At 37.1% G+C, this 60,961-nt stretch overlaps 3 protein-coding genes across 3 annotated transcripts; 2 read left to right on the forward strand and 1 right to left on the reverse strand.

Annotated features, from left to right (window-relative positions):
- On the reverse strand, positions 21,706-28,582 carry LOC109232892 (sec-independent protein translocase protein TATA, chloroplastic-like). The gene is made up of 2 exons (XM_019398584.1): positions 28,110-28,582; positions 21,706-22,093 (listed from the first exon to the last, which is right to left on the reverse strand). Exons 1-2 carry the CDS (start codon positions 28,449-28,451, stop codon positions 21,962-21,964), a joined length of 474 nt encoding a protein of 157 aa, XP_019254129.1. The 5' UTR covers positions 28,452-28,582; the 3' UTR covers positions 21,706-21,961.
- On the forward strand, positions 53,550-58,796 carry LOC109233528 (F-box/FBD/LRR-repeat protein At1g13570-like). The gene is made up of 2 exons (XM_019399417.1): positions 53,550-53,624; positions 57,910-58,796. Exon 2 carries the CDS (start codon positions 57,921-57,923, stop codon positions 58,794-58,796), a length of 876 nt encoding a protein of 291 aa, XP_019254962.1. The 5' UTR covers positions 53,550-53,624; positions 57,910-57,920.
- On the forward strand, positions 58,853-59,507 carry LOC109233810 (F-box/FBD/LRR-repeat protein At1g13570-like). Its single transcript, XM_019399673.1, has 2 exons — positions 58,853-59,010; positions 59,096-59,507. Exons 1-2 carry the CDS (start codon positions 58,891-58,893, stop codon positions 59,396-59,398), a joined length of 423 nt encoding a protein of 140 aa, XP_019255218.1. The 5' UTR covers positions 58,853-58,890; the 3' UTR covers positions 59,399-59,507.

Consider the following 60,961-nt stretch of genomic DNA (forward strand, 5'->3'; position numbering starts at 1 on the left):
ACTAGGGGATCTCTTACTGATTTTCAAAATGATACTCTGCCTTATTTTAGGTGCAAGCATGTCGCCAATTGATTCTTATTTTCCTTAATTCATATATTCTGTACTTGGTCCTAATCACACGCCTTATTCTTTACTACTCTATGTATGATTGAAATTAGTCTTTCAATTAGTCTCTTTCCTTATTTGTCACCCTGGTAGCCGTTTGAACTAGGACTCCCCAATTAAAGGGGAGTACTTACATTGATTGGGATTCTGATTGTATTTAGTTCCATAATTACACTACACTTTACTTCTTACCTTATTTTCTACTCGTTTTTAGAACTATAAATACACTACTCTTTCATTAACAGACATCATTGAATACTCTCAATTCTATATTCTCTTGTGCTCTTTCTCTCTTGCTCTTTTACTCTATTGTTGTTCTCTGCTCTTGTCTATTATTAGCCGGCTGTAAGCCAAGGCTAAAATTGTGTTATCACTTTATCTTTGCATCCTGCTCTTGCTCTTTACTGGTATGTCCTAGTTTCAAATCAAAGCTCCAACAACAATGTGATTCTCTATTTGTTTCAGTTCTTACTATTTCTAGTTTGCTTCTATTTGTGGTTCTCTTGCGAAATCTGTAATTAAAATGTATTACTAGCATGTTATTATGTCTTCCCTTTCCTTTGGATTAGTATACCCCTTTTATGTGTGTTTCAAGCATGACTTTCATACTTATCCCAAATTCCCATCACCCGTCTATGTGGTTGTTCTTCATATCTTTTTTCTCTATGACTATGCCTGAAAGTGTTTGAGCTAGTCCTAGACCTTCGCTGGGTTACAATTTTTGTCCTATGTGTCCCTAACCCCCACTATCCCTGTTTGTGTTTGCTGGACCAGCCTTGGTTCTGTGGTCTTTGGCTATGTATGAATCTATCTTTGGAGATGCTTGTTGTTTATTACTCTATTCTGCTTTTTAAAAAAAAAGAAAACTGTCAAAACATTTTCGAACTCTCTTGCACTTCACTTTATTCCTAGATACTTAAGTTCCACTCCCTCAGTGTGAGCACTGCTTTGGGGACCTCCTGAGTACCCTCTCAACTCTGACACACTGCACATGTTTAACTCCTGGTTACTAAGTCTGGGCGTGAGCATGGCCCAAGAGCCCTCGAGGTCCTTAGGGAACTTTGGCACACCCAAGCTATGAAAGGCTATTTTGGCAGTAGAGTTTGGAGGATTTGGGCCTACTGGAGGCTCCCTATAGAATAACTTCTTTTTTTTTTTATTTCATTACTGTAATTTATTACTGGTTTGTAATAATTTGTAAATGAATGATTGGGGGGCTGAATAGTGAATATGGGGGAGGGGTATGCATGTTTATTTCTATGGGTAGAAAACATGTTTATAGGTTTTTATTTACCTATTTGCGCAATAGATAACCTTCTTAGGACATGCATTTCATGTGTTAGAAATCCTGTTTTAGGTCTTTTATTCTTAGCATATTATTGTACTCACTTCGTAATCTTAATTATTAACAAACTGTTATTACTGCATTGGCATAGTAGAGATCATGTTTTAGGAACTCTTCTGTGCATTAGACATCCTGCTGCTTAGAGTTTTATACTTATCTGGATTGCAATCGTCAAAACGCCTATTAGCATGCTTAATCCAATAATACAAGTACTATGTGTATTCTTTCTTTTTAAATCAGAATCAAATATGCATGTCCACTCTTTAAGACAATCAGACAATGTATATGACGCCTAGGCAAACTTTAGGCCTAATAAGAATTGATTAATCATGTGGTTACCAGTTTAAGACTAATTAGCCTCTTTTAATTTTGAGCTCTGCTGCTCCCATTCTTATTTTTGATTCTCTGAACTTCACTCTGTTTTATTAAACTCTCGCCCTACTTTGAAATGATCTCGAAATTGTGTATCTGTTCTACTATGTTTTCTACTAGGTTACCTTTTTCTGCCCAGAATCGTGCTATTATTTTCAAAATATTTATCCTACGTCTTGTCAAGTTAATGTATCTCCATGCCTTTACTCTATTTACAAAGAATGTTTTAACGATTTTATCTATATTTTCACTAACTCCTAAACTGCTGTATACTTCTAAATCCTACTACTGTTCCAAGTCATATTTCTGAAAACCGAGCATTTTTTCAAATCACTTAGTCTTAATTAAGCTTCTGCTTTCACTGAAACTCACTGTTTTATTTCAACATTCCGGCTTTTAAAACTCTTGTCTTTGAGACCTTAAATGTGTTTGAGACGTGCTGATTATAAGCTCACTTGTGGAGGGATCTGTGAGCCTCTATGTGCCTTTGTATGTTCCCCTTATGTGCAGTCCTATTTGTTATGTATGTCGCTTAGTATTTTTTCCTTTAAACTTAAGGGTTCAGCCTAGTCCTCACCACGTAGGAATAGTGGTCCTAAATACCCTCCAGGACTTATAGGACGGGACGGGTAATAGCACGCAATAAGTATTTGTGACCAACTCACGTGTTTAATAACCTTTATGGGGTGGGAAGGGTAGAATATGGATATAATGACCACGCGATAATACCACGTGTATAAATGGTTACCGGGTGTTGTGTGGGGTGATCCATATTGATTATAAACCTAGGACCCCCCTTTCCCTTTATTTGTTTTTTTTTTCATTTATTGTTTAAATCTTTTCTTGAAATTTCTGCCTCTTTATCTCTCCTCAAATTTCTATTTTACTTGCAATATTATGTGAAAACTCCCTCTATTTGAATCCTTATTTTCTTACTTGTTAAGTGAAGTCACAATTGTAACATGGTCGGGAACCACACTAGTGGATCTTAGGGGGTGCCTAACACCTTCCCCTCGAGATAATTTCTAGCCCTTACCCAAACTCTGGTTTTCAAACTCAAAACCCTTTTTTTTGTGTCCTAATGCACTTAATCATTAGGTGGCGACTCTTCAAATTCCAAAACAAAATCCAAAACCCAAAAGGGAAAAGAGTTGTCCTCCCAAATGTCGTAAACCTGATCTCTCCTTTAAGAAGAAAAAGGGGACATCGACAAGGCATTGTCCATGGGACAAGCATGTAAGTGGAATTAGTCTTACTTATACTATATTATTGTATGTACTATATCTTCCATGCCTTAGATGGATTGTTAATTCTCTGATTACTCGCTTTCATGTTATTATGAAAATTATTGTGATGTTGAGAGTTGAGAACATGAAATTTGTGATTGGTTGTTGGCACTAATTATTGGAAGATTCTAATATCACGAGTAGTGTTCAAATACTATTATGGAAGTTGAATTTGCTTCCAACCTTACTTGGGGTTGTATTGTTTTGACTGCTTGGTAAGAAAGAGTGAAAAGCACGAAGGGTGTTGCCTTTGCATATTGATATCATTGCTTGAGTGAATGTGAGGATAAAACATGAAAGGTGATGCCATGCACATGCTTTTTTATTATTATTATTATTATTATTATTATTATTATTATTATTATTATTATTATTATTATTATTATTATTATTATTATTATCATCATCATGTGAGGATGAGAGTAAAAACACGAAGGGTGATGTCGTGCACTTGCTTTATTATTTTATTACGTGAGTATGAGAGTAGAAGCACGAAGGGTGATGTCAAGTATATATTTTGATTTCGTTGCGATTTATCTTGATACTTGAAATTTGAACTTGACTTGGTGGTTTCGTTACTAACTTTAGAAAGAGGTTTACTTGATGATTCTTTACTTATCGTTTCTGTTATTGTCCCCTTTACATGTCCCCATCCCGTTGTTATATTGATTCTTTATCTGATATTTTGCTACTTCTTGTTATATAACTGCACAGGTTTATCGTAGGTGTCTTGTCTTAACCTTGTCACTACCACTTCGGAGTTAGGCTCAACACTTGCTGAGTACATTGGGTCGGTTTTACTCATACTACACTTCTTTACCGATGTATTTTTACATCCCACAACTTTGGCAGATCGCTTAGCCCTATTCATCTTCGGCGCAAGAGCGCTCAATCAGTGAGCTATGACGTAATCTTTCAAGGATGATTGCCATTTCTTGTGCAGATCCTGATATTGGTACCAGCAGAGTCTCGAGAGGTACTTAGCAGATATCAGGAGGTGATTCAAGGTAGAGCTGCATTCGGTTCCTAGGCCTTAGAGTCACTTTTCTAGTTCCAATGTACTTTTTCCATTTTGTTTCTGACAGTGTTGTATTTCCTTTCAAAACATTGTATGTTGTATAATCTAGAAGCTCATGTACTTGTGACTCCACGTCTTGGGATATTCACGTTAGATATTGGTTTTAGACTTATTATGTTCATATTAGAATTGTCTTTACGTTATGTTATTATTCTATTGTCAATCTTTATAGTGGTTCTTCTTGTTTATCTGTTGTGTATTGGCTTTCCTAGCAAGCATTGTTAGGCGCCATCACGACTCCAATTGGTTGGGATTTCGGATTGTGACACATAACTATAATATATTTCATAATTATTTTTTTCTAATATTATAAGAAAAACTTTGGTATTGTAAACTAAAAAAAATCATTAATAAGAAGAAAGTTTAATGTCGTTTATATGAAAAGAAAATAAAGGAAAAGATGTGTCAAACGTGAAGAGCATGAAAGGCCAAAAATCTTATTCATATAAAGAAAAAAATATGAGAGAATAATCGGGGAAAAGCTTACGAGAAATTTCCAATATTGAGTCAAGCGTTAGAGAAAGGAAATTAGGCAAAAAATATCTAATAACAAGGAATTTGAAATCAACTAAAATCTTATTTATTAATTTTTTCTCATTTAAAGTATAAAGAAAATCTTATATTTAAGATCTTTAAAATCAATTGAAGATCCAAATATAAAATATTAATCAATCATTTTATCACTAAACATAGAATTCTTGTTGGATAAAATTATAATTATAGTTAAATATTTAAAAATTAGGATTAGATAATATTAAGAATTTAAATTAGCAAAAAATAATATTTCCTTTATTGTTGAGGACTAATAATTAGTTGTTGAATTAATTTATTAGAAAAGAATCCTATCCATTTAAAAAAAATTCATATGTGCAAAATCATACTTTCAAGTTGGCAAAACTCTAGGGTAGACAAATTTATTTTAGAAATCGAAAAATACAACAAAATCAATTATAGTATAGTATTAGAGGTCAAATTGGTTAAAATGAGTTGTCATTAATTATTTTTATTTTTTCATTTATTCAAATAAATGACTCCATTTAGTGTTATATACTCCAAATAGACAAACGGAAGTTTTTATATACTGTTTCACAAGAAAACGATGAAGTTTTTATGTTCTTCGAATCGTTTCTGAATTATGAATTTTAATACTCCGATGATGTTTTTATATCTTCAAGTCACAAATTGAAAAATTCACAAGTAGTAGAAAACCACAAAGGTTTTAATCTGCAGAAATAGAATACAGATTAAAGTATAAAATTAATTTTCTTAAGATTGTTAATCATCTGTATTAACTATAATATTATGAAACAGTAATTTTCCTGTAACAAAAAAGAAACAGAAAAAATAGAAGTAAAGCAGAAACTGAAAATAATCAGAAAACATAACATGAAAATATATTTGGAATGAATCGAGCCTACTGAATGCACAGTGTGTTCCCCTCAAGTACCCGAGGTGTTGGAATATTATCCTCCCAGGATAGAATGATTTGACTCATCAGAGTATCGATACCTAAAACGCTGGTGAACTGCAAATCACTCAATGGCTGTAAATCACACTGAAAATTATTTGTGCAGAAGAAGAAGAAGTTTGAAGTTCAGAAAATTTCATAGGATCAAAGCGAATTTATAGCCATTTTCTGGCACTGTTTCTGAAGGTTTGCAACCTTTCAGAAACAACCATGATTGTTGAAACATGCGGGAATATTTAAAATTATCCGGGAAAAGAAATGGACTTGGTCGCGGGACGTGCGGATCCTGATTAATTAATTAAATAATTAAAGAGAAATTTGTCCAAAAGATTAATCAATCAATCTTTGACTGAAGCTGAGCCGAGTGAGCGACGACGGCGGCACGAGGCTTACCTTCTTTCCATCCTTTTTAACACCAATGGAAGAGCTTTCTTAATATAAGCACATTCCATTTTCTTTCCAGTACCAATGAGGGACAATCGCTTTTTTCCATAGCATAAGAGAAAAACTCACTTTCCCTTCACATTTCTTCCCTTAATTTTCCATTCACCAACCTCCAATCCCAACACTATATGCAACCATCTACATATATCATCATCATATCATACTATATTATAAGTGTGAAAATTTTTAATTAAAGTTATTGTACTAAAATATCTTTTAAAAATTAATTGACACTATTACCCTCCTAATTTACCCTTTAAAATTTCTTCTATTAAATGTTTTATGCCTCTTTCTCCCTTCTTTCTATTCCTCTATACGAAACGTTAAAAAAGTTAATCATAAATTAGGATTTATATCTGCCATACTTTTGCTTATTATCAACATGTCATCAACGTATAAACAAACAATGACTTCATGACCTGGAGTATTTTTGATGTAAACACATTTATCACACTCCTTGATTTTAAATCCATTTGCCAACATTTTTAATTAATTTACATTCTACCTAAATGTATGAGACTTCATTTTGTGTGAATTGGAAATAAATTGGCTATTTAATTAGTATCCAATTAAATGGTGTATCGTGGGAATTGGACATTAAAACCACCAAAACGTTTTTACCTCTTACATTAATGTAAGATACATAGTGGTGTTAGAAAAAATTGGGTTTCTCTATGGTGATCCTTCCTCTATCTGCACCAATTAATGGTCATCTGTAATCATAATTAATTTCTAATCAATTATTATATATTCTAAAGAATATTATCAACAATGAACTTATATAAATGGTGTTTAATATCAACAGTATGTACGTAACCATCTCCATTGGACAAAAAGAAGAAGAGGAAAGCTACAGATTTTATCATGTAAGTTTATTTTTCTTTGTTAGTGTTTATGAGTATTCATGAAACTGTATACTCTTGTTTATTCAAATTCTTAATAAGCGATACTCTCCACTATTAATTATTTTGCTGCGATAAATGATTAGAAAATTAAGTTTTCTACTGAGTTTAGAATGAGAAGAAGCGGTAATAGAAAGCTGCAAAAATGTTACATCATCACTGAAGATGATAGTATTCTTTTTTCCTCCCAAAAACTACTGAGGAATTAAGAACGAGGACGTTTTTATTTTTGAGGCATAGTATAGTGGGAACTGCTTTGGGCTTATATCTGTAGGACTACTTTTTTTTTCTCCAAATATTTGTTGCATATGACCGTCAATATTGGAACTACTAATCAACTGTTATATTTTTTTATGACGTACAATAATATCAAACTACCATCTGATGATTGTGCTCTATTTCATAAAACAATATTATTATATTTATACAATTCAACTAAAAATTGAAAGACCCTAAGTCTAAAGTCGAATTACATAAATGCCCTCCAAAAGCTGAATGACCATATTACTCTTTAAATCAATGAAAATGAATATGTTAGATTAAAACATTAGCTGCATTGAATTAGGGTTCTTTCATCTTCCATCAGTTATAACATGTTGTAGGTGTGCACATTTTTTTGCTTAATAAATAGGAATGATCGTTTAGTCTACTATAGTTATTACATGTTCAGTTTGGCAAAATTTTTTAAAGCTCCACCTCTATATCAGTTTTGGTCCTTTGAGATTTCACCAATAATAACATTTATGGGTAAACTTTACATATCTTTTATTGTACTTATAAAAGTGCAAAACAAAGTGCCAGATCAATTTAACAATTTTCTCTTCTTTCTACGAGAAATTCTATTTTGCCCACATTATGTATTGTCTCTTTTCATTTGTAATTTTTTGCTCAGCAACATCTTGATAGGTAAATTAATTTCTTTTTCATTTTCTCATGTCACCTACCATTAGAGGCTTGTATTTATGGGATAACTGTGTACTATAATATTAACTTTCTGCAAAAGAACCATTAGAATTATTTTATGGTTTATTAGCCAACGAGGCTTTATTGTTTTCCAATTGATTAATCCTTAGAGGTTTTGTCTATTCTAGAATGTTTTCTTTTTAAACAAAGGATAGAAGTTTGATAAGAAAGTGTAGTGATATATACTCATTTGTAATAGGAGGAGTACGATTCTTTTTCTTATTTTTCATATCTTGAAAAAAAAATAATGTGATTGTAGGGACGTCGGATACACTATTTTTTTTTACAACATGCACGTCTGTATTCACTGTCTTTAGTTAGATGTAATTTATGGCTTCTGTAGATACATTTTTCTGCTTTGTTTGAGATGTACCGCAAAGTGAGACTTTTATCAAATCTTAATTTGTATGATCCTCTGTTTTTCTTATTATCATGTTAAACAATTTTTACATCATTATTTTTCGTTATTTTCAATTGTCTTCTTGTTAGTAGACTGTATTTGTAAAATAATTCTGGAAATATAAATGAATATAAACAGAAATGAACATAAACAGAAATGACATAAAACCAATTCGAGCCCACTGAATTCACAGTGTTTCCTTAAGGAATTTAATCCCTTCCTAGTACCCAAGGTTATGGATTATTTCCTCCCAGGATAGAACGAATTACACACTGGTGTAGTGGTACTTCAAACCCCAGCGTTTCAGCGAACACAAAGTTCGGTAGCAGATCACACTTACTTTTTGCTTTGTTTGATGCTAAAAGTATGCAGAAGAAGGAGAAGAAACTCAGAAAATCGTAGTGAAATTCTGAGCAGAATAGTGTTGTATTTATAGCCAAAGTTGGGCTGAAATCTGAAGAGGTGCAACTCTTCAGAATGGTTGTTTATGCAAAACGCCCACAACATAAATGCCATTACATAAATGGCCATTTGCTCAACAATAAAGAGGGAAAATAAAGAGGGAAAATTGAAGAGGGTAGTTACTTTTCTGTTACCAAAACAGAAAAACGGATTGGATTTAATATTAATATTTAATATTAATATTTTGTTATTAAAATAAATATTTAATAACATTTCTGTTAATATTTTACTATTAACAAATAAATTTGGTCCAAAAAGTTAATCAATCAATCGATCATTTGACCAAATCCGAATCCGAATCCGAATCCGAATCCGAATCCGAATCCGAATCCGAATCCGAAGCCGAAGCCGAAGCCGTAGCCGAAGCCGAAGCCGTAGCCGTAGCCGTAGCCGAAGCCGAAGCCGAAGCCGAGCCGAGCGAGCGACGACGACGACGGCGCGAGGCTTGCCTTCTTCTCAACTCTTTAAGAGATAGAAGAAGAGCAATTGCTTATATACCCATAAAAAACCTCTTCATCTTCCAATATGGGACAATGCCCATTTGCCAAGGGGGGGAACTTAAAATTTCACTCAAAAATTTTATTTCCCTCCATTTTCCATTCACCCTCTTTTAAGTATTTAATATATTAATTAAATACATCCAAAACCCAACAATCCCCCACATGAATGGGAATGGCTATATCACGGAAGTATGCATGAAAAACTGTGTGATTCGCAAGTAAGGATTAATTGCATCTGGATAAGTAGGTTTCCCTTTGAACTTTCCGTAGTGAACTTATGTCGGATATACTCGATCAATCGGTAGATTTGATATCTTTGAACCGTCGAACTTTAGTGTATACCTAGACAACCACAAGTCACACAACCAACCCTTAACCGTCTTTGGTTCTCTTATTGTGTTCGTTTCAGCCATGAACATCGCCTGGTTTCATAAGTGCGTAGAGAACTGGCCTTACAATGTTCTCCTTGAAGCGGCTAACACTTCACACTTACATAGGTGATTCCTAAACGTGTCATCCCGTAGATACACTATTTGATATACCCCGTATCAAATTTAGAAATCATTAAAAAGCCTTAATGCTTTATCCTTGGTACTGAACATTGTCTCATCACGAGAATGGACCAAAAGTTTAGTTGACAATGTTGAACCGTAATAAATGACTTTGTTTGATCTCCTTGAACCTAGAACTTGGGATCTCCAGTCTTCTAGGTAGAGTTACCGCCACTATGACTTGTTCTCGGCCACAGTCCCATTCCCCTTGATGACTTCTCAACTACCTCTCTAGTTAGGCCTTTTGTAAGTGGATCCGACACATTATCACTTGACTTTACATAGTCAATCGTGATAATTCCTCTAGAGAGTAATTGTCTAACGGTTTTATGTCTTCGTCGTATATGGCGAGACTTACCGTTATACATAACGCTCCCAGCCCTTCCAATTGCCACTTGACTATCACAATGTATGCATATTGGTGCCAACGGTTTGGGCCAAAATGGAATATCTTCCAAGAAATTTCGGAGCCATTCAGCTTCTTCACCGGCTTTATCCAAGGCTATGAACTCAGCCTCCATTGTAGAGCGGGCAATACAAGTTTGTTTGGATGACTTCCAAGATACCGCTCCTCCACCAATAGTGAATACATATCCACTTGTGGACTTGGAATCAGTTGATCCGGTGATCCAATTTGCATCACAGTATCCCTCAATGACCGCAGGATATTTATTGTAGTGCAAAGCAAAGTCCTGGGTATGTACTAAATACCCCAAAACTCGTTTCATGGCCATCCAATGAGATTGGCCTGGATTGCTCGTATATCGACTCAATTTACTTATAGCACAAGCTATATCTGGTCGTGTACAATTCATGATGTACATTAAGCAACCCAACACACGAGCATAATCCAATTGTGATATGCTCTGGCCTTTGTTCTTTGCTAATGCAAGATTCACATCAATTGGAGTCTTTGCAACTTTAAAGCCCAAGTGCTTGAATTTTTCAAGTACTGTCTTAATATAATGAGATTGTGACAATGCTAGACCTTGAGAAGTCTTATGGATCTTAATTCCCAGAATTAAATCAGCAACTCCCAAGTCTTTCATATCAAACTTGCTAGTTAGCATACGCTTAGTAGCATTTATGTTGGCAATGTCATTACTCATTATGAGCATATCATCCACATATAAGCAAACAATGACTATGTGATTTGGAACATTTTTAATGTACACACATTTATCACATTCATTTATCTTAAATCCATTTGACAACATTGTTTGGTCAAATTTAGCATGCCATTGTTTGGGTGCTTGTTTTAATCCGTAAAGGGACTTAACAAGTCTACAGACCTTCTTTTCTTTACCTGGAACCACAAACCCTTCAGGTTGTTCCATGTAAATTTCTTCCTCCAACTCTCCATTTAAGAAGGCCGTCTTAACATCCATTTGATGAATTTCAAGACCATAAACTGCAGCTAACGCTACTAACGTTCGTATGGATGTAATTCTTGTAACTGGAGAGTATGTATCAAAATAGTCAAGACCTTCTCGTTGTCTATACCCTTTGACCACAAGTCTTGCCTTATACTTGTCAATAGTGCCATCATCTTTCATTTTCCTCTTAAAGATCCATTTAGAACCCAACGGTTTATTTCCAGGAGGAAGATCAACCAATTCCCATGTATGGTTGTTCAGTATGGATTCTATTTCACTATTGACCGCCTCTTTCCATAACAATGATTCCGAAGAAGACATAGCTTCTTTAAATGTTTGAGGCTCATTTTCCAATAAGAAAGTCACAAAATCTGGTCCAAATGAAGTAGACGTTCTTTGACGTTTACTACGTCTTGGATCCTCTTGGTTAAGTGTACTTTCTTTTGTTTCTTCCCGAGGTCGTTTAGATCCTTCACCAATCGACTCACATTCCTTTTTATACGGATATATATTTTCAAAGAACTCAGCATTATCTGATTCTATAACCGTATTATTATGAATGTCGGGATTTTCTGATTTATGAACCAGAAATCGATATGCTTTACTATTAGTCGCATATCCTATGAAAACACAATCAACGGTTTTCGGTCCTATTTTTACCCTTTTGGGTTTAGGAACTTGCACTTTTGCCAAACACCCCCACACTTTAAAATAATTCAAGTTGGGCTTCCTTCCTTTCCATTTTTCATATGGAATGGATTGTGTTTTGCTATGGGGTACTCGATTTAGTATTCGGCTAGCCGTAAGAATGGCTTCCCCCCACAAGTTCTGTGGCAAACCAGAACTTATCAATAATGCGTTCATCATCTCCTTTAATGAACGATTCTTTCTTTCTGCAATCCCATTGGATTGGGGCGTGTAAGGGGCCGTTGTTTGATGAATAATTCCATATTCTAAACATATTTGTTCAAAAGGAGATTCATATTCACCACCCCTATCACTTCTTATCATTTTGATTTTCTTATTAAGTTGCGTTTCAACTTCATTTTTGTATTGCTTGAATGCGTCTATTGCTTCATCTTTACTATTAAGTAAGTAAACATAGCAATATCGAGTACTATCGTCAATAAAAGTTATGAAATACTTTTTTCCACCGCGAGATGGTATTGACTTCATGTCACAAATATCTGTGTGAATTAAGTCTAAAGGATTTGAATTCCTTTCAACCGACTTATAAGGATGTTTAACATACTTAGATTCCACACATACTTGACATTTTGATTTGTCACATTCAAACTTGGGCAATACTTCCAAATTAATCATTTTCCGTAAGGTTTTATAATTGACATGACCCAAACGTATATGCCATAATTCATTTGACTCAAGTAAGTAAGACGAAGCTGAAATTTTATTATTATTTTCAACAACCATTACATTCAGCTTGAAAAGGCCCTCAGTGAGGTAACCTTTTCCTACAAACATTTCATTCTTACTTATTACAACCTTATCGGAAACAAAAACACATTTAAAACCATTCTTAACAAGAAGTCCAGTAGAGACTAAATTCTTCCTAATCTCGGGAACATGAAGGACGTTGTTCAAAGTCACCACTTTGCCGGAAGTCATTTTGAGAAATATCTTCCCACATCCTTCAATCTTCGCCTTTGAAGCATTTCCCATAGAAATCGTCTCATCGGGTCCAACAGGAGCATAAGAAGCAAAAGCTTCTCTAACAGCACAAACATGGCGAGTGGCTCCAGAATCAATCCACCACTCTTTAGGATTGCCCACCAAGTTGCATTCGGAAAGCATGGCACATAAATCATCAACATCATCACGCTTTTCAACCATGTTTGCTTGACCCTTCTTCTTGTCTTTCTTTGGAGCACGACACTCCGTAGATTTGTGTCCAGTTTTTCCACAGTTGTAGCAGTTTCCACTGAACCGCTTCTTGCTTGGGTTGTATTTCGGTCCAGAAGCCTTCTTCCTCTTTTTATTCTCTTCAACAATATTTGCTCCCATTATTGTTGAGTTTCCACGGCCTCTCTTTTCAGCAGCTTTGTTGTCCTCTTCGATTCTCAACCGAACAATGAGATCTTCAAGGGACATCTCCTTGCGTTTGTGTTTCAAGTAGTTTTTGAAGTCCTTCCACAAAGGAGGCAACTTCTCAATCATCGCTGCTACTTGAAATGCTTCATTGATAACAAGACCTTCAATGAAATTTCTATTAGTAAAAATACTAAGATTACTACTTTCAACATCAATATTAATTTGAGTTATACCTTCAGCAAGGAGATCGTGAATAATCACTTGCAATTCCTGGACTTGGGTAATAACAGACTTGCTATCTACCATTTTGTAGTCCAAAAACTTTGCAGCAACAAACTTTTTCAACCCGGCATCTTCGGTTTTGTATTTCTTTTCAAGCGCAGTCCACAGTTCCTTTGACGTTTCCACGCCACTGTAGACGTTATACAAAGCATCCTCCAGCCCGCTTAGAATATAATTCTTGCACAAAAAATCTGAATGCTTCCACGCCTCAATCACGAGAAAGCGTTCAGTTTCTGGAGTTTCATCGGACAGCACAGGAACATCTTCCTTGATGAACTTCTGGAGACTTAGAGTAGTCAAATAGAAGAACATCTTTTGCTGCCAGCGCTTGAAATCAATCCCGGAAAATTTTCCGGGTTTCTCTGCCGGTGCCAATGCTGCTGGTGGCGTTCGACTTGTTGAGGCATTGGCAGTCACCATTGGAACAGCTTGGTTCTCATTCTCATTAGTCATTTCTGTAAAAGAATGACACAAACGTTAAAATCACGTAGATTTTAATAGAGTAAAAAACCGCAAAGGTTTTACTCTTCCAGAAACAGTAAGTACAAATACAGAAAATAAATTAAATTCCTTAAGCTTGTTAGTAGACTGTATTTGTAAAATAATTCTGGAAATATAAATGAATATAAACAGAAATGAACATAAACAGAAATGACATAAAACCAATTCGAGCCCACTGAATTCACAGTGTTTCCTTAAGGAATTTAATCCCCTCCTAGTACCCAAGGTTATGGATTATTTCCTCCCAGGATAGAACGAATTACACACTGGTGTAGTGGTACTTCAAACCCCAGCGTTTCAGCGAACACAAAGTTCGGTAGCAAATCACACTTACTTTTTGCTTTGTTTGATGCTAAAAGTATGCAGAAGAAGGAGAAGAAACTCAGAAAATCGTAGTGAAATTCTGAGCAGAATAGTGTTGTATTTATAGCCAAAGTTGGGCTGAAATCTGAAGAGGTGCAACTCTTCAGAATGGCTATTTATGCAAAACGCCCACAACATAAATGCCATTACATAAATGGCCATTTACTCAACAATAAAGAGGGAAAATAAAGAGGAAAAATTGAAGAGGGTAGTTACTTTTTTGTTACCAAAACAGAAAAACGGATTGGATTTAATATTAATATTTAATATTAATATTTTGTTATTAAAACAAATATTTAATAACATTTCTGTTAATATTTTACTATTAACAAATAAATTTGGTCCAAAAAGTTAATCAATCAATTGACCGAATCCGAAGCCGAAGCCAAAGCCGAAGCCGAAGCCGCGAGGCTTGCCTTCTTCTCAACTCTTTAAGAGCTAGAAGAAGAGCAATTGCTTATATACCCATAAAAAACCTCTTCTCTTCCAATATGGGACAATGCTCATTTGCTAAGGGGGGAACTTAAAATTTCACTCAAAAATTTCATTTCCCTCCATTTCCCATTCACCCTCTTTTAAGTATTTAATATATTAATTAAATACATCCAAAACCCAACAATTCTTTGGTTGGTTAAGCTACATATATAAATTGGTATTTTTGTTTGCACTACGCAATGAAAATTTTACAAAGTATTTACATTGATTTGATAAAGTATTAATACTGAAAAGAAAAAAGTGAAATAAAATTGTTGGATATATAATTGTTCATGGTCTTATGTACAGAGATTGACAAATGAAATGAAATGGCATAACTTTTGTAGCTATTTCTATCCCTTGTACCAATTTTGTTAGCCTCTCAATTACTCATGCAAGGACACTGTTTTGTATATTTTCGTTTCTTTTTTAATACTCCAAGCAAATATTTCTAAAATATTTCTACTATTTTGTTTTATACAAATATTTTAGTAGTTGTCCCTAAACGAGGAAGGTACTTATGCTGCGTGGTAGTAGCTATTACAATAATTATGGTTGACACGTACATAAAAGTTAGAATAATTAAACTTACATAGTTAAAAAGAGAAGTTTTAACTGAAAGTATGACGACTCAAAAATATAACATAGTGCATATTTTGACTTCATTCATAAGAGGTAGTATCATGGATATTTAATAATGTTAACTGTACGTGCAATTTTATGTTTAATTTATAGCCCAGTCAAATATTTTTAGAATATATATACATAAATATATAATTGTAAATACATTATGCAAATACTGATATGGGATACACGTGCAACGCACGTGCCCAAATACTAGTATATATAAAGTAGGGAATGGAAAAGCTGATGTGGCACATCACTTTGGCTTGAAAAGCCATTTATCTTTTTCCATAATTTTTTGAGATTTTTCTCCTATTTTAACCATTAATTCAAGGGATAATTTCACTTAAGTACAACTCACACACCTGACTTGCAACATAATAGCCTAGATATCACATTGCAAATCTATAGCCCAAAAATAATAGGCTAATTCCCGAAAAAACAGCTTATTTCACACAATCAACATATTATCTGAAGGTAAGAAATTCAAACACCTTTATGTGCAATTGCTGAAGCAATCCAACAGGATAAAAGAAAAATAAAAAATTGATAAATGAATTGTAGAATTCCTCCAACGCGTACAAATCTGTTTCATATAGCACATACACGAAAAAGAAGAAGAGAAGGAAGTGTCAAATTTCTGTAGAGACCTCTTACACGCTAACAATGTATATACATCCTTATAAACTGAAAAAATATATTTATACAACATTATACACAAATATACACATTTATACACAATTATACAATACTGTATAACTTGTATAAACATGTATAATAGTGTATAAGAGGTGTCTGTATACCCATATACACAATTATACACTATTATACAGTGTCGATACAACCTGCTACATAGTTATGATTTTTCAGAACTTCAAACTTCAAACTTCAGAATCTTCCAAAATTACCAGAACTTCAAACTTCAAAATCCTCCAAAATTAGTGGTTGTTTGTTGGTGCAAATCAAGTTTGAGAGCTATTTATTTTCAGATCTGTGTGTATTTTCATGTTTCTTTCAAAAATCTTCTTCGTTCTTCTGCTTGCCACCATGGACGATGGAGTCTTTCTTCGAGCCTTCTTCGAGCCATTAATGGCAGAACTGCGTAGGGGGTAAAAGGAGGGGAAAGTAGCGGGGGCTAAAGAGAGGATGAGGGATCTATGTGGGTCAGAGAGAAAGAAGTGAGAGGTAGTGAGAGAGAGAAGGGAATGAAGAAAGAAGAAAATAATAAAAACCCTAAAAGTATGTCTTTAATAGTGGGCTAAAGGCTGAAAAGTTTCTTTCAAGTTAGGGAGAAAATTCAAAATAGCCAGATTAACCACTGGTCGTTGAGAAAAATAGCCAAGTTTCAAAGGTCATCGAAATTTGCCACTTTTAAATTGAGCGAAAAACACTGGTTCAAAATCAGGAAAAATACCTGCCCGCAAATTTTACGGGAGTTCCAGCAAAGTATGCTTGAACTCCCGTAAGTTTACGGAGTTACCAGGATAACTAATGCTAGGAACTCCCGCAAATTTTACGGGAGTTCAAGCATAATTATGCTGGAACTCCTGCAAATTTTACGGGAGTTCCAGCAAGTATAATTGTCCAGTATAATATACTGGAGTTTGGAGCACTGGTGCTCCAGTCTCCCGCAAATTTTACAGGAGTTAGCAAAGTATACCGGTCCAGCATAATATGCTGGAGTTCATACACAAATGCACCAGAACTCCAGTATATTATACTGGACCGGTCCCTGTTGCAGCAAAATAGTGGCTATTTTTCATTGATTTGATAAATGCTGGCTATTTTTCATTGACCAGTGTGAAAACTGGCTATACCATGATATTTTAACTTCAAGTTATGTACAACATGGGCTATATAGGGTAAGAGCTTTAAATGTGGGCCATTTTCGATTGGGCTATTAGGCCAAGTGACATGGACTGTAATTCTTTGTTAATTCAATAATTAACTAAGAATAACGAAACGTTTTCAATAATTAACTAAGAATAACCAAAGCACCATCTCACTTATAAAAGAAGTCTATCACTCCTTCTTCCATTTTAATAATGGAAAAGCCATTAGATTTACCCTCCTTCATTTGCATGTTTTGATCCTGTTTTCTCTCTTTCTTATCTTAAAGTTTATCCGTTATTTCCGTTTAGCTTAATAATACATCATTATGATCCACAAATGTGATTTTTCGTTACTATTTTCATTCGTTCTGTTTTACAGAAGTATTTAATGTACAGTAGTATCGTTCATGAATGTTAGTACCTTTTATATATTACTTGAGCATTCTGTATTCCATGGGCTTTGGCAAAAGTAAAATGGAAGCAAGTTATCGAGTGAAGAGCAAAGATGTCTAATTTTCCGATTCTCCAACTATAATTTCTCAAGAGAGATATAGAGAGAGACAACAGTTACCATCCAATTTCCTTATTGCTTTTTTTTTTTTTTTTAAATCGGTAGAAATTTTCCTGTTGCTGCTTTCTCTTTATTTATTCATAATATGATAGGTAGGTGACAAGTTTTTGAGAGAGACATTCAATATTTTTTTTAATGTTAGTCCCTTTGTAACTTTTTCCCTGTCCTTTGTCTCTTTGTATAATTTTACCATAATTTCTTTTTTGCATAATTCATTTGTGAGAATGCACGGGAGAAAATATATTATTGATGTATTGACATATGTTACAATGAGCCCTATATATATACACACACATAACATGTCCTACTCCTAATATATATTGGATTATGGTTATTTATTTACTCCTATTTACATGACTATTCTAACACTCCCCCTCAAGCTGGTGCATATAAATCATATGTACCGAGCTTGTTACATATGTAGTTAATACGAGGACCAGTGAGGGACTTGGTGAAAATATCTGCAAGCTGATCATTCGACTTCACAAACTTTGTAGCAATATCTCCCGAGAGTATCTTTTCTCTAACAAAGTGACAGTCAATCTCAATATGTTTAGTTCTCTCATGGAACACTGGATTTGACGCAATATGAAGAGCAGCTTGATTATCACACACAAGTCCCATCTGAATTTCAACTCCTTAAGCAACTCTTTGATCCAAATTAGCTCACATGTCGCCATAGCCATCGCTCGATATTCTGCTTCTGCACTAGACCGAGCAACCACATTCTGTTTCTTGCTCTTCCAGGACACCAAATTTCCTCCTACCAAGACACAATATCCAAACGTAGAACGTCTATCAGAAGGTGATCCTGCCCAATCAGCATCTGAGTATCCAACGATCTACTCATGGCCTCGACCCTCAAACAATAAACCTTTGCCTGGAGCTGATTTTATATACCGAAGAATGCGAACAACTGCATCCCAATGACTATCACACGGAGAATCCATAAACTGACTCACAACACTCACAGAAAAGGAAATGTCAGGTCTTGTCACTGTAAGGTAATTTAATTTACCAACCAACCGTCTATATCTTGCAGGATCGCTAAGAGGCTCCCCCTGTCCTGGCATAAGTTTAGAATTCGGATCCATCGGAGTGTCAACGGTCTACAACCTGTCATTCCTGTCTCTTCAAGAATATCTAAGGCATACTTTCGTTGTGAGATCACAACACCTGAGCTAGACTGAGCGACCTCAATACCCAGAAAATACTTTAGTTTGCCCAGATCCTTAGTCTGAAAGTGTTGCAAGAGATGTTGCTTCAATTTAGTAATACCATCCTGGTCATTGCCGGTAATAACAATGTCGTCAACATAGACCACCAGATAAATACAGAGACTCGAGGCAGAATGCCGATAGAATACAGAGTGATCAGCTTCACTCTGAATCATGCCAAATTCTCGAATAACTATGCTGAACTTACCAAACCAGGCTCGAGGAGACTGCTTTAGACCATAAAGTGACCGACGCAAGCGACATACAAGGCCACGAGACTCCCCCTGAGCAACAAACCCAGGTGGTTGCTCCATATAAACTTCATCCTCAAGGTCACCGTGTAAAAAAGCATTCTTAATGTCCAGCTGATAGAGGGGCCAATGGCGAACAGCAGCCATGGATAGAAAAAGGCGGACTGATGCTATCTTAGCCACAGGAGAGAAGGTATCACTGTAATCGAGCCCAAATATCTGAGTATATCCTTTGGCAACAAGACGAGCCTTAAGACGATCAACCTTACCATCCGGACCAACCTTGACTGCATACACCCAACGACAACTAACAGTAGATTTACCTGAAGGAAGAGGGACGAGCTCCCAAGTACCACTCGTATGTAAAGCAGACATCTCGTCAATCATAGCCTGTCGCCATCCTGGATGAGACAATGCTTCACCTGTAGACTTAGGGATGGAAACAGAGGACAAAGAAGATAGAAAAGCATAATAGGGTGATGACAAACGATGATAACTCAAACCGACATAATGGGGATTAGGATTAAGGGTGGCCCGTATACCTTTCCGAAGTGCAATCGGTTGATTAAGAGGAGACAAGTCCGCAGTATTAGCAGGGTCAGGTGCAGGACGTGAATCAGCTGGACCCGATGCTGTGCGCGGACGACGATGATATGTCAAAAGTGGTGTTCCTGTGGCAGGGAGTCTAGGAGGAGCCACACTAGACTCCTGAACGGCTGGAATGGATAAGACTTCTATAGCGGAGGTAAGACTTCTGTGGCGGAAGGTGAAGGAGGAGCTATAGTAGACTCCTTAAAGGTCGGTATAGGTAAGACCTCAGATATATCAAGGGGGTCAGAAAGGTCAGAAGAGGTAAAGAAAGGTTTAGACTCAAAAAATGTGACGTCAGAGGACATAAAGTACCTACGAATGTCAAGTGAGTAACAACGATATCCCTTCTGAACACGAGAATAACCAAGGAAGACACACTTGAGAGCACGAGGAGCTAACTTATCTTTCCCAGGGGCTAGGTTATGAACGAAACAAGTGCTCCCAAAAACTCGAGGGGGAACAGAGTATACGGGTGATTGGGGAAACAATACTGCATACGGTATCTGATTCTGGATGGGAGAGGAAGGCATCCGATTAACTAAATAACAAGCTGTGAGAACTGCATCGCCCCAAAAACGCAGCGGAACATGAGATTCAATGAGAAGTGTGCGAGCAGTCTCAATGATGTGCCTATTCTTTCTCTCTGCAACCCCATTTTGCTGAGGGGTATAAGGACAAGAGGTCTGATGAATAATTCCTTGAGAAGTCATAAACTGCTGAAATTGAGAGGACAAATATTCTAAGGCATTATCACTGCGAAAAGTGCGAATGGAAACACCAAATTGATTTTTAATTTCAGCACAAAAATTCTGGAATATAGAAAACAACTTAGAACGATCTTTCATTAGACTAAGGTTAAATCTCTCCCCACACATAGAATGTATGAAAATATATTGTTCATTTAATTTATAATTCTACTAAGAGTATCCATATAGTGATTCTATCAATATGTAAACTTAATTTTCTTATTCATATAGTTGAAAATTTTATTTTATCAGACTAAACTTTTATATAAAAAAATTATTTTTGAATTTAATAATATTCTATCATAACTGCGCGAAGCACGGCAAATTCTCTAGTTATGTAATTAATTTTCGAGTTTGTAGGGGAATTAATAGATACTATATGAGTGGTAAAGGGAAAACTCATGATAAAATCTCTTTCGCTAGTAATTCCAGGCGAAAAAGGTCATAAACAAAAAAAATAAATCATTTAGGATATAGCACTGTCATCTTATAGAGCAAATGAGAAAGATTATTTGTAGCGCGAATGACTCTCATGTTTTTGTCAATACCTACAGTTGATTGGGCAAGCTAAAGATTAAAAGGAGGAAAAACCAACGGAGAGGAGGTTTTCAGCAATTTGTCTTCTTTCCTCTTTTGCTGCTTTTAGAATATCTTCGGGTAGGTGGAGCTACTTTGCCTCTTCTTTCAAAGTTAATAAGGCGATACTTATTGCCAAAAGAAATTGCGTTATTTTCTATGTGATGTTTCGTCGCTGCCAAGAGGTGGTTTTGTGTGCCAATGAGCTCTTGCAAGATTTACATTTGTGCTTTCTGTTGTTTGGTCACCAAATTTCAATCTTATCTTCTCCTTTTATTTATTAGAAGCACAAATGGTTTAAGAATACTATATGCATTTATGAAAAAGAACATAAAATTCAGTTGATTACCCTATAGCTAACCACTGGTCACCGCGATAAAAAAATATTGGCACGTTCATGATGCATCATAATCGAAAGGCCATAAAGTAACGAAAACCTACACATCAATGTACTGAGCTCGATCTTATTGAGGGCTTGAAGGCAAAGGGTGCTTCATCATTCTAACTCCTTCCACTCCACTGGTTTGGTCAGTTTTATAGAATTCTAGCAACATGAATAGTACCTAGCTAAATGATACCAAAATGACTATGTTGGAATAATAACAAAACCTAGCTAGTGGCTCCATCAGTGTCTATGACTCCTTTGTGCTTGAGACACTCGCATCTTGCTTCTCTTCTTCACCGATCTCTCTGGCCTTCTCAATGGGAGGATCAGTAGAGGCATCAGGTTCCTTTTTTAACTCAGTCTCAAACTCCTTCGCTGCCTATGAGCAAAAATTCGTGAAATATTTTTCAGAATTTAGTCAGTATTTGAACAAACAACTAACAAGACGCGTGTGAACCATCTCCTACAAAAAATCTCACACCAACCCCCTAAAACGACCTGGGCACTGTCTCGGAGAGAAGCTCGAAGATGCAGACTACCTACACCTGGACAGAAAGACCCTATGAAGCTTCACTGTTCCCTGGGAAAGGGGTGGTTCTAGTTATAATCCCGAAACGATTCGTATATATATTTTACACAAATGTGAAATCAAAGTAGGCGATAAAGTAGCTGGAAGACACGGAAATAAAGGTATTATTTCCAAAAAAAATTTGGTCCGAAGACCAGACAAAGGAAAAGAAAAGAACAAGAGTAGTCCATAAAAACAGTTGCCGGTCATCTACATTTCATAATCCCTCACATCTCAAAGCAGAATATGAATCTATTAGGACGTTTTGTGAACAAATTGTTATGACCTGAGAGGTTTAGCAAATAAGGGGATACTGGTGGTGCTATGAAGATTGGCTTTTATAATTCAGCAAACTATATAAAGGAATACTGGAGAAGTCTTTTCTTTTTTGAAGGAGAATAAGTTTGAAGTGAAGAAAGAAATCCAAAAGGCAAAATCAAATCTTAGTTTCATGCCATCAAAACCCAGTGCACTGGAACCACTAAGAAAGATGAAATGCAAAATCATATATAAACTGTACTAGTAAGAGGAGTGTTCCAAGCTTCAATACTAGGAGGAAGAAAAGGTAGCTTAGTTCCTCAGTAAGCTGGATGAACATACTCTATCTCCTCTTCAGAAAGATCCACTGTGCTCAAAGCAAGGAGCGATGGAAGATTCACAGTCATCTCATGTTATAACATGTTAAGTGACATAGGAAGTAAAGCTGGACAATGGCGTTTGGCAGATGCTTATGAAATCAAAAGTGTCCCATCCAACCCCCCCTCCAAAGTAACTTTCTTTGGATGGATAGCAACCAGAGAGGCATGCTTCACCCAAGATGCTCTCCAGAAAAGAAGCTTTACACTGAAAACAGATGTTACATGTGCGACCAAGCAGGAGAGTCCCATAATCAACCCAACCAGCATGGCATTGAGCCGTAGCAGTTGTTTGTCACTGCAACAAAACATGGCAGATGTGGTACCTATTTCTAATAGTTTACGTGTGCAGTGGGCTATGCCACATCACTGAAGGAGACCCTAATATGCTGGAAAGAGCAGAGATCAGAAAGAAACTTAGGATCATATGGGGAACAGTATCAATGTGTATCCTATGAGCAGTTTGGTTGGAGGGGAACCACAGAAGTTTTGCGTGCAGTTCAAGAGCAACTTTTTGTCTGAAAGATAGGTGCCTCCGATCATAGTGTTTTTGGTGTAAAGTGAAGTATAGAAATGACTTAAGAGTCCAAATCTGATTCTTTTTTCCGATAAGTGAGTCAATTGTGGATCTGATAGATTCCTTATCTGCCGATGGAGCTTGTACTTGTATAAATGTTTTAGCATGCTCTCGGCGTTTATATAATGAAATACTACTTATCAAAATAAAAAAAAGGTTGTTATCCAATAACACTTTGGTGGTGCTTAGATTTGGTTCTCAAAGTGTCTTTGGAGAACAATGTGTCAAATTATCCTATTTTTGCGAGTAATTGCTCTTCCTATGATCATAGTTTCTCCCACCAAATTGTCATACAAGATACTTGGTTCAAGAGGAAATCGTACAAGCGAACTGTCTCAGCAGGTATTTTCAAAAATGTTCTCCAAGCGCTTTCCAAGAGGCTAAATAATGAGAAACCAAAAGACAGTACTTTCATTCATATGTTGGTGAATGGAACCACATTCTCGAACGGCTGGTCGGACATATTTCTGGTGTTCTCATATTGTAACGACCCGACCGGTCATTTTGCATATTTGAGCCCTGCTACCCCATTTGATGCTTTTTATATGTTTGGTTTTTGTTTTGTCGCTTGCGGGGATGGTTAGTTTGGTTCAGGGAAGGTTTTGGAGTGAATTGGAACACTTAATTCCTTTTGGTGGAAAATTGAGTTATAAGAGTTGACCAAGGTTTGACTTTTGAATAAACGACCTCGGATTAGTGATTTGATGATTCCAATAACATCGTATGGTGATGGACTTAGGCGTAATGTTTGGATTTGGATTTGGTGGTTCCTAGGGTGTTTTGGCGCTATTTTCCGAAAGTTGGCAATTTGAACGTTTAGAGAGTTCCTAAGTTTGACCAAGGGTTGACTTTGGTGATATTGAATTTGGATTTTAGTTCAGGAAGTTGGAATAGATTAGTTTTGTTATTTGGGACTTGTGTGCAAAGTTGGGGTTAATTCCGGGTTGGTTAGGCTTGAATCGCACGCTTGGTTGAAGTTCGAAGGTTCTTGAACTTGAGAGAAGTTTAATTTGCAACTTGGTATTTGATTCGTTGTTGTGATGTTATCGTATGTGTTTGGAGGCTTAGGATGGTTCGGGTAATGTTTACGACCTTGTTGGTGTGATTGGACGGAGTCCGTGGTGGCTCGGGTAAGATTCGGACCAGTCGGAGCATTTTGAGAGTTGTAGGTTTGTGTTGGTGTCAAGCCCTTCTTCGCGATAGCGGAGGGCATTGTTGAGCTGGGCAGAATTTCTTCTTCGCGATCGCGATGAGAGAGGCAGTGTGGTCTTCGCGTTCGTGAAGGGCTTTTTGAGGCAGTGGGACTTTTGTGCTTCGCAAACGCGAGGCAGTGGCCGTGTTCACGAAGTATATCACTAGGCAGACCTTAAGTGATATAATTTCGGGATTTTTATCCATTCTCTCACATTTTGAGCCCTAGATTTCGAGAGGTGGAGATTTCAGACAGCAAATTCACTACTACATTAGAGGTACACAATTTTCACTTGGATTTAGCTTTACATCTTGATTCCCCATGAACTTATATACCTAAAACTTGAATTTTTAAAGGAAAATTTGGGATTATTGTCTATAACTTAAGGGGGTGAAAATTGGAAATTTGGGAGTCAATTTGGACTAGGTTTTGGAATCTAATCATATATTTGGACTCGTGGGGTTATGGGTAGTCGGGAATCCGGATCTACCCCTTACTCGGATTTTGACCGTGTGGGCCCAAGTTAACTTTTGATTCAAGAAACTTTATTGTTTGGGGTTGTTTCTTATGCCTTTGTTTGACGTTATTAGGTTGTTTTTGGCAAGGTTCGAGCCGGTCGGAGTTCCTAAATGAAAAGCGATTTTGGAGGGTTGATTTGGCCCGTTTGAGGTAAGTATCTTACCAAATTTTGTGAGAGAGAATAAACCTTAGGTTTGGACCTTATTTGTCTAATTATAATGTATGTGATGCGACATATATGCGAGGTGACGAGCGTATGTGCGGGTGCTATGTATGAAAAATGACCAGATTAGACTCTAGGCTTCTACAATGCCTTGATTTAATTGTGTGCCCTCTATGATAACGCGAGCTTATCCTTTCATGCTAGAAATCATGATTTAGGATTATAATTTCCTAATTGGCCAAGTTGGGCATTTGTGGAACCATTGCTAATTTATTTTGTCGTAGTCATGTTTTATATGTTGAACCCTTATCCGCATTTTATTATTATCATGTCCTTGTGTACTTTGTTTATAAATTACAAGCATATGTCTTTGATGGTAATTTGACATATTACATTGTTATGATTATGGCACATGTAGACATATTTGGCGGATTGATTGGGTGTTGACATGAGATCTTGGTTGTGCGATTGTAATTATTATTATGCAATGTGGTAGAATACGGGTGGCTATTATTGATTATGCACATGTGGCAGAATAAGGGTGGCTATTCTTGATTATGCATATGTGGCGGAAGGGTGGCTATTCTTGATTACGCACATGTGGCAAAATAAGGGTGACGCTCTTCTAATGAAACGTGGATTATGGGGATGTCATTCTGGATTAAGCAAGTGGATTCTTTATGCTTTTAATGCACCTTACATGATTTCACGTTGTTTTTAACATGCTACTCTATGCCTCTGTTATTGACTGATGGTTCTTTTGTCAAACATGATTTACCTGTGTTGAGTTGATAACTCTTGTTTCGTTGTGTAGATGGTACTACATCTCGTTATATTCTTATTGTCAGTTATCCGAGATATTACACAGGTTCTCTGACTAGTGAGTATCACACGACTTGAACCTCGTCACTACTTCACCGAGGTTAGTCTAGATACTTACTAAGTACATGTTGACCCGTACTCATACTACATTTTTGCACATTTTTATGCAGATCCGGGTGTTGGAGGTAGCGGTCTTCGGAAGTGAGTTTGGACTGTTCGAGAGGATTCAAGGTAGTGTTGCTTGGTCGCCGCAAACCCTTGGAATCCCATTCTATTATTTTTATACTGTTGTATTACTTTCAAACAGTATACTTATTGAGACTCGTTATGTATTATGTTTAGAGCTCATGACTCGGTATTACTTGGTTTTGGGAAGTTTGACTTATGTACCCATGTTTCGGCTTTATTGAAGTTTTTATTCCACAGTTTATGTTAGAATTTCAGAGTTATCATATCTTATTTCGATGTTTTGTGTCATTGTGTGATTGGCTTGCCTAGTCTTAGAGGCTAAGTGCCATCACGACCCATATTTATCTCTTCCATGTTATCATCAATCAACATGAGCCCTAGTTTTTAAGGATTGCAACGAAATAACTCATTTACAGTTACTATGTGATCCCCAATTTTTTTTTTTGGGGGGGTGGGGGTGGGGGTGGGTGGGGGGGAGCATACTTTTCTCACAAGCATTGTATGTTTGTTAACATCATCCTTGTCCTTGGATTGGGGCAACGTTTTGGCTCCATTGAGCAGTGTGGTAAGTAGATATTCATCAACCCCATGCCAAGGGAGGCTTTGCCAAATATCTCCCACTAGGCTTATGTTAACCCTACAAAACTAATGTCACGAAACTAATTTAAGTTCACGATTCAACTGCTCTTGCAATCTATTTTCCAACGTCATAATCAACAGAGCTTCCACTATGATGCGATTCCCTTGTCCTTCTGCATCTTATTAGATCTTTCGTCTATGGTTAAACTTGTGTCATCAAACAGAGTCCATAGAACTACTCAGAGACACTCTTTCACAACCAGTACACAGTATTGTTAAATCAAATAGTATGATCACTCATGGATGACGATCAAACACTTCTCATCCATCATTTGCAAATACACAATGTGGTATGAGTTTGTCGGTAATGACGTAGCTGTCGTTGCATGCATTTGAAATTCACAATTGATAGACCACACTAATTTCCATACTCAAAATTCATTTATCAATCAACAAATTAGTTTGAATCTCTCATCTTAAAGAGAATCATGTTTAAAGTACTACCTCTCTCCGTTTCACTTTTTGTTTATCATAGTTTATTTAACTTGGCACAAAGTATTATAATAAAAAAAGGAAAACTAAACTTGTGCTCTTAAATATACCATAACAATTGTGTGGTCACATAACGTTAGTATTTGTCTGGCTATATAAAACTTCTCATTAAGGAATATAGGAATGTGCCATTATTTATGGAATGGACTAATAAGAAAATAGTGTGAAATAAAGTGGAATGGAGGAGTAATAGTTAAATGCCTTTCCTAAAGATGTCACGAGCACACACACCTTGTTGTTTATCTATATGACTTTAGGTTGTTTTCTTGCTTCATCATCCTCGTAGTAAAGTTTTTTTCCCCTACTTTTTTTACTTGCAATTATAAAAGCATATATCCATTCAATACCTCACCATCTGTTTCCTTTGGCACATGGGTAAGAGTTGAATTTTTGTATTAACCATTGCCTACATACAAAGCTTGATAACTTGTACCAAATCAATGACCCCACAAACATCATAAGTTTCTACAAGTCTAAGCATCCTCCTATAAATTAGAATCCCCTCAATAGACCCTCCAAAAGGAAAATAGATATACAGAAAGAAAAGGAATATTTACAGAAATATACACCTAGCAGAGTAAAAAGGGAGATTCTTTTACCTGTTGGAAGCTCTTGACAGTCTTGCCAATACTGCGGCCAACGTCAGGCAATTTCTTGGGCCCAAAAACAAGGGCGGCAACACCAGCAATTACAACCAACTCAGGGACCCCAAGCCCAAATAAGCAGTTGCAAGAAAGACCCTTTTTATCATTGCTGATTAATTTACTCGTTCTTCTAGCTCGAGAAGGTACCAACGCTCTGTTCCTGCTAAAGAACAATGAGCTAGATGAAGACAAACTAGGAATTTTGGCAGTTGAAACTGACAAAGAAGAAGAAGTAGAAGTGGCATTAGGTGTAAGTGATAGAGTGAGAGTTGAAGCAGCAGATGAGAGGATTGCCATTTTGTGGATTCTCAATCTGGGAAATATGCTAGTTGCCCTTGTGAAATGACATGGACTTTGGGACTTATAAGTACCGCCGACCCAGTTTGTTAAAGTACTCCCTCCGTTCCAGTAATTGATTACCCTAACACTTTTTCAATGTCCCTGTTTTGTAAATTATTTAGCAAACGTCTCCCGGCTAGTTGCTTATAAGCCACCCACGTTTATTGCTTGTCATAGGTTTCTCTTTTGAACCGGTAGATTTTATGCTATATTTTACTCTACTTATTGTATTGGGTAAAACTGAATTTATGCATATCGAAGGGATCGAAAGATGACATGTCATGACACGTAGGCAGGTCAAAGAATGGTGATTAAGCAAAGAGGCACGAGCTGCAACAGATACGAGCGGAAGCACAAGAAGAGGCACGAGCAAATATTCAAAAGACTCGATGCTCGTATCTATTTAAGTCTAAAAGCTGAGAAGAATGAACCTGACAACACAGGAGAGCCCAGATACAGTGTTTAATAAGCATTAAATACTGAAAACATTAGAGAATCTGTATTAAATTGCAATGATTATGTAACGTAGCATTTAATGCCTTTAATCGTCCATAATGACCTTATTATGATAAAGGCAAAACGTATAACTTAAAAATAGCTATAAAAGAGAGAAGACAGATCATTTGTAAGGACACGAAAATCAACTGAATACATTGATTTACTTTGCTTTTTGCTATCTAACTCATTGTTATCAATTTCTTTTGCTCATTATTGATTATCAGTAACCCGAGTTCTTCTAAATTTAAAGCTTTTACTGAAATTCTATTTTTCGGTTAAACGAATTGGTTCTGTACCGGAAATCTGATAATCTATTCTTTCTTAACCTTATCTATTTCGTTACATCAACAATCATGTCAAATGTTAACGATAACACCCAAGTAAACCAAGGAAACCATCAACTCCAAGGGGACCCACAAGATGTTCACACTCCGATCCCTTCTCCACAAAGTTCGCCTCGTCGGTCTCGAGAAGGAACTCCTGATGGATCTCACTCAAATGCAAATGCTCAATTTGACAACGATGAAGCTATCAATGAAGCTTTGCAGAAGCTGATCGCTCAACAGGTCAATAAAGCTCTTGAGCCTTTTGCCAGCCAGTTACCTGTTGCACCATCAACACCAATTCCAAATACCAACACTTTGGAAAACCCTCGTTCTGGGCTTGTTAATTCAGGCAGTGGTGGAATCCCCAGTGAATGACGAGAGGGAGAACCAGGTAACTTAGTCAATTCCGAACAAAATTTAGCTCTAACATTGCAAAAACAGCTCAAGGAACAAGTGACTGCATAGAGCAAATACCTGGAGTACCGCCTGTAATCAAAGGAATCGATATGGACAAATATTCACAGCAACCTTGGAAGCCAAGCGCTGCTCCTCTACCAATTCCAAAGAAGTTCAAAATGCCTGATATTCCAAAATATGATGGAACAACGGATCCACGAGACCACGTGACTGCATTCACAACTGGCGTAAAAGGCAACGATTTGACTAAACAAGAAATTGAATCAGTATTGGTAAAAAAATTCGGCGAAACACTCACTAAGAGAGCTTTAACATGGTATTCTCTTTTACCCGAATATTCCATAAATTCTTTTGCTGAGCTTGCAGATTCATTTATCAAAGCACATTCGGGAGCTCAAAAAGTCGAAAAGAGAATGGAGGATATTTTCAAAATAAAACAAGGGGACTATGAGGTTCTCAGAGAGTTCGTGGATAGGTTCCAGCGTGAAAGAATAACGTTACCACGTGTACCAGATAATTGGGCAGCTATAGCTTTCACTAGTAATTTGAATGAAAAAAGCTCAGAAGCTACGAGGCGACTCAAGCAAAGTCTTCGTGAATTCCCAACAACGACATGGAATGACATTTACAACAGGTATAGCACGAAGTTAAGGATCGAAGAAGACATTATCTCGCGGTCCCAAAAAGAAGAAAAAGTGAGTTCAAGACGGGCGAAAACAGAAAAAAGGTCCGGTAAAAACAGGTACGAACCATATATGGGCCCAGCTGGAAGAGATTCACGGTTAAAGCATGATCAGTCAAGGTATGATCGTAGATCTAGAAATAGAGAATCGAGCTCATCATCGAGGTATGGAAATGATCGCAACACACGAGAGTCACGAGATGATGATAGAAATTTGAAGGCACGATTTGGCTGTTATAATTTTAATGTAAGCACTTCCGAGCTTGTAGCTGTTTTAAGAAGCATGGGTGATAAGGTGCGGTGGCCAAAAGAAATGAGATCAAATCTAAACAGGCGCAATCCCGAACACTGGTGCAAATTTCACAACGATCATGGTCACAAAACGGCAGATTGTAGGTTTCTACATGGTGAAGTTGATCATCTGTTGAAGCAGGGGTATCTCACTGAGTTATTCAGCGAGAAAGGTAAGCAAGCATACATGAAGAACAAGCAGGAGCCCCCTAAACCGCCCTCTCCAAAAAGGACTGTTAATGTTATAAGCAGGGGAGAAGAAATCAATGGTGTGACGTATACAACAGCAAATAAAGTATCCAAAGTCATGATTACCCACGGGAAGCGGGTGCAACATATCTTAGAGGAAGAAAGCATTACGTTTGATGATGCACATGCGGTGGCGTATTGACTCCACATAACGATACACTGGTAATATCTTTACTTGTACATGACACTAATGTGAAACGAGTTTTGATTGATCCAGGTAGCTCTGTGAACATTATTTTTCTAAGAGTTCTACATGAGATGCAAGCCGAAGCTAAAATAGTACCCAAGGCGCATACTTTGTCTAGGTTCAACAACTCCAGCATTGTGACGAAAGGTGAGGTAATACTTACTACATTCGCAGAAGGGGTCGGCAAGGATACAAAGTTTTAGGTGGTGGAGATGGAGATGGCTTACAATATGATTCTCGGAAGACGGTGGATCCACGAGATGGACGCCGTTCCGTCAACCTTGCATCAAATTATTAAATTTCCATCACCATGGGGAATACATCAAATCCGTAGAAATCAACAGACATCCGGGAGTATCAACTCCGTGGCAGATTCAAGTATGAGGAACGGAGAAAAATAGCAGTTACAGAATCCAGTTGAGGATACTACAACACAAACCTCAACTGAACAAGAACGAACAGATGTAGACTCAAGGCCTGATGTCATTTAAGAACCAGAGGAAAATGAAAATATCAAAACAACGATTGAAGAGCTGGAGGCTGTAGTATTATTCACACAATGGCCTGAAAGGAAAGTCTATGTAGGGGCCAATCTAATCCAGGGCATGAAAGGTAATTTGATTGAGTTTTTGAAAACTAACGTGGATTGTTTTGCTTGGTCCTATTCTGATATGACAGGAATACCACCGGAGGTAATGACTCACAAGTTAAATGAAGACCCCTCATATATACCTGTCAAACAAAAGAAGAGAAAGCAAGGAGCTTTCAAAAATCAGGTGATTCAAGATGAGGTCCAAAAATTACTAAAAATTGTGTTTATCCGCGAGGTAAAGTATCCTAATTGGTTAGCTAATACTGTTGTAGTACCTAAAAAGAATGGTAAGTGGCGAGTTAGTGTAGATTACACATACCTTAACAAAGCTTGTCCCAAAGACTCTTTTCCATTACCACATATAGATCAACTAATTGATGCTACTGCAGGACATGAGTTTTTAAGCTTTTTAGATGCATATTCAGGTTATAACCAGATTAAAATGGATCCTTTAGATGAAGAAAAAACTTCATTTATAACAGACAGGGGGACTTACTGCTATAAAGTGATGCTCTTTGGTCTCAAAAATGCTAGTGCAACGTATCAAAGGTTGGTGACAAAAATGTTCCAAGAACACTTAGGAAAAACTATGGAGGTTTACATAGACGATATGCTCGTTAAAACTCAACATTAAAGGGATCATATATCGCACTTATCAGATACGTTTCAAATTTTGCGTAAATTCAATATAAAATTAAACCCTGAGAAATGTGCATTCGGTGTTGCATCAGGTAAGTTTTTAGGTTTTCTTGTTTCTAACCGTGGTATTGAGGTGAATCCAATGCAGATTAAGGCCATTGAAGAAATCCCTGATATACTTACAAGTAAAAAAGAAGTGCAGAGGTTGACAGGAAAAATTGCAGCTTTGGGGAGATTTATATCCAAATCATCAGAAAAGTGCTTTAAATTCTTTTCTGCTCTTAAAAAGCAAGATCAGTTCGAACGGACTGAGGAGTGTCAACAGGCGCTCAAAAATTTGAAAATATACCTGTCAAATCCGCCGTTACTCGCAAAACCAAAGGTTGGAGAAAGATTGCTCATCTATCTTGCTGTCTCAAAAGTAGCGGTGAGTGCTGTCTTAGTTGAAGACCAAGGTAGACAATCTCCAATTTATTATGTCAGCAAATCATTATTAGATGCGGAGACGCGGTATCCTCAATTAGAAAAACTTGCACTTGCACTAATCATGGCTTCAAGAAAATTAAGGCCTTACTTTCAATATCACCCTATTGCCGTAGTAACTGCTTATCCATTACGCAGCATATTACACAAGCATGAGTTGTCTGGTAGGTTAGCTAAATGGGCTATAGAACTAAGTGAATATGATATCACATACCAACCCAGAACCGCGATAAAATCTCAAGTATTAGCAGATTTTTTAGCTGATTTTAGCCAAGAAATGCAATTAGAAGCGAAAAAAGAATTACAGGTATTTAACGGGTCTAATCCAGGAATTTGGACCTTATTTACTGATGGGTCATCTAACGTAAAGGGAGCAGGTTTAGGAATTGTTTTGGTGCCACCTATGGGTGAAACCATTCGTCAGGCCATAAAAAGTCATTCTATAACTAACAATGAGGTAGAGTATGAAGCAGTGATTGCCGGTTTGGAACTGGCACGAGAACTTGGCATTAATCGAATTGTAATAAAAAACGATTCACAGCACATGGTTAACCAAATGTTGGGGACTTATACAGCCAGGGAGGCACGAATGCAGCAATATTTGGAAAAGGTACGGGATTTGATCGGATAATTTCAAACCTGGAAAGTTTCACAGATATCAAGAGATGAAAATGTCGAAGCAGATGCTCTAGCTAATCTCGCATCTGCGGCAGACGTGGCAAGCAATGAAAATACTTCTGTAATTCATTTGTTTCATTCAGAACTCGATCCAGACAAAAATGATGTAAATTTCAATAACTTAACTTGGGATTGGAGAAACGAGATTGTCGCTTTTTTGCAGTATGGTACCATCCCTGAAGATAAGAAAAAGCCCACGCGCTTCGGAAAAAGGATGCACGATATTATTAAAGCAAGGTAATCTTTATCAAAAGATGTTCGGTGGCCCCTTAGAAAGATGCCTCAGACCTTCTCAAACAGAATATGTAATGAGAGAGATACACGAGGGGCATTGTGGAAATCACGTGGGAGGAAGATCACTGGTAAGAACCATGATTAGAACAGGCTATTATTGGCCTAAAATGGAAGAAGAAGCAGAGAATTTCGTGGCTAAATGTTATAAGTGCCAAAGATATGGAAACAACATGCATAGACCTGCGGAACTATTACATCCGGTCATTGCACCGTGGTCCTTTATGAAGTGGGGGATGGATATCGTGGGACCATTACCACAAGCAAAGGGACAGGTAAAATTCCTATTTGTACTCACTGATTACTTTACTAAGTGGGTAGAAGCAGCAGCATTTAAACAGGTACAGGAAAAAGAGGTCAGAGATTTCATTTGGCGAAATATCATATGTTGATTTGGTGTACCAAAGGAACTCGTGTGTGATAACGGCCCACAATTTATAGGCGCTCAAATCACAGAATTTTTACAAAGATGGCAAATCAAAAGGATTACGTCCACGCCTTACCCTCCGGTAGCTAATGGACAAGCTGAATCAACAAATAAAGTCATTATCAACAATTTGAAAAAACGATTAGAAGAATCTAAAGGCAATTGGCTAGAAGTGCTACCTGGTGTTTTATGGGCATATCGCACGACAACAAAAAAAAGTACAGATGAAACACCATTCTCATTGGTGTACGGAGCTGAAGCTTTAATTTCGATTGAGATAGGGGAACCAAGCACGAGATATACGCAAGCGTCAGAAGAATCTAATGAAGAGGAGATGCGCATAAACCTTGACTTACTTGAAGGAAAAGAGAAACTGCATTAATAAGAATGGCATCACAAAAACAAGTCATTGAACGATATTACAATCGAAAGACACGGCTAAGATACTTCAAGATTGGGGACTTCGTACTCAAGAAGGTTTTTCAATCTACGAAAGCGGCTAATACGGGAAAATTGAGTCCAACTTGGGAAGGACCTTATAGGATTCATGGTATTGCGGGAAAAGGAGCATATGAGCTGGAGACAATGGATGGAAAGATATTACCTTCACGCCTAAAAGAATACCCACGGTCAGGTATCTTCATTTTAAAATTCTATTTTTTGAATTATTAAAGTTTTACTAACGATTTTAGATGATAGGAAAAACGCTAGCCCGTACTAAATGATGAAGCAGGACCTGCAAGGCACGTGGAATAAATTGAAATTCCCGGTCTAGGGTTACAACTATTCTGACAGAAATTAAGACGGGTTAAGCAGTCTTCATCTATAATCGCACCTCCGAGTCCCGTGTGTTTTTCCTTTTACAGGAAAAGGACCAAAATGAGAGGAACAATCAAGTGCTCGAGGCTTCATGCTTCAACTCTCAAACACTTGGGGGACTATATGATATATACGTAGACAAATGTATAAAGAAGACAAAGAAGATTGAGAAGCAATCAAAAAATCAACTCATTGAAAGAGTCAAGTGCAGAGCAAAAACCAACGAAAGATAGTCACGAGCCAAGGCCAAGACGAAACCTTACCATAGTTAGGTTAAAGGCAATGTACTGAAACAGGTTATAAATAAAAACCTTGTATTTGAAGTACGTGTACTGAAATGGGTTATTACATAAAAACCTTGTATTTTATTCTTTCCTTTAAAAAAATTTGTTGTGAGGAAAACAGTTACGAAAAAGTTATAGATGTTATTTAAATACATGTAAAGTGTTACTTAAAACTTGGCAAAGTTCAAATAAAAAAACTTGTCAAAGTTCTTTCAAGAAACATGTGTATTCCTATTTCTTTTGTCGTATGTTAACACCATTATGAAGTTGAGACGTCTTCTTCATTAGGTGTCGAATATAAAAGGGCCCTCTTTTATAATTCATGATTGATTTAAGACATTCATGAGAAAAAAAAAAGCATTTTACAAAATAAAAATGCAAGTTATTCAGTAAGTCCTTAAAAAAATAAAGGCAAGAATAAACAAAACAAAAGTTTAAACAGCAATGGAAACTTCATAATATTAAAAGAAAATTTAGAATAAGTATGAACTTAGTCATAAACCAAAAGTTATTTAAACAAAATGCCCCATAAAAGTACTGGGGACTTAACGTTTTCCACAAACCCTTGAAAAGACCAAGGGTTACAACCACAGAGAAAAAAAATATAACAAAGGAACTCAAACTTTTCGCTGAGAACTTGAAGGAACTGAAGCAGGGACATCAACAGCAGCGGGCTCAACTTGACTTGAAGGAGTGGGGATACCCGTATCATCTTCAACATGTTCAGAAGCTTCATCCACGGGAGAAGAAAAATCTTGGTTCTGCTGAGTTTTCTCGAGAGTCTCTTTGATCTTGGCTAACTCAGATTCCAAGTTAAAATTCTCTTGGCTAGCTTCAACGAGGGTATCATGGCGAGAATTTAAAAACGCCCAACTCACTTCAATGGCAGTTTTATCTTCAAGTATTTCACCAGCAACTTCATTTCTTAACTTTTCATTTTCGGCCAAGACAGATTCATAAGAAGCTTGAAGAGCAGCATGGGAACTCTCTAAAAAGCGAACCTTACTCGAGGATTCCTGGAGGTCTTCTTGAGCTTGAGTTAGTGTTTGCACGAGTTCACCAGCATATGCTTCTTTTTCACCCAAGAGGGCCTTCAATTCTCTAATCTCCTCACTGGCCTTGGAAAGTTGCTCAGAAAAAGAGGTTTCAAGACGAAATTTCTCTTTATTTGTTTGGCTTGAGGAAGCTTTTACAACTGCCAACTGTGAAGTTAAGGCCCTTACTTGCTGCTCCAAGGTACTTTTACTTTCTTCTAAGGTTTCCACATCAATTTGAAGACTGTCACACTGTCCCTTCCAGTTATCTGCCTCCATTTGGTAGTCACGCATTAATTGTTCAGAGAGGGTAACTCTTTTCATCATTTCCGTGCTAATTAAATTAACCTAAAAGAAAAGAGAATGTGAGAACTCTGAAAATAGAAAAAGGTTAAAGTAAAGCTTGAAAAAGGAGTAACTTTAAAGAAGCATGCATTATGTCATTCATCAAGATCAAAGAACTATGGCTTTCAAGCTTAGCTCTTTCAATTGGACCAACCAAAGGCTTTAGCCACACGTCTGCTTGACCTGATTTCCTTAAAAGATTACCCTCAGCAGGAACTTCAATAGTGACTTGCCTCATGGAAGCATCCCTACTCGAGGAACCAACCTCAGTATGATGAATAGGAGGGGGAGGGATTGTTGGAGGAATAGTAGAAGCAGTCAAAACAGCCTGGGGGGGGGGGGGACGGAAACATCCACGATCGACAAAGAAGGAGTCACAGGAACGGAAGAAGAAAAAGAAGCCAAGGGTGCTTCATCAGAAACTAGACCAAAACCTTCATTACCAAACCCGTGGCTAAAAAGCTGCTCAACAGAATCATGAGCAGTAGCGGGAACATCATCAACATCATCGGGGATCACCATCGTGGCTTCAGCAGGTTCTGTAAGAGGAATAGAACGGCGGGGGATGCTTCATCATCAGAGATAATACGTCTACGAGCCCGTGGCCTTGTTACTAAGGAACCCTCATCTTCCTCTTCTTCAGAGTCGTGGTCATCGACGGCTTTTCTTTTCGATGAAGAGCCCAAAATTATTTCTTGGGCCCTTTCCAAAGAAATACGAGAAGCCACAACCGCCTCGGTTGTAATCCCTCGAACTGCAAATCCTGATATAAAGAGGGATTAAAATAAGTTCAGAAAAAAGCAATATGTGAAATAAAAAAAAAACTCTTACCGTGAGTTTTCACTTTCCAACCAAATTGTTGGGAAAGAGTCTTCCAGGATCTACCCTCCATTGGGGGAGTATTCAAAAGCTTTCCTACCCAAACACGGAAATTGGAAACATCATCCACAACTCCCATGGTTGCTGGAAAATAAAAGAAAAAATAGAATAAATAATCATAAAAATTGAAGGGAAAAAGGTACGAGAAAAGTACTCATGTGCAAAATTCCACCTCTCGGGGAAGGGAACATTATCATCACCCACCAAACTAACGGTGGGGGTAGCAACAAACCTAGCATACCAGCCACGGTCTATATCATCAATCAGAACTCTTTTGCTCCTTGCTACTAGAGTAAAATAACCATTGCGAAAAAGTCTGGGGGAGTAAAGATGAATTAAATGGGAGAAGGTAAAAGGCACACCAGCCATATTGGTCAAATGCCTCAAACAGGCAACTACCCTCCATACTATAGGGCCATCTGACCTAAACATACGTCGAGAAAATGACAGAATTCTAGGATGACAGGGTCAATAGCAGGTTTGAATCCTAAAGTGAAAGGATATGTATAAACAAAGGAAAATCCCATCAAATAAGAGGTGATTCTTTGGTTCGCATTAGGAATTATAATGGGAAAATCATGACTCCAATGGCAGTCTTTACGAACTAAAGAAATCAGACCTTCAGTGATCCGAGTTGGGTAAATATCAGCACGATCTAAAGAAGATACTTGATTTCTAAGAGACTCTCTATCATTATAGAAGGATAATTCCGCAGGAACTATCTCCTCTACCATAGGTTCAAGAAGAGGCTCAGAGGATTCCTTACCTCTAGAGGAAGATCTATGTGAAAGAGAACCTCTGGTTCTAGAAGAAGGGCGAGAACTGGATGAAGACCCTAAATTACGTAGTCTACCACCCCCTCTTCTACTCCTATTAGAGGCAGAAGGAAAGTTATAAACTATGGAGACTCTCCTAGGTTAGGGTTTGGTGAAGCCATGGCAATACGAGGAAGGTAAAGAACAAGAATTGAATATTCTGAGAGTTTTACGAGGAAGATGGAAACAAGAATTGAATGTTCTGAAAGCTTTATGAGGAAAAGACAAAGGCGAAAAACTAAATTTATACTAGGAAGCAACCGTCAAAGGAAAAGGTATAATGATGGAAAGGTCATAATGAGACTGTCGTTTCGTGATTAGTGAAGCCGTAAAAAGCCTTAAAGGCGCTGCAAAGTTGCAGAGCCAATAAAAGGGCGCCACGTGTAATGAGCATTAAATGGAAGTGACAATTGAAGCATCGATTCTATCAATAGCATTAATGGCGGTAATTATTCCCGCTTTAATGAAATCCACTTCCCAAATATTTAATTGATGAATAAATGGCAAGTGGGGGGACTATCTGTATTGGGTAAAACTGAGTTTATACATATCGAAGTGATTGAAAGATGACATGTCATGACACGTAGGCAGGTCAAAGAATGATGATTAGCAAAGAGGCACGAGTTGCAACAGATACGAGCAGAAACACAAGAAGAGGCACGAGCAAATATTCAAAAGACTCGATGCTCGTACCTATTTAAGTCTAAAAGCTGAGAAGAATGAACCTGACAGCACAGGAGAGCCCAGATACAGTGTTTAATAAGCATTTGTTACACCCCAGGTTTTCGTGCATGAAAGTACGCCATAAGTAAAGTGATGAAAGTCCGAAAATGAGATATTATATTTGGATTTTCGTACGTTAAAGCGTCGCCATATGTTAAAGCTTCGTTGTAAGATTAATCGACGTAAATTCGGGAATGAAATTTATTTTGAAATTATAAGTATTACGCTATTTATAACAAGCGATAAATAAGTGCTATGAAGAATAAAGGGGTACATGGATTAAAGAAAAGGAGTTTCGTTAAAAGTGGCCAATTTAGGATAAAATACGGGTCGAGCGATAATACCCGATAATTATAAACTAGTACCATGCAAGGTACCATATGACCACGGTAGTGTAATATATAAAGTATATATAAAGTATTTTGAAAATAAATAGAATTTTAAATAATTTGTGATAATTTTTAAATTATACGGGTAATAGATTAATTATCGGGTAACAAAACATTACCCGATTAACTAATAAGCGGATAAGATTAAATCCCTTCCCCAAGAAAACGTGGCAGAAAGGACACTACTTAAGGATGACTCATATGGAATATTGAGTAGGTGGCAGTAACATAACTTGAAGTCTTATCAAAATAAGACTTAAAAGCTTTTGTCTTGGTGTTAAAACAAAGACATTCTGTCTTTACCAATTATCAAAATCGTTGTTGTCCTTGGTTCAAAAGAAGTGTTGAGGCAGAAACATTTCAATTCAAAAGCAAACCCTTCAACTGAAGCAAATTCGTCCAACTCCAACAAAATTCAAGCAAAGTTCGATCTAATTTCAGAAGCAGGAGCTTCGTTTTCTCGTTACAACATATTTCACGGAAGCAGAAGCTTCACTTCGATCAATTAATTTAAGGAACAGGTATGTTAAGGCTATCCCTTCTTTCTTTTGGCGTGGTCCAAATTATACTGAAGAAACTAGCAAATATACAGTTTCTATAAATTACTCTATTCATAGAAATAGTTGGGGTGTCTATATTCTTGATTCCCCATGAGAATTATTATTATCTTCTGTTCATAGGTCTCAGAATAATACGCAGTTGGAAAAGTTTATCCGGAACGAATATCGAGATTATTATGTAGTTTTCATGCATTTCACTCATTTATGCATGTGCATTGACCCATGACCAGACGTTATATACGCGTATATATGTAAATATATGTATATGGGATATGGGAAAAGGTTACGGCGTTATATACACACCACCACCTGATCAGCTGGTATATGATGATGATGTTGCCCACAGTGGCTGAAATATGATTCAAACGGCGTTATATACACGTATATATGTATGTATATATATATATATATATATATATATATGTATATGGGATATGGGAAACGTTATGGAGTTATATACGCACCACCACCTGATCAGCTGGTATGCGATGATGATTTTGCCCACAGTGGCCGATATGATATGATGGGACGCCCTCAGAGGCTGATGATGTTATGAAACATGTACCTATGCACGACATGGCATTCATACGCATATGCATGACACTAAAAGTAATTTATGATTTACAAAGTTATCCAGACTTACAGGTTGAGTCATGTACTCTATATTTCTTCCATGTCTCTTATGTATTTATTTATGTGCCTTACATACTCGGTACATTATCCGTAGTGACGTCCCTTTTGCCTGGGGACGCTGCATTTCATGCCTGCAGGTCCCGATAGACAGGTCGAGAGCCCCTCCAAGTGGGCTATCAGCTCAGTGAAAGATGTTGGTGCGCTCCATTTGCTTCGGAGTTGCTCGTTTGGTTAGTATGATTTAGACGTGTATTGTTTGGTAAGGCGGAACTCTGTCCCGACCTTTATGACATTTATGTACTCTTAGAGGCTTGTAGACATATATCGTGTATATAAAAGATTGTACGCCCTGGTCGGCCTGTGTTTTGAGTTTATAAAGGATCATGTTTGCTTATTAGGCACGTATGTTTTGTGTATATAATGATGTAATAAGAAAGATACGTTACGTTGGTACTCGGTTGAGTAAGGTACCGGGTGCCGATCGCAGCCCATCGGTTTGGGTCGTGACAAAAGTGGTATCAGAGCAGTTCTGTCCTAGGGAGTCTACAAGCCGTGTCTAGTAGAGTCTTGTTTATGGGTGTGTCGTGCACCACACTTATAATCAGGAGGCTACGGGGCATTTAGGATTGTTACTCTTTCTTCTTACTCTAGATCGTGCAGTAGAGCTCACTTATAAGAATTCAAATTCCGAAATTCTTTTTTTTCTCGTAATAAAAGGATACCTACATCAGGAAAGAATGTTGGAAAGAGAGATAGTTGTGGAAGAGCTGAGTCAGAAGAATTGGATTTTTGTATGATGCCTACGATAAGTAAATATGAAGTCTTTAGCAGATCATGGGTGTACTGAAAGGTGTAAGCTTTCTGATATGAAGCCTTAAGACAAGAATGCCTATCCATCTTTATGGTAAAGGACAATGAGAGATTAAGAAGATAAGCACAAGTTTCAGCAAGTAAAAGGAGCAAGGTGAAAAAGGGTACGAGGTACCCAGTTAATGAAGGTTAACAGCGTTTATAATTGAGGCAGAGGAACATAAGCTTTTTGAGTTATATTCAATAGTAACAGAGGTATATACAATTGGTCGCACCCATTCCAGATATGCCCTTTGGGGGTTAACAAAAGTAGTATAGGAAGATATGATGGATGAATTGATTGCGTCAGTTGACATTTCTGAAGAATATTGCAAATGTGCTAATAGATCTCTTTATGAGACACCTAGATGGTGCACTCTAAAATTGTGCAGCCAGATATGAGTACTACAAAGACATGCACTATAAGCCTTGAAGGGATAAATATTACCTTGGTGTGGCTCGCGTCCCTAGTAAAGCGAGAACGTTAAGCAACTTGAAAAGCCACTGGATGGAGCAAAGGGAAGCTAAAGGCAAAAGAATGTCTTGTTCGAGTTTTCAGAATAAAGTGATGGACAGAAATGTTAGCAAGAAAATAAGAAGAGAGTTAATGAAGCATTATGAGTAAGATGTGATATATGAATGACAACGGTAGATAAAAAAAAATGACAATATTACAGGGTTTATAGTCAAGTGAAGGGAAATACAAGAGGTGACAAGCCTTGAGACAACAAAAGAGTATAGGCCATAAAGTCATATCGTCACTTTGAGAAATAAGTTCGTGACTCTAACACAACTACCAGAAGGAAAAGTTAGACCCCATAATAATAGAAATTAGTGAGGAAATTTTTTTATCCTTGGTACATAAGGATTATCGCAAGGCGAGTAAGGGTCATCGATGATGTAAAAGGACACCAAAGATAAAAAGGTAAAACAGCTATAGGTAGGTCGTCGTAGCTCCAACTCTTAGTACACCACTAAAGGGGGGAATATGGAGTGATGTGACATTAAGTCAGAATTAAGTGGTTCTAGTGACTATGGAATGGTAAAGGAAGAATGCAATAAATGAAAGAGGAATGAGATGGAACTTATCCAAAGCTTACAGATACACTACAATTCAAGAATATTGTGCAAGCACGACGTCAAGGAGATGAAGTAAAGGTTCCTGCCCGAGCTGTTATTAATAAATAAAGAGCCATTGCGGGACGTAATTTAAGACAAAGGAAATAACCCAAGAAAGATTACGTGGAATATTGATATGAGAATGGGCCAACGAGTAGTTAGTAATTGGTCAGGAAGATCCCAGTTATGGCTAAACAGGAGGTTACAGGCGAGTCATCAGATCGTGTAAGATAAACATAGTAGAACCCAACATGGAGAATTCAGCCTTGAAGAATATCATTATAATACTTGAGATATAGTCAAACGAGAGTCGGGGTAGTTAAAGGTACCGTATGAGTGTTACGAGGATAAAAGAAAGTGCCACTGGGAAGGCAGTCAAAACATTAGTTCAGAAGCAACCATACAAGCACAAGGGCATGGAAGTAAGCAACTACGGATGATTATAGGAAAGTAAGGACATCAAAAGGTCCGTAATAAGCTCATAGCTTTACGAGAGTCAAGGGTTCTCCCTAAGTACTACAACGAAAGAGTAGCTGAGGAAATAAGGAAAAAGGCTTCAACCTAAGCACAACGACCTAAAGAGAAAATGGTCGTGTAACAACAGTTTCGCAACAACATTGTAAGCACTCCAAAGGAAAGTGGTACCTACCGTGGCTAATGAACGGGAAGTAAAAATAAAAGTAATATTCGAGATCATATGAGTTATATGAAAACTCTGGCATGTGTGGACACTAAGATAAGCTAAATATGGACATAACAAGGGGGCAGAAAGACCAGGAAAAGTAATAGCTTACATTGAAAGAAATCTAAGATGAAAAAAAAAACTATTTCGATCAATGATCAAGAGTTGGTTGCGTTAAGAACTCACTTAAGGGTTTGGAGTTTTATACATGCACCATATACAACCATAGAAGACTCCGGTATAAGTTAAAAGAAAGAATTGAGCCCAGGGCATAGACAAAGGATTGAATTGTTAGAAGATTGTATCATGGATATTTCATAACGCCCATAAAAGGCTAAGCTAATAACTGATACCATGAGCCACAGATCGGAAGATAGCTTAAGCCTACGTAAAGGTTGATCAGAAGGAAGAGGAAACTAAAGAATTACATCACCCAAGTAAATCAGGAGTCTGATTATTGGACCTAGAAAAATTATAGAAGTTGTGCTTGAGAACATGACATAATCACTCTTAATATCAGATGTTCAAGAGAAATAACACAACAACCATAACCTATAATGGCTCTAAATGGAAGCCAGTTAGAAGAAGTACCAGCCTCATAAGAAGTCAATACGGAGCTCCCACCGGATTGTGTATGTACCAGAGGTGCGAGTATTATAATAGAGCTTCAAGTTATGGACGTGAATTACACCTAGGTGGAAGGGAGGTCAGGAAAGAGATAGAAGATACGATGTGAGATTTTAAGGTAAGTAAGGTAAAGGTGAACAACGTACGAGATACTCAAAGGCAGAAGGTCGTGAATAGTCCATACTTCAGATAGAAGGCTATAAGCACGGGCATCCAATAACCGGGAACGATAGCGGCATCGTCGGCGGCATGCCTTCCAGCCTATGGTTTCTAAGTACTGAGAGATCTAGTTAAGAGAATAGAGAAAAGTTGGAGACGATGTGATGTCTCGCTTGACGTTCCATAATAACATAAGGAAATCTATGGTACAAGCAAGTTGAAGGAAAGTTGCGAGTTGTCACGATCCAATTTCCATACCGGTCGTGATGGCGCCTCTCGTGAAGACAAGGCCAGCCAACTAACCCAATCCGTTTCTTTAACAATTATTAAACATAAATGTATAGATAAATATAGCTTAACGACAATAATAACCAGTATGTACAACCCGACCGGGGTGTCACAAGTCACGAGCGTCTAAAGAAACCTGAACACAACTACAGGGCCAATAATAATATATAAGAAAAAAAAATCCTGGAAATCAAAAGATAACATCCGGTGCCGCGAACGCTGGCGGTCACCTTACTCAGCTACAATAGCCATCAATCAGCTAATAACCCGCTACCGGGTGAACAATACCTGCAACTGCACACGAGGTGCAGGGAGTAAAGTGAGTACTTCCAACTCAATGAGTAATAAGAGTAAATAATAACTGAGAGGCAAGAAATTACGTAAAAGCAATCCATCATGCTATATAGGACAGTACCACTCTTTGAGAAAACAGTAAAACCGTGAAAATCCTTTAGAAAATATCTGGCTCAGTTTAAAACCTTTTTTGAAAACATCCTTTTCCAACAGTCAAGCGAATGAACGCGTAATCAGATAGTGCAAGTCCACACATAAGACAGCCCCTCGGGCACAGCACTCCACATACAGTTAACACCAGGGCGTCCAGTAAACAGTACAAGCAATAGCATGGATGCCAATGATATGAGATTGCTAAATGTCATGACACGTAGTACAAACAGGAACCAATGCATGAATGCAATGCAATGCATATGACCGCTGCAGCGCGCAGCCCGATCCATTTGGGTACCCGCGCTCACTGTGGGGGTTCAGACTCCGGAGGGGCTCCTACAGCCCAAGCGCAATATCAATATCACATCGCTGCGGCGCGCAGCCCGATCCATCCTCAGTCCAGAAATGCACATAAGCCCCTTGGGCAATAGTAAAATAACAGTCTCAGCTCAAAACGTCAGTAAAATATCATTTAGTTTTTCAAATCTTAGAAAGATAGCTGAGTTTGCGAAACAGTATTTTAAACCTTGGACTGTGATAAAATAATATGCAAAGTAATGCAAAAACAGTGATATCAATCCCTGAAGGATTCAAACAATTGGCACGAAGCCCAAATATAGCAATCAAACCAAATAATGATGATAACAAGTAGTTTCAGTCAATTATGCAATAAAACCAACAACCGGGACGGACTAAGTTACAATCACCAACGGTGCTCTACCCCACGCTCATACCTGGCATGCAAGTCACCACAATACAGCACTATGATATGCAAATCCGGGGTTTCAAACCCTCCACGCGCGTCGAATCTAACCAAAACCAGAGCGAATACATCACAATATGCTAAGGGAACAATACCCAATAGAAAACAATCGAAACTTAGCAAGAATCTCGAAACTAGCAAAACCCGAGCCCCGGGCCCGCTTCTCGAAAAATTACGAAATTCACATCACCGGATTTCTCGTCTCGCCACGAGTCCACACATATAAAATTTACCAAAATCGGAGTTCGTTTGACCCTCCAAATTTCATTTTTACATCATAATTTTCTCAAACCCTAACTTCCATATTTAACCTTTAATTCCTTGGATTTTCAGTGTTAATCCATGATTTTACACCATAATATCATAATCTAAGTCTAAGAATCCATACCTGATGATAGCCCTCGAAACCCTCTTCAAAAATCGCCCAAAATCTCCTTAGTCCGAAGTCCAAAATGTTTCTTCTCTTTCAAAATCGTGAAAACACTGTTCACTTAAACTCAGCCAAGTTTCGCTTCTGCGGTTGGGATACCGCACCTACGGCTCCCGCTTCTGCGCAAAATAACCGCTTCTGCGGTCTAACTTAAAATCCTCAGGACTGCTTCTGCGGTCACCACCCGCTCCTGCAATGTCCGCTTTTGCAGACTGCCTTCCGCTTCTGCGGAAATTGCCAAGCCCTCAAGGACCGCTTCTGCGATCACAGCTCCGCTTAAGCGACTCCGCTTCTGCGGTCCAAGACCCGCAGAAGCGAGAATACCAGAAACAGCATGCCTTCAGCTGTATGAAATTCCAAAAACTCCCCGTTAGCCATCCGAAATCATCCCGAGGCCCCTCGGGACCTCAACCAAAAGCACCAACATGACTTAAAACATTATCCAAACTTATTCCAATCATCAAAACACATCAAACAACACTAAAATTATCGATTCTCATCGGATTCAAGCCCTCTTTAAAAACTTCCGAAACTCGCATTCGATCAAAAACCCAACCAAGCGACGTCCGACTGACCTGAAAATTTGCAGACATATCCAAAATCACCTAACGAAGCTACTGCATCTCTCGGAATTCCATTCCGACCCTCGGATCAAAATCTCACATATCAACCGGGTTTCGCCAAAATGCTAACTTCGCCAATTCAAGCCTAATTCTACACCGGACCTCCAAAACCAATTCAGATCACGCTCCCAAGTCACAAATCATCTCCCGAGGCTAACCGGATCATCGGAAATCACATTCGAACCTTCGAACTCATAAGTCAACGTCCGGTTGACTTTTCCAATTTAAGCCTTCCTTAAAGAGACTAAGTGTCTCATTTCCTATCCAAACTAATTCAATTCAACTCTAACTCACTCGTTGCTGATAATGAAACATGAAGAAGCAATAAATGAGGAAAACAGGGCGGTAATACCTGATACGACGAAGCCAGAAAATAGGTAAACACCTTTAACAAATAACCAAGGGCCTTCAAGGTTTAATCTTTATTATCTTATCAGTTTATATCAAGCCACGAAGGGTAAATTTCACGTTTAAAAATCCTAAAGCGACAAATAACATGCGCAAATCATACCGAGGCGATGGCCCGATCCAACAGGAATGTAAACTGTGCAATGCCGAGGGTCGAACAGCCCGAACCATAGATGCATCTATATAATCTGCCAAGGCGTTCGGCCCGTTCCATAAATAAACACATACCCTGCTCGCGAATCATGCATGAGACGTAGGTACACATAAAATACATGCTCAAGTAGCCAATTAAAAATTTATCGGGGAATAATTATCCAAATAATACCAATTCTCCTTTAACAACCTTTAAGAAATGAAGTTTAGTCCTTTTAGAAATTTACTTACTAATTCAATGTGATTTAAGCAATTCAGGCTATCCATGGGTTCACAATTAATCCAAGTATAACATGCTTTTGGGTCCTATCTACCCGGACAATAGCATAATAGTAGCTACGCACGGACTCTCGTCACCTCGTGCGTACGTAGCCCCTACATAGGAGCACATAATCAATTATTTCACCTAGGGGGACAATTCCCTCTTACAAGGTTAGAAAGGAGACTCACCTCGCTCCGAAGACTCATAATCGGCATTCTACATCCTTCCGAAGGCTTGAACCGACGCACAATGCACCAAAACTAGCCAATTGACGACAAACTAATGAGAACATACTCAAATACTTGTTAACAATTCAAATTATACAAATTCCCAACTCCGCTTAGTGAAATGACCAAAATGCCCTCGGGCCCACGTGCCCGGATTTCGAAATTTCTCGAAGATATATGGAACCCATAACTTCACTAGCTCAAATATATAATTTAATCCTAATTCCATGCTCAAATTCGTGGTGAAAATCCAATTTATCAAGTTTTCTAGGTTTTCTTTCAGAACCACAATTTTCCCACAATTTTTCATGTTTAATTCCATGGTATAATCTTGTATTAACTTGGAAATGAGTAGGAGTAACTTACCTTAACGTTGATGATGAAAATCCCCTCTTGAAGCTCTCCAAAATCGCCCACACCAAGTGGAAAATGGGAGAGAAATGACCATCTCCCGATTTAAAAGATCACACTGCCAGCGATTTCCGCTTCTGCGGAATTATTTCTGCCTATGCGGTTCCGCTTTTGCGGTCAAAAATGCCGCTTTTGCGGTCCTGGGCTCCAGCCCAATTTCCGCTTCTGCGGACGGCCCACCGCATATGCGGTTCCGCTTTTGCGGATCTTGGGCCGCTTCTGCGGTCCTGGGCTGCTCCACCTCCAGCCGCTTCTGCGGCTTCTTCTTCGCTTCTGCGGGGCCGCTTCTGCGGTCCCAAATCCGCAGAAGCGGAAATACCAGAAGCAGCAGCCCCAGCCCCTTCTTCAACTCCGGACTCGATCCGTTAACCATCCGGAATCCACCCGAGGCCCCCGGGACCTCAACCAAAACTACCAACCAATCCCAAAACACATTACGGACTTGCTCGAGACCTCAAATCATATCAAACAACGCTAAAACCATGAGTTACACCCCGATTCAAGCTTTATGAACTTTGAACTTTCCAACTTCTACTTCCGATGTTTAAACCTATCAAATCATGCCCGATTGACCTCAAATTTTGCACACAAGTCATATTTGACATTACGGACCTACTCCAACTTCAGAATCGGATTCCGACCCCGATATCAAAAAGTCCACTTCCGGTCAAACTTCTCAAAAACCTCCAAATTCCTATCTTTAGCCAAATGGCTCCAAAATGACCTACGAACCTCCGAATTCACTTCCGATCACCCCCAACTCCAGAATCACCATACGGAGCTATTCACAGTCTCGGAATCCCAAACGGACATCGATAACACTGAAATGCTCTTCAAGCCAAACTTATGAAATTTCTTCTAAAATGCTAACATCCACAATAGGCACCGCTCCCGGGTTATCCAAAACCCGAACCGGGCATACGCCCAAGTCCGAAATCATCATACGAACCTGCTGGAACCTTCAGATCCCGATTCCGAGGTCGTTTACTCAAAATTCCAATCCTAGTTCATTATTTCAACTTTAAGCTTCCAAAATAAGAATTCTCCTTCTAAATTAACTCTGGACTTCCCGAAATTCAATTCCGACCACACGTACAAGTCACAATACCTGAAATGAAGCTGCTCATGGCCTCAGACTGCTGAATGGCGCGCTAGGGCTCAAAACGACCGGTCGGGTCGTTACAAATTAAGTCCATAATAGGAAGCCTCGTTAATTAAATACTGCGGTCCCTGTTGTGCCCGAAAAATTAGGAATTAAATGAAATTCTATTTCTTGGTGGAAAAGGAAGACCCAACAGGTTTAGGAAAAGGGTTTCGAACCCTAAAACCTGTGGCTATATAAAGAGGTCTTATTCCATAAGGAGGCAAGGTTTTTACCACATGCTTTTCTTAGGAGAAATTCGCCCACACGAATTTCGCTAATTCCAGGCATTATTCGGGTCACACAGCAGAAGATTGTGGAATTGGAGGATGATCTCGTGGACGGTTTTGTCTTGCTTGGAGGCTTCNCCGGATCATCGGAAATCATATCCGAACCTTCGAACTCATAAGTCAACGTCCGGTTGACTTTTCCAATTTAAGCCTTCCTTAAAGAGACTAAGTGTCTCATTTCCTATCCAAACCAATTCAATTCAACTCTAACTCACTCGTTGCTGATAATGAAATATGAAGAAGCAATAAATGAGGAAAACAGGGCGGTAATACCTGATACGACGGGTCGGGTCGTTACACGAGTAGTATAAATGGATGTGTATAGGTCGCAAGCTAAAGTATGGTAGAGCGACAAAGTTTTGAGGAAACATGAGTAAGGATGAGGAAAGGCAAGTGAAAAGGTGACGATAATGGATAAGTCTTTAGGATTAAGCCCATGAAAACAAGAAGAGCAGACGGTTTCTCTATGTTATACAAAGCTCACTATAGCCTTAATGAACTCAAAGGAGTCTAAGATTAATAGCATTTAGAAGGAATGAAATGCTGACCTGGTAATAAAATGAGGGTATAATTGTGACAGATAAAGGATGACGTTTGGGCCTTCGTTTGAATAATGATTTGAAAAGAAAAAAAAAGAACGAGAAAAGATTTCGTTGGCGGCACGAAATTAGGATACCCCCATAAGGTGAATCACATTGAGACACTATGAAATACGATTATGGGAATTACTTTGAATATTCCTTGATGTAACCTAAGCCCTAGGGGCAAAGTATTACGTAAGAAGCTTCAAGTTATCAGTGGTATATTGTAGATCAATATTGAGGTGAATCAACAATGGATGAACAAAAGTCACAAAGTATGAGATGAGATTAGGCCGTCATTCTAAAGATAAGCAGTAATGAGGAAGCATTAAAGGACTTAAATTTATACATTTGGAATAAGCAACGAGAGTAAGCTGGGATTTGGTAGCAGACCTCAGCAACGAGAAATTAAAGTAAGAGTTATGGCAGTAAATTCATACGGATGGCTAAACGGACCTATGCGATGAGATAAATATTAGTGAATTCAACAAAGTACTGAGCGAAGAACTTCAGTATACTCATAGATGCCCAAAGGGACATCTTATCAAGCACTACATATGAAGCCTAGAGATTGGGCACACTTACAAGGTCAAAATTGTATAGGCTGCATGATGAAAGGTAGCAACAGTTACGAGATTGGAAGAATTTCGACTACAAGTTGTGGTGTGAGAAGAAGACCTAAGGGGGGAATGCCCTGGACTTTGGACTCATTCACAGAATAGTCGCCTAGATGGCAAGGGAATTTCTAATGTATTCGAAGATATAAGTTATGAATATGATAAGTGCATCAGTCAACATTCGAGGACGAATGTTCCAAAGGGGGGAATGATGTTACACCCCAGGTTTTCGTGCATGAAAGTACGCCATAAGTAAAGTGATGAAAGTCCGAAAATGAGATATTATATTTTGCATTTTCGTACGTTAAAGCGTCGTCGTATGTTAAAGCTTCGTCGTAAGATTAATCGACGTAAATTCGGGAATGAGATTTATTTTGGATTATAAGTATTACGCTATTTATAACAAGCGATAAATAAGTGCTATGAAGAATAAAGGGGTACATGGATTAAAGAAAAGGAGTTTCGTTAAAAGTGGCTAATTTGGGATAAAATACGGGTCGAGCGATAATACCCGATAATTATAAACTAGTACCATGCAAGGTACCATATGACCACGGTAGTGTAATATATAAAGTATATATAAAGTATTTTGGAAATAAATAGAATTTTAAATAATTTGTGATAATTTTTAAATTATGCGGGTAATAGATTAATTATCGGGTAACAAAACTTTACCCGATTAACTAATAAGCGGATAAGATTAAATCCCTTCCCCAAGAAAACGTGGCAGAAAGGACACTACTTAAGGATGACTCATATGGAATATTGAGTAGGTGGCAGTAACATAACTTGAAGTCTTATCAAAATAAGACTTAAAAAGACTTTTAGTCTTAGGTGTTAAAAACTAAGACATTTCTGTCTTTTACCATTATCAAAATCGTTGTTTGCCTTAGGTTCAAAAGAGTAGTTGAGGCAGAAACATTTCAATTCAAAAGCAAACCCTTCAACTGAAGCAAATTCGTCCAACTCCAACAAAATTCAAGCAAAGTTCGATCTAATTTGAGAAGCAGAAGCTTCGTTTTCTCGTTACAACATATTTCACGGAAGCAGAAGCTTCACTTCGATCAATTAATTTAAGGAACAGGTATGTTAAGGCTATTCGTTCTTTCTTTTGGCATGGTCCATATTATACTGAAGAAACGAGCAAATACACAGTTTCTATAAATTACTCTATTCATAGAAATAGTTGGGGTGTCTATATTCTTGATTCCTCATGAGAATTATTATTATCTTCTGTTCATGGGTCTCAGAATAATACGCAGTTGGAAAGTTTATCCGGAACGAATATCGAGATTATTATGTAGTTTTCATGCATTTCACTCATTTATGCATGTGCATTGACCCATGACCAGACATTATATACGCGTATATATGTAAATATATGTATATGGGATATGGGAAAAGGTTACGGCGTTAGATACACACCACCACCTGATCAGCTGGTATATGATGACGATGTTGCCCACAGTGGCTGAAATATGATTCAAACGGCGTTATATACGCGTATATATGTATGTATGTATATATATGTATATGGGATATGGGAAAGGTTATGGTGTTATATACGCACCACCACCTGATCAGCTGGTATGCGATGATGATTTTGCCCACAGTGGCCGATATGATATGATGGGACGCCCTCATAGGCTGATGATGTTATGAAACATGTACCTATGCACGACATGGCATTCATACGCATATGTATGACGCTAAAAGTAATTTATGATTTACAAAGTTATCCAGACTTACAGGTTGAGTCATGTACTCTATATTTCTTTCATGTCTCTTATGTATTTATTTATGTGCCTTACATACTCGGTACATTATCCTTAGTGACGTCCCTTTTGCTTGGGGATGCTACGTTTCATGCCTGCAGGTCCCGATAGACAAGTCGAGAGCCCCCCAAGTAGGCTATCAGCTCAGCGGAAGATGTTGGTGCGCTCCATTTGCTCCGGAGTTGCTCGTTTGATTAGTATGATTTAGACGTGTATTGTTTGGTAAGGCGAAACTCTGTCCCGACATTTATGTACTCTTAGAGGCTTGTACACATATGTCGTGTATATAAAAGATTGTACGGCCTGGTCGGCTTGTGTTTTGAGTTTATAAAGGATCATGTTGGCCTATTAGGCTCGTATGTCATGTGTATATAATGATGTAATAAGAAAGATACGTTACGTTGGTACTCGGTTGAGTAAGGTACCGGGTGCCCGTCACGGCCCATCGGTTTGGGTCGTGACAGCATTAAATACTGAAAATGTTAGAGAATCTGTATTAAATTACAATGATTATATAACGTAGCATTTAATGCCTTTAATCGTCCATAATGATCTTATTATGACAAAGGCAAAACGTATAACTTAAAAATAGCTATAAAAGGGAGAAGACTGATCATTGGTAAGGGGACAAAATAATCAACTAAATATATTGGATTACTTTGTTTTCTGCTATCTATTTGTTATCAAAATCAATTTCTTTTATTCATTTTCGATTATCAGTAACCCGAGTTCTTCTAAAAATAAAGTTTTGACTGAAATTCCATTTTTTGGTTAAACAAGTTGGTACCAACTTTGAGTGTCTATCTATAAATTTTTCCAATTTAAAATATTAATTATTATTTTTTATGAGACTACTAATTATGGAGTAGTGATATTTATTAGGTAGATTTTCTTCCCAAATATTATATAAACTTACTTATAAATAGCTTAACCTAAAAAGAATGTTTTTGCATTCTAGGTATGCCCGCCTCTCTCTTTCTCCCTAATCCCTATTCAGCACCCGGTCCTCCGGAATCCCCTCTCACTCGTCGTTGTGAGGTTAGTTCCTTTCTTTTATTTCTTGTTTGTTTTCATTTTCGATAAGGATGTTATAGTGGCGATTTTGCCTTCTCTCAACTCTAAATCTTAAATAATTTAATTAATTCAAGAGTTTACTACTTCGAAAATCGATTTTTTGCATGGATCAGTTGACTTCTTTGATTAGGATTACAAGTTAAGAAATATCCGTATATACGGTGAATCTTCTCTATAACAATTTTGTTTGTTTGGATTATAATTTTGGCTTTTATATTGATTTGCTGATACACATCTATAGTAATTTTTGATATTTAAATATTATTTGACCGATATAGACAATGATTTTCCAAAGAAAAAATCAATTTCTTTACCGTTATAAAAGATAAAAAAAATTATTTAAATTTAAAATCTCAATAAAATGTTAAATAGAAATATATGTACAAGATCTTTCAATAGTATGAAATCTTTAATGATAGATTTAAGTATTCATGTAATATTCTTTATCATAAGTATCGCGTTAAATTTTTTAAATATTTGGTCAAATCTCTAGATTTATTATTGGTAGTTTTAGTGAGTTTATTTCTATGATGATGGCTATTTTATTACCCCAAAGAAATAGTTGTTATAGAGGGGTAGTTTTACAAAGAGTGTACTCTTATAAAGATGGTTCGTGCTGTTATAGGTAAAAGAATTGTTGAATAGACCTAAAATTTTATTGGAAAAATATGTTCTGAAAAAAAAAATTGATTTTTATGATGAAATGTTGTTATATAAGGTGACTGGTATAGAAAAGTCTGATTTTACATTTTAAAAAAAATCTTGATATTGACATATACTCTAACAGAGACGTAGTATACAACTCCTCACATGCAACTAGGCTGTCTCTTATCGAGGAATTCTATTCTTCATACTCATCATCTGAATTTTAGCAGCTACTAAGAACTTTTCAAAGATATCACAACACAACACAACACAATTCACTCACATAGCCATATTTTTAGTTTACACCCGCATAACCAACATTCTTTTGCAAATACATTCTTATATATTATTATACAATATTTATACACCTTTATAGGCAATTTATCTCCATTCTATAAAAGTGTGTAAGTGTATAAAAATATATCGAACTTGTATGAATTGTATAGCAATGTATAAACATTGCTAGCCACGTGATTAACTTCTTTTGTATTTTTAGTTACAATTCTTGTTCAAAACTAGTCCAAAATTTCCATAAAATGACTTCAAGTTAGGTAGACATCCTCCTTAGATTATTCTCAACAAGTCTTAACAACTCTCACCCCAAAACTCTTACAAAAATCAATTCGAAATTCAAATCTATTTTTTCAAGCATGTTCAACAATAGGAGTAGCTTTGCTAAGATGATTTCCACCGACTAAGTCTTAAAATATCTAGTACTTTAATCACAATTTGCTATTTCTCCCTTGTTATTTGTGTAAAAAAATACGAGAAAGAGGTAAGGGATGGCAAGAGATGTGCCATTTCTTGAAGAGAGGATGACGAAGAAAGGAGAAGACAGAGGAGAATGGGGAGGGAAAGATATTTATAGACTTACTACAATGTAAAAGGAAAAAAAAAAGGATTAGGCTCAATTATGAAACAAAAAGAAAAAGTGGGCTAAGTTTTGTTATGATGACATCCCATTGGTATTGTCATGTAATTATCTTTTACCTTGTCCCTGTCTTTCTTGAAAATTAGATAGGAGGTGGTAAACCTTATATTAGAGTATAACCGCCCTCAAGGACAAATATTGGGTTTATCCAAACACAATGTTTTTGACTCATGCCCCTTTTACGTATTAAATTTTACTAAATAATTGATTTTATTTTCGGCAAATCAAGTGCTCATCAAGCCAACTTTGCTCTTTGGGAGTGACCGCTTCCATGTTTTCCCCCAATTTCTCTTTCCTCGGGTATTAAGGCTTGCCCTTCTTCTCTCACGAGCTTTTTCCATTCTCTTTCTTTTTTTAAAGATTGGAATGGAATCTTTCGGTAATGGTCTAACTTCTATTATAATTTCAAATAAAGTTCAAGTCTTGGATCTGCCTCTAGTATCTTTCTGTCAAGTTATGAAACAAAAGAGTAGAATCAATGGGTCGAAAGACAGTTGTTGACTGTTGTTAAACCAAAAAAAAAAAAAAAAAAAAGAGTACCAACGGTTATAGATATATCAAACTTACATATGACTTGGACAATTGTATTTTAATATCCTAACAAGAATCTTGTATAGGTGTTTCATTAATCTGTAAGTGGTCTGATTTTTCTCTTCCCTCTTCGATTTCTCCCTTTTTTAGTCATCTACTTTCCTCTCTTTATGTGATAACCAAATATAACAATGAGCTATTGTCTATCCAAAGAACACCTTCCTCTTAAGGCTGCCTTTCAACAAGAGCAGCAAACATACATTCTGGCATAAACTGTGTTTGATTTTTGGTATATATATATATATATAAACTTTATTACTACTTTTGTAGACAAACACCACCAAATAAAATGAAACAAAGAGAATAATTTTTACTAAGACCAAATAATATGCATTAAGAAAAAATGAAAATAATATGCATTCGCTTGAGTGTATCTCTTCAAGAGTGAATGCTGTGAAGTTATTCTCTTGATATTTTATACTCGTGTTTATATTTGTTTTGAATAGCGAATTGTTCGTCTCCGCCTATGGATGTTAATCTAGTAGAGCGAACAACACCAATCTTTGTACTTCCNTTGTTTTTTTCTAGTTTAAAATTCTTGTTAGAAAACTAGTCCAAAAATCTTCACAAAATGACTTCAAGTTAGGTAGACATCCTCCTTAGATTATTCTCAACAAGTCTTAACAACACTCACCCCAAAACTCTTACAAAAATCAATTCGAAATCCAAATCTATTTTTTTTCAAGCATGTTCAACAATATGAGTAGCTTTTGCTAAGATGAATTTTTACCGACTAAGTCTTAAAATATCTAGTACTTTAATCACAATTTGCTATTTCTCCCTTGTTTTTTGTGTAAAAAAATAAAAGAGAAAGATGTAAGGGATGGCAAGATATGTGCCATTTCTTGAAGAGATGAAGAAGAAGAAAGGAGAAGACAGAGAATGGGGAGAGAGACACTTATAGACTTGCTACAATGTAAAAGGAAAAAAAAGGATTGTCATGTAATTATCTTTTAACTTGTCCCTATCTTTCTTGAAAATTAGATAGGGGATGGTAAACCTTATATTAGAGTATAATCGCCCTCGGGGGCAAATGTAGATTCTTAGTTATGGGTTTATCCAAACCCAATATTTTTGACTCATGCCCCTTTTACGTATTAAAATTTACTAAATAAGTGTAAATAATTGATTTTATTTCCGGTAAATCAAGTGAATTCGGTTATAATTTCAAATAAATTTTAAATTTTGGATCCACCTTTAGCGTCTTTGTGTCAAGTTATAAAATAAAAGAATAGAATCAATGGGTCGAAAGATAGCTGTTAGACTGTTGTTAAACCAAAAAAAAAAATAAGAGTACCAACGATTATAGATATATCAAACTTACATATAACTTGGACAATTGTGTTTTAATATCCTAACAAGAATCTTGTGTAGGTGTCTCATTAATCTCTAAGTGGTCTGATTTTTCTCTTGCCTCTTCGGTGTCTCTCTTTTTTATTCATCCACTTTTCTCTCTTTATGTAATAACCAAATATAAAAATGAGCTATTGTCTCACCAAAGAACGCCGTCCTCTCAAGACTGCCTTTTCAACAAGAGCAGCAAACATACAGTTTGCCATAAACTGTGTAATGGCATTGACATTTGATTTTTGGTATGTTATATATATTTAGTTTATATGTGAAAAACTTTATTACTAACTCTTTTTTAGACAAACACCACCAAATAAACGAAACAAAGGGAGTAGTTTTTACTGAGACCAAATGATAAGCATTAAGAAAAAATGAAAATAATATGCATTCGCTTGAGTGTATCTCTTCAAGAGTGAATGCTGTGAAGTTATTCTCTTGATATTTTATACTCGTGTTTATATTTTTTTTTTTTTTTTGAATAGCGAATTGTTCGTCTCCGCCTATGGATGTTAATCTAGTAGAGCGAACAACACCAATCTTTGTACTTCCTTTGGCATGATTTTTTATTGTCTAATTTACCATCATTGTGGTACGCTTTTTCAGCACAATACATATCCCAAGATTTCAATACTAACACTATGAAGTCTATGATTAATAAAGCTGAATATGTGTAACATGTGTAAAGCATTTTGTATGCAAACTTCACTTGTTTTTGTTGGTTCAAATGGTCAGGACTTACAATCATGATGACAAATAGCCATAAAAGGCTTCAAGATGGAAAGAACAAACTTGATAGACTTACAGATCTTCCTATTAATGTCATACACGAAATTCAGGAGTACATGACTGTTGAGGATGCCGCAAGAATGAGTGTCTTGTCCAGTAAGTGGAGACATATTTGGGTTTCAAATCCAACGCTAAGAATTTCTACGGACTTTTGCAGAAAGGGAAAGCAGTCAAGCACAATAGACATCATTAATAGAATTCTATTGCATCACTATGGACCCATTAAGACATTTCTCCTCGATCTTTCAATAATAAATCCTTCTAAGCACTCAGTTATTGATCTATGGATGCTACATTTGTCAAGAAATGGTCTTGTGGATCTCACCCTCATGAATCCAAGAAATTTGAATGCTCCTTATAAGTTGCCTTCCTATGTGTATGGTATGGAACTTGAACAATTGAGTCTGTCAAGTTGCATCTTCAAGCCGCCTTGCAATTTTGGAGGTTTCAACAAGCTCAAAAGCCTTGAATTTGTTGGAGTCACCTTTGAATTAGACGTTGCAACTTCTTTCCTCTCTGTTCCAAATCTTCTAGATTTGATGTTTATGCAGTGTAGTGGTCTTCATCACTTGAATATATATGCCCCAGAACTTTTACGTTTAAAATTTTCCCATTGCGGCATTGACACAATTAAATGGATTTCCTTCAAGGATTGTCGGAAGGTAAAAATTTTTGCAGTTATACCACAACTAGAAGTTTCACAAAACAGACAACATGAAGCAATGGACTTAGCAAAACTTCTCAACAGCTTGCCTGAAATTGGAGCATTTATCTTGGACGGATACTCCCTCAAGGTAAGATGGCAATTGATATCTTTGCATAGGTCAGAATGACACCATACATAGCTGTAACTACTAATGTTCTTATTTTGGTTTTTTTGTTGTCTAGTTTTTAGCTTATGGTAATTTAGAAAGAAGGCTGTCAACTATGCTCAATCACTTGGTCAATCTCGAATTTTACGAGTTCGATTTTAATGATGAAGATCAAATTTGCTCCCTTCTATGCATCCTTAGAAGTTCTCCCAACTTGAAGTTGCTTAACCTTCTGGTGAGTTGTTGAATTCATGAGTTATTACTCCATTTCCGAGTATAGAGATGCAAATCTTACTATTCTTTCTTTATACTATTTATAGTTGAGTCGGATAAAGAAAGATTCCAGGAAAGTAGATGTAACTCAGTTGAAAGTACAAGGCTGCAGGATTGATGAACTCAATAACCTTCGAGCTCTGAAAATACATAGATTCCATGGTTCAAGAGTGGAATTGTTATTTGTAAGGTTAGTGCTGGCATCTGCGCCTATTCTCGAGAAGATGATCATTAACGTAGATGAAGAAGTTAGTGAAAGACAGGCAACTAAGATTTCTAAGATTATTGGCGTCTGCACCTATTCTCAAGCGGCTCTTACACAAGTAATATGCCAAAGGCATCAGCGTTGAAGCAGCTTTATTTTTTCTATAAATAGAGAATCAAAACAATTTATTTACTTTGTAGTCTTTATTTTATACATTTCTCTACTTTATTTACTTTGTAGTCTTTATTTTTATAACAGTTTAAGATTTTATTTAAGATTTTCTTTTTTATTATTTTCATTAGTTGCTAGGCTAAAGTCCTTTCTTGGCGGACAACTCATGGGCCCAATGTCTTCTAAAGTTTTTTGGGTTTTTACAGTATCATTTATAGTCAATATACAGTTTTTTATAGAGAAAATCTCACTTTATACCTATTAAGCTCAAAACTATTTACCTTTTAATACCCATGCCCAAACTATTTACCTTGCCTGCCCAGTCGGCCCAATTTATTTACCCGGCCCCCATATTTCAGCCCAATCTACCCATCTCTTCCTTATCTTCGATCCAGCCCATCTATTTCACCCGTCCCAAGCTTCCCACGCTTTTCTTCGTTCTTTAACAGTTAACAAGTAGAGTAGAGTACAGTTTCCAAATCTCCATAGCCAACCGATGAGAACGCAAAATTGAAACACATTCGAGTTTTAAATTTTTTTTTTCCGATTCCGTTCTATCTCTTCGTCTAGTACCTAATTTTGGGTGACATTTTTGCTTGGGGTGAAATTTTTGCTCCTGAAAGTACATTTTAGTGAAAGTGGATTTTCAAAATCATAGGATTTTTGTGTTTTCCTTTGTACTTTTGTGAATCAATGTCTATGGGTTGTTGTTTTCTCTATGGGTCGGAAGCATTGTGCGCGTAGATGGTGGCGCCGTGGACAATATCATTCTTCAACACAAGTAGCTGTTGAATCCGTTGCCTCAGCCATGTCTATTCCTAGTTTTTCCTTCTTTTCTGATTCTCAGTCTCCATTTAGTCGCAACCCTAGCAGTAGTCATGTTGAAAACACAACTGAAAATGTAGAATTAGAGGGTGAAAAAGGCAACAATATTAATGATCGTCAGTCGATGAAACTCCCTACCTGTCATTACCCGACACAAATTTCGAACCAGTCATAGGAGGTGTTCCTGCGACTGTAAGGGAAAAGGTAAAGTTGTTGAGGATTATGAGTTAGGGGGAAGCCGACGTGAATTCGTGCCTAAAACAGAGACTCAACCAGTAGATGTTGATTGTAGCGATGATTCTCAGTTAAAGAAGAGAAAAATTGGTGTCGCACCCAAGAAGGTAATTTTCTTACAATTATGATCTTTGAGATTTTTAATGCATAGTACATTGTTATTTTTGATTTCCTGTTATGCTTTTGTATTATATTATAGTTATAGTCAGTTGTGTTAATTTTAAGTGAATTCTATTTCTTCGAGTTCATTCTGTACATTTAAGAGAACTATTGTAAATTTATTACGATTTCCATTTATCTGTTTATTCCAGCTATCTGTTTCATCAATGTTTAGTGCGACGTAATAGTGTTTATAGCTGTCAAAATCCATATAGACAGATTAAATTAATGTTCTGCTTGCGGTTTAAAAAGGGTCACTGATTCAGTAGTCTGTTGTAGTCACCATATTATTGAAGCCAGAGCTGCTCTGTGTGATTTC

This window comes from Nicotiana attenuata, chromosome 10 (assembly GCF_001879085.1).
Source record: "Nicotiana attenuata strain UT chromosome 10, NIATTr2, whole genome shotgun sequence".
Classification (NCBI taxonomy): Eukaryota; Viridiplantae; Streptophyta; class Magnoliopsida; order Solanales; family Solanaceae; genus Nicotiana; species Nicotiana attenuata.

Bases quoted from the DNA above. Each gene is read 5' to 3' on its own strand.
- LOC109233528 (XM_019399417.1), top strand. From the start codon at position 57,921: ATGATGACAAATAGCCATAAAAGGCTTCAAGATGGAAAGAACAAACTT.
- LOC109232892 (XM_019398584.1), bottom strand. From the start codon at position 28,451: ATGGCAATCCTCTCATCTGCTGCTTCAACTCTCACTCTATCACTTACA. The intron at 22,094-28,109 runs GTAAAAGAATCT...TTTTGCTCATAG, and splicing joins CTGTCAAGAGCTTCCAACAG to GCAGCGAAGGAGTTTGAGAC.
- LOC109233810 (XM_019399673.1), top strand. From the start codon at position 58,891: ATGCTCAATCACTTGGTCAATCTCGAATTTTACGAGTTCGATTTTAAT. The intron at 59,011-59,095 runs GTGAGTTGTTGA...TACTATTTATAG, and splicing joins TGAAGTTGCTTAACCTTCTG to TTGAGTCGGATAAAGAAAGA.